The sequence below is a fragment of the Zingiber officinale genome, chromosome 3A (assembly GCF_018446385.1).
Source record: "Zingiber officinale cultivar Zhangliang chromosome 3A, Zo_v1.1, whole genome shotgun sequence".
Classification (NCBI taxonomy): Eukaryota; Viridiplantae; Streptophyta; class Magnoliopsida; order Zingiberales; family Zingiberaceae; genus Zingiber; species Zingiber officinale.
Window position 1 is genome coordinate 29857092 of NC_055990.1, and position 70981 is coordinate 29928072.

Here is a 70981-nt window from a genome sequence, read left to right on the forward strand (position 1 = left end):
GATAAGGTTGAGTGGTACTACTCTTGGACTAAGATATTAATTAAATGAGTTGTCAGTAACTCGCTTAATTAATGGACATTTGACATCTTAAACACAGGGAGACTAACACACTCATAATAAGTAGGAGCCCAAAATGTAATTAGTTCTTTAGTGGAATGAATTATTATTGATGGAATTAAGTTGTGTGTTCGGGGCGAACACGGGAAGCTTAATTTCATCGGGAGACATAAACCAATTCCTCCTCTCGGTCCCTATCGTAGCCTCTTGTATATAGAGATTTATACCCACCACATACCCACCTTCTTACCCAACCAATAGGGGTCGGCCAAGCTAAGCTTGAAGCTCAAGCTTAGGGCCGGCCAAGCCTAAAGGTTGGCCTTAAGGTGGCCGACCAATAGCTTGGAGCCCAAGCTTAGGTGGTCGGCCACATCATATTAAAAAGGATTTTTTTTTAAAAAATTATTTCTTATGTGGATATCATAGTTTTAAAAGGGAGTTTAAAAATTAAATCTTTCCTTTTAAAGCTTTCTACAAAAGATTAAGAAAAGATTTGAAATCTTTCCTTATTTGTAGATTGAAAGGAGATTTTATTTTTAAGAAAAACTTTCCTTTTTAACCATGATTATAATTTAAAAGAGAAGTTTAAAAATTAAATATTCTTTTTTATTAGTTTCTACAAAAGATTAAGAAAAGATTTGATATCTTTCCTTATTTGTAGATTGAAAAGAGATTTTAATTTTTAGATATAACTTTCCTTTTGGAAATTATCCACATGTTTAAAGAAAGATTTAATTTATAAAATTTCCTTTTATTAACCAATCATGAAGGATAAAATTATTGGAGAAATTTTATAAATTTCTAGAAACAAATTAGGAAGTTTTAATTCTTGTGTGAATTAAATTTTCCTTGTTTTGGGAATTAGAAGTGGCCAGCCATTATTATTAAAAGAAGAAAATTTTTTTAATTAAAATAATTTTTCTTTTTTATGACAAAAGAATTAAGGAATTTTTATTAAAATTTCCTTATTTGTCAAGACCAAGGATTATAAAAGAGGGGTAGAGGTGCCTTCAGGGTGATCAACTCTATTATATTCTTCCTCTCTTTTCCTCCTTGGTGGCCGGCCCTAGCTTCTTCCTCTTCTCTTCTTCTTATGGCCGGCGGCAACCTCTCTTGGAGCTCTTAATGGTGGCCAGTTCTAGCTAGGAGAAGAAGGAGAGAAAGGTGGTTTTGTTTCTTGCATCCCTTGGAGCTTGGTGGTGGTGGTCGGACCTCTACTTCTCTTGGAGAATTGTGGTGGCCGAAACTTGCAAGGAAGAAGAAGGTGCTTGGTGGTTCTCATCTCGGAAGATCGTTGCCCACACAACGTCCGAGATTAGAAGAGGAATACGGTAGAAGATCAAGAGGTCTTTTTAGAAGGTATAACTAGTAATTTTTCCTTTCCGCATCATGCTAGTTATTTATGGAAATAATACCAAATACAAGAGGCTTACGATTCTAGTATTTCGAATATGTTTTTCGATGTTGTGTTCTTTTATTTTTTCCTTTTCCTTGTGATTTGATTGTTCTTTTCGGTTAACCTAAAGTTATTTTAGGAAATTAAATATTAGCTTTCTATAAAAGGTTTTGTCTAGTCGGTGGTGGTTGCTCCCATATCCAAGAAGGTCGTGTGCCTCGCCACGTCAGTACTGGGAACCAATTATGGAAATTAATATTTAATGAAATTAATAACTTAAGGTGATTTGGGTCGAACGTGTTAAGTTCCGCAGGAGATCCAAGTCAAAACCTAAAAGAACAAATAGATTAAGTTTTGGATCAAACGTGTTAAGTTTCGCAGGCGATCCAAAATTTAATTTAAAAGAACACATGGTAGCTAGGAAAATGTTCAGACCTTTGTACAAAATTTTTGTACAGTGGAACCTCTAGGTTTTACGAGTAGCAACCAACAATTGGTATCAGAGCTAGGGTTTTGCCTCTGTGTATTCGGTATTAGTTTAATTATGCACATGTCATACATAATTTAGGCAGGTTAATAGTAGGATATGCTAACTTTGTGGATGCATGATCCAACTATTATGGCTTTTAGTTATTATGTGTGTGATTGGACCCTTGGACATGTCAAGGGCATTTATATGTGTGTGCATGATTGTATTATAAAATACAGCAGGAGCTGTATTTAGTTTGATTAGGATTTTATTTTTGATCTAGATACATGTACATTCCTTTTATGGAATATAGGATCAAAAATGTAAAATTCTATTTATGTCGCGGATCGAATCTTGCAAAGCGTGGAACCTTCTAAGGACCAGAGGCGCAGCGGAACTAGGAGCAAGATGGATGCGACAGCTAGTCCTGGTGGCGGTGGTCAAATATGGCAGCAGCTTGGGATGACAACACACGGAGGACAACTAGAGATAAAAGTCATAATAGTTGAAAATTAGATTTTCTATTTATTGCTTTTATATTGTGCTGTGTGTGCATGTTGATTTACATATTTAGTAGGCTAGCATAGTTAAAATTCCTCATTTATAAATAACTAAGTGGGAGAGGGATTTTTTTAAGTAAACCCCATGGTCTCCATTACTGGTTTGTAAGTGATGCAAACAAGCTTGCGCGTTGGCTCTGAGTGCCTTCCTCCATAACGGATGAGCTTGTTTGTGGATCACTAGAACAGACTTCCATTTTTGGATGACTATAGGAAGTTAATTAAGAGCGTGTGATCTTCCCCAACGGAAGGGGCATAATCTTATTAATGGACTTAGTGTCAAGTAATGGTATACACTTAGACACATTTAATAGTATCCTCCCCAACGGAGTCACTACTATCACTTGTGTGACCAAAGGGAAACCAACTATTGATTTGTCATAAAACTAGATTGGCAATATAATAAAATTAATAAACCCCTCTTACAAATGTTTGAATTTGTATACGTCCACACTAACGTGGCATACAAGATTCATGGTGTTTGAGGTAATTTTATTTGTCAAAGGTTATATTGACAAGATAGTCAATGGGTAAAACCCTCCTCTTACAAATGATGAATTTGTATACGTCCACACTAACGTGGCATGCAAAATTCACGGTGTTTGAGGTGTTGGTGAATTTAAATAATATTGTTTGAGGAATCAATGTTATTTTAAATTCAAAGAGTTTTGACCAAATATTTGATCAAAGACCGATCAACTATTAATTTTATTCATCATAAAGTAAAGTTGACGAGATAATAAAATTAATGAATAAAATCTCCTCTTCGATTTTGTATACACAAAATTCATGGAGATTTTAAGGAGTTGATCTTGACCAAATATTTTGTGATTCTTAGGATGTTTGTCAATCCCTAGTAGTCATACTATAGAAAAAGACTTAGTAGTCCCAATTGTAATGATTGGAAATAGGACTTGGACATTAAGGTAGACTGTCTTCTTAGAACTAAGAATAATTTAGGTGTATTTAATTCATTAGTTGAAACATGTCTAGTGGTGTTATCTACCAGAACCTGGAGTGTAGATACAAGATGCCATTAATCATGTCTGCAATTCATTGCAGGGTTCCAGAAAACCCGACAACTAAATGAAAGGTAAATCACCGTCCACATGGGCACTACTGTAAAAGTGGTAGCTATTGCAGTGGGAGATGTTTATCCTTTGATAAGAATAAAATATGGATTTTAAGTAATTGTCTTTACGTACCAAGTTTAGAAAGAACCTGATTTCAGTTTCTAAACTATTATAGATATTGTGTCTATTTTGATTTTTGATAACAAAGTTGTTATCAAGAAAAATAGGGGAGTTATCTATTCTGGTACGATGGTTGACAATTTATAATCCAATAACTCCCACGATGCAACAAATGAAATTTAGTAACACATCTTCTAATTTTAAGAAAAAGCAACCTTCGGAAATGTGGTGGCCGAAACCGCTCTTATAAAAGAGGGGGTAGAGGTGCCTTCACGGGTGATCAACTCTATTATTCTTCTCCTTTCTTTTCCTCCTTGGTGGCCGGCCCTAGCTTCTTCCTCTTCTCTTCTTCTTATGGCCGGCGGCAACCTCTCTTGGAGCTCTTGATGGTGGCCAGTTCTAGCTAGGAGAAGAAGGAGAGAAAGGTGGTTTTGTTTCTTGCATCCCTTGGAGCTTGGTGGTGGTGGCCGGACCTCTACTTCTCTTGGAGAATTGTGGTGGTCGAAACTTGCAAGGAAGAAGAAGGTGCTTGGTGGTTCTCATCTCGGAAGATCGTTGCCCACACAACGTCCGAGGTTAGAAGAGGAATACGGTAGAAGATCAAGAGGTCTTTTTAGAAGGTATAACTAGTAATTTTTCCTTTCCGCATCATGCTAGTTATTTATGGAAATAATACCAAATACAAGAGGCTTACGATTCTAGTATTTCGAATATGTTTTTCGATGTTGTGTTCTTTTATTTTTTTTTCTTTTCCTTGTGATTTGATTGTTCTTTTCGGTTAACCTAAAGTTATTTTAGGAAATTAAATATTAGCTTTCTATAAAAGGTTTTGTCTAGTCGGTGGTGGTTGCTCCCATATCCAAGAAGGTCATGTGCCTTGTCACGTCAGTACTGGGAGCCAATTATGGAAATTAATATTTAATGAAATTAATAACTTAAGGTGATTTGGGTAGAACGTGTTAAGTTCCGCAGGAGATCCAAGTCAAAACCTAAAAGAACAAATAGATTAAGTTTTGGATCAAACGTGTTAAGTTCCGCAGGCGATCCAAAATTTAATTTAAAAGAACACATGGTAGCTAGGAAAAGGTTCAGACCTTTGTATAAAATTTTTGTACAGTGAAACCTCTAGGTTTTACGAGTAGCAACCAACAACTATCTCCCTACCGAACTAACCAACAAGATCATCAACCAGGAGAAACTAACTGAGTCACTACTAAACGACGTGCTTATCTATCTCGAGGAGCTCCCCTCTTTGTTTTGCATGCCTTCTTTTGTACTCTCCAGAATTTTTATAAAAAATTTTCCTAGTGTCAATGAATGAACACATGTCCGGCGCTTCTTTACTCTGTTAAATTTTTCTAGTGTTCCTATGTATCGTCGTTCGACCCCCGTGGGGTTGTATACTGTTTTAGCATTTTGTGAAAATTTTCTAAGTATAGTTCCCCGACTTCACTTTAGCGTGGGCCGAGTGACCTCATTTTAGTGAAGAACTACTGCTTCTAGTCACCGCTTGACTCCTTAATAAACTTACTCTCAGGTTTTATAGTAGTCGCTTGGCCTTATTTGTTGTACGCTTGGGTTTATAGCCTCCGCTCGACTGTTGATGATGTAGACGGGTGTTTATAGTAGTCGTTCAACTGCTGATGGTGTATACAGGGGTTTATAGTCATCACTCGACTATTGATGACGTAGATAGAGGTTTATAGTCATCACTCGATTGTTGATAACTTAGACAGGGGTTTATAGTCGTCGCTCGACTATTGATGGCGTAGACAGGGGTTTATAGTCGCCACCCAGATGTTGCTCGACTGTTGACATAGATTAGGATTTATAGTCATCGCTCGACTATTGACGTAGACTAGGGTTTATAGTCGCCACTCGACTGTTGATGCAAATAGGGGTTTATAGTTGCTACTCGACTTTTGACGTAGACATGGGTTTATAGTCGTCGCTCGACTTTTGACGTAGACAAGAGTTTATAGTCACCACTCGACTTTTAACTTGGTCGATCGGTGCAAGAGCCTGGGACACTTGTGAATTTTAATCATTGTTCACTTGCATTTACAGGACGTATGCTTATACAATCTTATTCAAACTTAACTACGCACCTCTCACCTGACCCTATAGGGTTGGAGATGATTTGTGCTCTAAGGTCGCTCTAACTTTCTCCCATCTTCATCTTGTAGATAGTAGGCTCCCAAGCAGAGTTTCTGAATGACTTTGTAGGGTCCTCCCCATGAGGCTTCTAGTCTGGTGACGTCGCCAACCGACTTCACCCTTTTTCATACCAAATCGCCGACCTAAAATGACCTGGGGATTACCCTCCGATTGTAGTTTTGCTTCATGCGTTGCCTATATGCCATGAGCCGGGTGGCAGCCTTATCCTGTACTTCGTCTACCAAGTCGAGTTCCATGAGTCTTCGTCCGACGTTTCCCTCGTCGTAGAGTTACACATGGTCAGACTCTATGCCGACTTCCACTGGAACCACCACTTCACCTTCGTACACTAGATGGAACGGGGTGATGCAGGTCGTCTTTCTTGGTGTGGTGCGATGGACCCACAATACGTTGGAGAGTTCATTGACCTAGATACCTCCATCAAGGTCCAGCCGAGCCTGCAACCCTCTGAGGATTTCCCTATTAGTGACTTCCGTCTGGCCGTTACTCTGGGGTAAGCCACTGAGGTGAAAGCTTGTGCAATGTCATAGCTTTCACACCACTCCTTTAGCCTCCATCTTGCGAACTGTCTTCTGTTGTCTGAAACGAGCCGACGAGGGATGTCAAACTGACATAAGATATTTTGCCATATAAATTTGATGATCATATGCTCAGTTATCTTGGCTAGCAGCTTGAATTCCACCCACTTTGAGAAATAATCTACTGGAACGAGTAGAAATCTTTACTACCGGTCGCCATGGGAAAAGGTCCAATGATGTCCATGCCCCACTGGTCGAACGGATAAGATACTGTGGGCGTTTTATCTCCTCGGTGGGTCGATGTGGGATTTTATGATATTTTTGATACAACAAGCAAGTGAGCACTATCTGAGCGGTATCATCTTGTAGTGTGGGTCAAAAGTATTCCACCAACAGGATCTTTCATGCCAGTGATTTGCCGCCCAGCTGACTTCCACAGGAGCTCTGATGCACTTCTTACAAGATGTATTCAACATCCTCTGATTCAACAAACTTGAGCAATGACCTTGAGAAAGCTCTTTTGTATAGTTGATCCCCAATCATGATGAAATGCCTAGCCCTCTTCTTCGACAGACGAGCTTCTTCTTGATCAGTTGGTGTGGCGCTTGTGTAGGATCGTTGCACTAGAGGGGCGTGAATAGCGCTCGTGGGTAATTCATTTCAAAAAACATGATCGGAGATAATGCAGCGAAAAGAAAGATAGAAGGAAAAAACAAACACAGCTAACACAGTTTATTTTTACTTGGTTCGAAGTCTGTGACGATTTTTATTTAAAGATCTGTGATCTTTGACCTCTTTCGTTGGGTAATTCACTATCAGTTCGATAAATCTTTAAAAAGACGAATACAATGGATTTATAATTTAAGTGCAGTAATTAAAAAGTATACCAACAACTTATGGGGGTCTGGAAGGTTGCACTTTCAGTTGTTGGAGTCGCGTCACTCGGTCGTTGGAGCAGCGTCGCTGGGTCGTCGGAGCAGCGTCGCTGGGTCGTCAGAGCAGCGTCATTCGATCGTCAGAGCAGCGTCACTCGGTGGTCAGAGTCGCGTCGTGGAGTCACAGGAACGTCTTTGGGGCAGCACACAAGAAAGTAATTGCAAATGCAAGTTGTGTATTTGGCTCTTGGTTGAATGCTGCGTATATAAGTTGTTCTGGGCGCCTGGATCCCTTCCGGGCGCTTGGACCGTGACGTCAGCCCGTCCAATCAATGCACTCCAAACTAGCGATGAGATAAGTCTTGCATTCCGGACGCCCAGACCAACTTTTTCAACTACTTATTTTCCTACAAAATAAAGTTAGTCCAGACAGTATAAAATATATGTAAAATATGAATTTGACTGTCTTTGACTGTTCGATTCTGACTTTAAGTTTCGCTGAAACTCTAGGTCGAACTAATGCTTATTGTTCCCTCCTCGGGGGAACACGTCCTCACCTTCTCCTCTTAGGAGAGTATACCTTTTTGCCAGATCGGTCCTCCATACTGTCTGGGCTTTTCATCAGCGTCTGAGACTTCAGGTCTTCATGCTGAACATCCATTCCACGGCCCGTCCAGACTTCCATTTAGTCCGCACCCACCAGGATTTTCACCTAGAGTCCCCAACTTTAGGATTTTGTCCAAAGTCCTCGACCTGCCAAGACTTCGTCTTGCCTAACTGTAGTTAGAACTTTCCACCACCTAGGATTACCTCCCCCTAGGACCTAGGGTTGCCTCCCCGTAGGGTTTTCCACCTGTCTAGAATCCACTAGGACTTTTGCCTAAGAATACTTTGGACTTTCCTATAAGTTCATTCATCCTTATTAGACAACAAGTAACCTTAACTTTGGACTTCCATTGCCATAATCAAAACTTAGGTTCGATCGTATGGTGCTCCCTGCACCAACAACCCGATCGAAGGAACTCTATCAGCGACGTCCTCCAATCGCATGAGAATTCTATCTCGTCCATCATGTCGATGTGTGCCACCAGTGAGACTTGTTCAATTGGCTAACCTATCATGATCGGCGATAGTGAGCTGGCTAACTTAGCCAACTCATCCGTGGTCTGGTTGTCCGATCGGGGGATCATTTGGATAACAACTTCTTAAAAATTGACCATCAACTTTTCAAAAGCTTCGGTGTATAGCTTGAGCCAGGCATTACTTATATCAAGCATGTCCAATAGCTGCTGCGCTGTTAGCTGAGAATCCGAATGAATGAGAACTCTCATGTCTCCTACATGCCGAGCAGCCTATAATCCAGCTATCAAGGTCTTATACTTAGCTTTATTATTTGTAGCCCGATAATCTAGTCGCATAGACAACTACATCCTATCCTCCCGTAGTGAAACCAAGAGAATGTTGATCTCGCTACCTTGCCGAGTGAATAAACCATCTATATATATTTTCCAAGTTGCATATGTCTTGACGTTCTGGACCTCGGTAACAAAATTAGCTAAAGCCTGGGCCTTGATCGTCGTTTGCGGTTGATACTGTATGTCGAATTCGCTCAGCTCGATGGTTCATTTGATCAACCATCTGGATGCTTCTGGGTTAAGGAGGATTCTTTTCAGAGCGTTGTTGGTAGGGCTGCAAACGAATCAAGCCGACTCGCAAGCTTTTCGAGCCGGCTCGAAAAATTTCGATTCGTATTCGAATTTATCGAATTTGAGCCGAACTCGAACATGTTCAAACTTTTTTTTGAGCCGAACTCGAGTCCAAATTATATTATTCAAGCCGTTCGCGAGCCGTTCGCGAGCCGCTCGCGAGCCTTAATATTTATTAATATAGGTTAAATATATATTAAATAAATAAATTTCGAGCCTTTCGAACCTATTTTCGAGCAATAATTTGAATAGTTTGCGAACATGTTCGAATATTTCGAGTCGAACTCGAACTCGAGCCCTAATTCGAACTGAACTCGAACCAGACATTTTAAAATTTTCAAACTTCAAATCGAGCTCGAACTCGAATATACCTATTTCAAGCCGAATTCGAGCCTTACAGTTTTCTATATATTCGGCTCGATTCAATTCGTTTGCACCCCTAGTTGTTGGTCATCACTACGATCGAAGTTGATAGAAAATACGGCCGGAGTCTCCGAGCGACGAGTACTAGTGCGTAGGCTAATTTTTCGGGACTGGTGTAGCAGGATTCTACATATTTTAATATATGACTTATAAAATATACAAGCTGTTGCTCAAGGCCATTTTGCCTCACCAATGCTGAGCCAACCATATGCTTTGTTGAGGACAAGTAAACCCAAAGTGTCTCATCGGTGTTGGGTTTCGCTAGTACAGGTAGGGAGGTAAGGTACTCCTTAAGTTCCTCCAGCACCTTATCGCACTCCGCGTCCCACTAGAGCTTTGTCGCTCAGCGCAGTACTTTGAAGAATGGGTGACTTCGGTAGGATGATTAATTTAGAGATGAACTTTGATAATGTGGTGATTCATCTTGTTAGTCGTTGGGCCTCCTTCAAGTTGCGAGGCGGGGGCATGTCCTTTAATGTCTTCACCTTGCTCGGATTCACCTCGATCCCTCGCTCGGTGATGATATAGCCCAGGAAGCGGCTACTCCATCCGAACAGGCATTTGTATGGATTCAGCTTGATTCTATATGCCCTCAAAATCTGGCAAGTTTCTTTGATATATGCGTAAAGATCAGTAGCACGGAGGGATTTTATCAAAATGTCATCGATGTATACCTCCATGTTGCGATCGATCTACCGTCGGAACACCTTGTTCATCAATCTTTGATAAGTGGTGTCAGCGTTCTTCAGTCTGAATGGAATGACATTGTAGCAGTAATTTTCATCAGTCGTGATGAAGCTGACCTTCTCTTGATCTTGTTGGAGTTGCAAGGTTGTAAACATAGTCCCACATTGAAAACACATGGGAAAGATCATGGGTTTATATAAAACAAGATATCTCCATTGGCATGATGCCTTTTGGGTAGAGCCCAAGAGCAAGCTATTAGGGTTTAGGCTCAAAGTGGACAATATCATACCATTATGGAGATATATAAATTCTTGTCGATCCTACAATTGGTATCAAAGTGAGGTCGCTTTTCACCAGACTAACTGCCGAAAGAAGCACGAGCCAAAGCCATGATCCAAGATCAAACCATCTGGGTGAAACCTTGAATAAAGTAGGGAAGGCCCTGAGCATGTTAGTGACCCGATGCTTGAGGGGAGGCCCTGAATAGATCAAGAGTGACTCGATACTTGAGAGGGGCCTTGTGATCCTTTGTTTGAGGGGGGATTGTTGGAGTTGCAAGGTTGCAAACATAGTCCCACATTGAAAATACATGGAAAAGATCATGAGTTTATAAAAAAAAAAAAAAAAAAGATATTTCTAATGACATGAGGCCTTTTGGATACAACCCAAAAGTAAAATCATGAGGGCTTAGGCTCAAAGTGAATAATATTATACCATTGTGAAGATATCTAAATTTTTTTTTATCCTACAGATCTTCCCGAGCGAGTGGCACATGGTCGTAACCTTAATATGCGTCGAGCATACATATTAGCTCACAATCCACCATGAAGTCCACCATTTGGTCTATCCGGGGCAAGGGATAGAAGTCTTTTGGATAGACCTTATTCAGATCATGGAAGTCGATGTAGACTCTCCACTTGTTACCCGTCTTGGAGACCAGCATAATGTTGGCCAACCAGCTCGGGAATTGTACCTCACGGATGTGGCCTACTTCCAGTAACTTTTCAATCTCCACTCGAATAATTTTGTTCTGCTCTGCGCTAAAGTCCCTCTTCCTCTATTTCATCGACCAAGCGTCCGGTCGGATATGAAGCTTGTGTTGAGCCACACTTGGCGAGATGCCCAGGAGCTCATGTGTCGACCAGGCGAATACATCATGATTTTGCCTAAGGCAGGTGACCAGCTTTGCCTTCTTGTCCTTTATCAGGTCAGCGGCGACAAATGTAGTGGCTTCCAACCGGGTGAGATGTATCTAAACCTCCTCCTTTTATTCATAGACCAGCACGGGAGGTTCTTCCATGATGGTGTTCACTTCCAAGCGTGGGATTTTCCACGTGACTCTTGCTTCGGATTTGACCATCTTAACGTTGTTGGTTGGTCCTAGGAAGATCATATTGGTTCTCCTGTACAAAAATTTTGTATAAGTCCTGAACCTTTCCTAACAACCTATTGTGTTCTTTAGAAATTAAATTCAGAATCAGAAACGGAACTTAACATTATTGATTCCAAATTTAACTTATCTATTCTTAGAGGTTTAGACTTGGATCGCAAACGATACTTAACATTATAGATCCAAATCCACCTATGTTACAAATTCAATTAAATATTTATTTCGGAAATCAGCTCCCAGGTCAAACATGGCAAGGCACCTAGACTTCTTGGATATGGGAACATCCACCACTGCCTCGACAAAGCCTCTTAACGAAATTCAATATTTAATTTCATTATATAACTCTAGGTTTAACCAAAAAGAACAATCAAATCACAAGATCGAAAAATAAAAGAAACACAAATTTGAAACAAATCCGAACATCTAGAATCTCTAGCCTCTTGTGTTTGGAATTCATACAAAGAAAAATTAGTATGATGCGGAAAATAATTACTAGTTATACCTTTCTTTGTATGCAACAACCTCTTGATCTTCTACCGTATTCCTCTTCTTATCTCGGACGTCATGTGGGCGACAATCTTCCAAGATGAGAACCACCCAAGCCCTTCTTCTTCATTCTTACAAGTTTCGGCCAAGCAAATTTCTCCAAGAGATAGCAAGTCTCGGCTACCACTACCAAGCTTCAAGGGATGCTAGAAACAAAGCCTCCTTTTCCTCCTTCTCCTAGCAAGATCCGGCCACCTTCCAAGCTCCAAGAGATGATGAGGTTCGGCCAAGGAGAAGAAAGAAAAAGGAAAAGGGAGAATAAGAGGGTCGACCACACTAAGGAAGAGAGGAGAGGAATAGAATAGAGTTCTCTTTGTGAAGGCACCCCCTCCCTCTCTTTTATAATCCTTGGTCTTGGCAAATAAGGAAAGTTTTAATAAAACTTCCTTATTTTCTTTGACATGAAAAGGAAAATTTAATTGATAAAAAATAATTTCCTTTTCTTTTATTAAAGTGGCAGACCACCTCTAATTCTCCAAGCAAGGAAAGTTTTAATCACAAGAATTAAAACTTCCTAATTTGTTTCCAAATTTTTTTTTTAAATAAAAATTTCTCTATTAATTTTTCCCTTCATGGTTGGTTATAAAAGGAAATTTTATAATTTAAAAGCTCTCTATTAAAACATGTGGATGATTTCCAAAAAGGAAAGTTATCTTTAAAATTAAAATATTCCTCTCAATCTACAAATAAGGAAAGATATCAAATCTTTTCTTAATCTTTTATAGAAACTATAATAGGAAAATTTTAATTTTAAAACTCTCTTTTAAAATCATGAACATGGTTTCATAAAAGGAAAGTTTTATCAAAAATTAAAATCTTCCTTTCAATCTACAAATAAGGAAAGATATCGAATCTTTTCTTAATCTTTTGTAGAAACTATAAAAGGAAAGATTTAATTTTAAAACTCTCTTTTAAAATCATGAGGATGGTTTTATAAAAGGAAAGTTTTATCAAAACTTAAAATCTTCCTTTTAACTAAAAATAAGGAAAGATATCAAACCTTTCACTTAATCTTTTGTAGAAAGCTATAAAAGGAAATATTTAAATTTTAAACTCTCTTTTAAAACCATGGTATCCACATAAGAAAGATTTAAAAAATAAAATCCTTTTTAATTTAATGTGGCTAGCCACACCAAGCTTGGATTCAAGCTAGGGTCGGCCACACAACTTGGCTCATCCTATTTGCTTGGCCGGCCCAAGTTTGGGTTCCAAGCTTGCTTGGCCGACCACCTTAGGATAGGTATAAAGGTGGATATGGGTGGGTATAATACTTTATTAATAAGAGGCTACGATAGGAACCGAGAGGAGGAATTGGTTTTGATCTCCCGATAAATTAAGCTTCTCGTGTTCACCCCGAACACCCAACTTAACTTCATCAATAATAATTCATTCCACTAAAGAATTATTATTGAACTACCGCACCAATCCCAAATTATATTTTGGGCTCCTTCTTATCATGAGTGTGTTAATCTCCCTGTGTTTAAGATGTCGAATGTCCACTAACTAATTGAGTTACTGACAACTCACTTCAATTAATATCTTAGTCCAAGAGTAGTACCACTCAACCTTATTGTCGTGTCGGACTAAGTCCACCTGCAAGGTTTAACATGACAATCCTTATGAGCTCCTCTTGGGGGCATTAACAACCTAGATTACTAGGACACAGTTTCCTTCTATAATCAACAACGCACACTATAAGTAATTTTATTTCCCAACTTATCGGGCCTATTGATTTATCGAGCTAAATCTCACCCTTTGATAAGTCAAAGAAATAAATACTAAATATATGCGCTTGTTATTATATTAGAATTAAGAGCACATACTTCCATAATAATTAAGGTCTTGTTCTTTTATTAAGTTAGTATAAAAAGAACTTACCTTAAATGGTCCTACTCAATACACTCAGGTGTACTAGTGTAGTTTATCAGTCAAAATAAACTAATACCTAATTACACTACGACTATTCCAATGGTTTATTCCTTTCCATTTCAGTCGTGAGCTACTGTTTATAATTTATAAGGAATTGATAACATGATCTTCTGTGTGTGACACCACACACTATGTTATCTATAATATAAATTAATCGGCCCCCAGGGCGTAGCGCGGACGGTGGGCGCATAGTATCTCTGGCGTAATGGTCAGCGGTCGATTCTCAGGAACTGACGACCTGGGGTTTACCCCGCCATTCGCCTATGGTCTGTGTACCTGCATAAACCTCCCTCCATATCCGTGGGGCCGGCACTAGGGGGGCCGCTAAGGTAGCGGATCTACCTTTATAATATAAATTAATCAAACAACTACACTTAACTTATAAATGTAAATATTTGACCAAGATGATTCTTATTTCTAAGTAAATGTTTATACAAAAAGCTAGACTTTTAATATACATTCCAACTGGTCGCCTCTAACTTTGCCCACCTTGCTGTCCACCGAAAACTTGATCTTCTGGTAGAAGGTGGGCACCACTGCTCGGAACTCATTCAAGGTCGGTCGACCCAATATGATATTGTAGGCGGATCGTGCGTGGACCATAATGAAGTTTGTAGTTCTAGTCCTCTTGAGAGATTCCTCTCTGAGTGATATGGCTAACCGAGCTTGGCTGATCGGCAATCCTTCACTGCCCATAAACTCATAGAGCGGAGTCATCATGGGTTGCAGTTCACTCCGGTCGATTTGCAGCTGATCGAACACTTTCTTGAAGATTATATTCACCAAGCTTCCTGTATCAACAAAAGTTTAGTGAATGGTATAGTTACTGATTACCGCCCGGATGATCAAAGCGTCATCGTGGGAGATCTCCACTCCCTCTAAGTCTCGAGGGCCGAAGCTGATCTCGATTTCTTCAGCCTTCTCCTTGCTGCACCCAACAACATGTATCTCCGACCGCAGGCATGCGACTTTCTCGCTCGGTTGGAATCACCGCTGGTAGGCCCACAAGCGATCATTCCAATTTCACCCCGAATGACATTGCTCCGGTTTTCTTCCTCTCGAGCCGAAGGTCTATTCCGTTCAGCAAAAGCTCGGACCAGACTTGCGTTATTTCTTCTTTGAGGCTGATAATGGCGTTGTTCATCTGCTAGTCTAACTTCTTCCCGTCGCCCGGTCGATCGGTGTCGATGTTGCCAATCGGGAGATGGTGACCGACGGTGGTATCCTCGTGGAGCCGTTCTACTTGAAATTAGTGTTAGGTCATAGTAGTCGCCCGTGTTGTGTGTCGTTGACTGATGGAATGAGCAAAATAATGACATCCATGACTTGCCTTTTATAGCTTTCGGGCGACCTGCTGCTACATGCTGCACAGCATGTGTTCTTGGCTCCTTGTGTTATTGTGCTACTCCCGATTGCGGGCCTTTCGACGGTTGATTATTGGTGGTCGGCCGTCATTCCGCGGGAGCAGTATGCTCGGCAGGTGCTTCCTTCCTTCGCACCGCCTGAGCTTCCTCCACATTTATGTATTTGGTGGCTCTTCTGAGTAGGTGGTCGAAGTTTTTTGGCGGTCTACAGATGAGGGAGCGAAAGAATTCCCCTTCGATAACCCCCTGGGCGAAGACATTTACCAATATCTCCGAGAAGACTGATGGAATATCCATGGCCACCAGGTTAAACCTCTTAATGTAGGCCATTAATGCCTCCTTGGGCCTTTGCTTCAGCGTGAACAGATTGACACTTGTCTTCTGGTAACGACGATTGCTGGCGAAGTGGTGTAAGAAAATTGCTCGAAAATATTTAAAATTATGAATTGATCCGATCAACAGGTGTTTGAACCAACGTTGCACTGATCCGGAAAGGGTGGTGAGGAAGACCTGACTCTTCACCCCATCAGTGTATTGATAGAGCATGGTCACGTTATCGAACTTCGCCAGGTGATCGTCCGAATAAGTTATTCCATTGTATTCCCCGATCGTCAGCGGGGTGTAATGTCGGAGTAGGGGTCATCCAGGATCCCCTAAGAGAATGGTCGGTTGATCCACTCAGACGAATCATCATCCCATGGTGCTTTCCCTTTCCGTGCATCCCGCACCGGTGCGTCATCTGATGAGGATCTTGATTCCCTGCCCACTTAGTACTGCTCCTCTGATGGAGTATGGAATAGTGCCCGATGGAAGGGGATCGGCACATTGAGCGCATCCTCGTATGCGTCGGTCGACTTCTTATTATGTCCCTGAACGGATACATGCTCTGCTCGACCCCTATATCTGACCTGATGGCCCGCTACTGATACCGCGGGCTCATATACCTGACGCTCAGACAGCACCTACTGTTGTTGTTGCTCCACCATTTTTACTGCTTCGGCTTATATCAACATATCTAACTCCTCCTTTGTTAAAGTCACAGTGGTGAGTTGTCTAGCGTCCTCCATTTTCATATATCGGATGCAGACTACGTTCCCACAGACGGCGCTAATATGATTCTGTCCGAAAATCATGGAAATGGCTAGCTAGGGATGTGACTTCTAGGTTAACTGTGTGTAGAATCCGCTCCGCTCTACAACATAAGAAACATCAGTGTCGAGCCAGGGAAGGGATTCCTGGTGTTGGCCCTCCGACGCTCAAGTCAGACACCGAAACGATGGAAGAAAACAGAGCAACAACAAGCACAGGCGTGAATAGTGAATAAGGCATACCTCTGCTGATGCATAGACCCCCTTTATATAGTGCCCTGGTGAGCAATGAGTACGCTCTCCAAGACGCGGGCACGCTTTCCCAACCATCTCATGAAAGGATATGTCAGAAAAGTATCTCTGACACCATACCTTAACAAGGCATGCAAATCCCTGATGAGATAGTGGAACCTTCCGCCGTACAATCTTCCTGTTGATCTTACCTTGTGTCGGCAACACTATCTCCCAGAAGGATACTAAGAGATACGTCAATGATCCCTCTGCTCGGCCGAGCGGGGTAACTGCTTGGTTGGGGACCTTTCCACTCGGTTGGCTTTAGTTGCTCTTCCTTGCGGTAACTGGGTCTAGTAGACTGTCTTCGCCCAATCGGACAAGCACTCCGGTTTCGTTCCTCGATCCATACTAAGCGCTTGACGATTTTGCCGTAGCGTTCTGCTTGGAGAAGCCATTTGCCAATCGGGCATTGCCTGCTACGATTGACAATTGTAGTCGACCTCCGCTCGGCTACTATGGGTGAGCATGTTAACTCCCTAGCGTTGACCACCTTAACTTTGACCTCCACGTTGATAGCTAACCCCACTTTTGACCCGAATTGAACGGGCTCCCCATTACCACCGCATCACAATTCTTCTCCTCAAGCTTAGTCGAAGGAGGCTGCAAGTCTGACTAACTGGACGAGCAGTGTCTCAAGTGACCTTCCACCGATAGGACATTCTTTGTGCTCGGGTCACCAATCAGCTCATAGCCTCAAAATTGTCGTTCTGCCTCTTCTTATTAACTTGAGTCTGATGAACCGTTCGGCTACAATGAGCATTGAAGCCTTCTTGCTGACTTGTGTGTGGATTCGTCGCTCGACCATTCATTAGTTTGAGTTTTGTGTCGATCGGGATGACTGACGACAATACTTAGTGAATTTTTTCATTTCTCTACACTTTCTCGGATGAGTGCCCTTTGATAATGGTTGATGTCATCTAAATTTCTAGAAGAGTACTGTACAAATCTTCAATCATTATTGTCGAGCATGTCGTCCATGCCTTTTAATTAAGACTCATTAATGTTTTGTTATAACCGGCTGCCACATATCCTACTTTCTACCGCCGCACGCTCGACGTGACCGACGGATATCTAATGATGATGCGACAAAAACCTTTTCAAATCCCACGGCCAGATCTTATCCTAGTTTTACGCAACCCTTGATCGGTGGCTCGGAGCAATCGCCCACGAGGCTTATAAACCCTTATCTGCTCGTCGTCCCCTTCACAATTCCTTGAGTTTTTCTCCTTTGCGCACGTTCCTCGACGTTCTCTCTTCGTCTTTGTCGGCGACCTTCTCAGTAAGCCTTCTCTTCCTTTTTTCGTTGAGTTTGTGATTTGCTTCTTCTTGGTTTCCAATGGTCAACTCTTTACAACCCCCTATGTCCATCCGCGGGTTCTGATATACTTTTACCGAGTCTAAATTTAATAGGGATGAGATAAACCAAATAAAATTGATATACCGCTTCCCCTCTGGCTACTAAATTGTATTCCTCAGTTTACGATCGATCCCATTTATCCTATTTAAATTGGTCCGTTTCTTCAAACAATTTAAATTATCAGCTATTTTAAAACAAACTAGACGATCTGATCCGCCTGGACCCACAATCCACGCGAGTCCGCCGTCCCGGTTTTTCTTTTTTTTTTTTCCAAATGGACCATGTTAGCATCTTCCGTTATTTATGTGCTACAGATGTTGACATAAAGCCCCAGTAGAATTGCCTTTGCTTCTGGAGGAACAGCGAAAGCTGCAGAATGAATGGCTTTGCTCAATCTCTGGCCTCTGCTTTGGTGCAATGACTGATTATGGAGCACCAATCAAACCTTCCATTCAAAATCCAGGACAGCAGAATGCAGAAACTGGATCGTCGTTTACCTGATTGCATGCTTTCAGTCCTGAGAATATTCTGAGGATAACACTCAGCAATCAAGTGCTTCCACTATCCTCTCCACTCGCTTTCCTTCTCTGTAAATAGAGCTCCCTCGGCGATACCAAAAGCTTAAGCAAGAAGAACAATAAGAGGAGATGAGCTTGGCCGGATCAAAACTGTGGCACACTCCGACTCCTTATCTCTTCGGAGGCATCACGGCAATGGCGATTCTGATAGCCATGACTCTCCTCTTCTTGCTCTGCTGCGATCGCAAGTCGCCCTCAGCTGACGGCGAGAGGCTGTCGGAGATTGCCGTGGCAGTGCAGCCTTTGGAGCCAAGGCTGGTCGTAGTGATGGCCGGAGATAGCATTCCTTCTTTTGTAGCAACTCCTTGTAATCAGCGATCAACTGTGATTTTATGAAATTTATGTCCTTTTTCGATCGATCTTATGCGATTGCTTCTGAAAATGTTCAACCAAATCGTCACGGTAAATCTTTATATATAATCTGCAGGAAATTCTACCCCGGACAAGCGGATTACAAACCTACCACAACAAAAATTACATCTGTTAGTCAACCACAGAAGTGACTTGTGGACAGCGAGTAGCAGAGCAAGATGTTTTAGTAAGCAATGTTAGATGATGCTGTAATAAAGGGGCCCACTAAATGTGAGTCAAAGAAGAAAATAGCAATTGATGTAGAGGTCAAAGATAAGAAAGTCAATGTCAAAAAATCAATGGGCTCATTAAATGGTAGCCGAGCGGAACCCTACATTAAGAGCTGACAGGGCATGAGTCACCCGACCGACAATGGGATGAGCCAAGCGAAGACGCGTGTAGATGACCGGATCGCTATTTCGATAAGGTGTGAACGTACTATGTAAACTCGTCGTCGCAGGGAAGTGGAATGGGAGATGACAGAGGAATACTCGGCCGAGCAGCGGAGTACTTGGCTGAACGACTATCCCTCTCGGCTGATCGGCAAGAACGCTAACGTGTATTTGGATATACTTTGGAAGATGGCGTCACCAACACGTGACATGGTCTACAGACGAATCGTATGACGGACAAATAGGAGGATGTGCCGACAATTAATTGGAGAACGTGTCTATAACCACATGTCCAGAATCAATTGGGGGGGTGTCTGCAACCAATAAGAGAACATACCCATGCTTTGAAAAGCGTGCACATCGTCCAATAGGGTATTATATAAAGGGGGTTCATACACCGGTGTAAATAAACGTAATCCACCCTTTTTAGGCGCTTGTGTTATTATTGTTGCATCTTCTCCTTCATACTGATGATTGATTTAAGCATCAGAGGACTAACACTGAGGACTCCTTCTCCAATCAGATACTGACATTTCTCATGCTTACAAATTATAATAATGTGCCCTATCTAATTAACGTAGTAGTCAATTAGTCATATCCTCAGTTTTCATCTCCACAAATTTTACGACAGGATCATTAGAAAAACAAAAAGGATTAAAATTGTATGCGATCGAACAAAAAGGAAATCCACGCGTCGCATAGTTCTTCGTAATCGTATGCGATCGAACCTCCACAAGTTACTTTTCCGGGAGCTGTCAGGTAAAGAAAGCAAAGCCAAGTGTAGAAGAGTTTGTTCAAGGCGTGTGTGATTAAAATTGTTTCTTATTTTCCTTTTAATGATATCATAAACTGAATTAGAACCCCTTAAATACACACATTATAAATACTTTCAGCTGTCCGGTTCCGCTCTACAAATGAGCAATCAACCGAAGATGGTTAAGGTGAGTTGATAATTAATTTCTCCAAAATTAATTGTGAGTTTAAAATATAGTTCTGTTTTGTTGTTCAGCAGAAGGTGGTGATGAGGTTGCCGATGGAGGATGCGAAGAGGCGATCCAAAGCTCTCCGGACGGCCGTAGGATTGCCTGGTAATTAATTCTTTAACCACTATTTACACCGTCGTTAAGTGTTGATTAATCATCGTGGTTCCGGCAGGCGTTGTGTCAGTGTCGCTGGACAAAGACCGGCTGACCGTGGTGGGGGAGGGGATCGACTCGGTGGCTCTCACTGTCGTCCTAAGGAAGAAGATGGGCCCCGTCGAGCTCCTCAGCGTCGGCGACGACCGGAAGGACGACAAGATCAGGCAGCCGTCTTCGTCTTCCTCGTCGTCGTCCGCAGTGGGGACAGAGAACAAAAGCACCTGGTCGGCACCGCCGATCAGCTATAATTATGCGTACCAAGCCCAACCGTACTATCATCCATATCCTTACGAGGTGCGCAGTGCTGACCAAGAGAACTGCAGCATCATGTAGAGCTAGATCTGTGTCATGGATTAGCGAGCACGAATCGATCGAGTTGACTTTATAAGATCTAAGGAATCAAGTACGGGTGGTATTTTAGGCTAATTTAAGTAATCTTGCGGTCAACTCTTTCATCTGTTTGAATATGAGTAAGCACGATGATAGGTTTTATGTATGTGGTTAAATTTAATCTAAACAATCATGGGCAAAAATCAAAAGCAATTATGTAAATCTTTAGAAGGATATATTTTTTTTTGCAAAAAAATAATTAAAAGAATGCCCTTAGCTGCTAAAATACTATAACAATTAATACAATATTATTATAATAACTAATACTGTTATGACTATTTTAAAATAATTTTAATCAATTCAAAGGGGTCTATTCAAAGCTTATTTTTAATCCGAGTAAATTAGAATTCTTGGCTGCCATTAACTACAATAAGATTGGAAAAAAAAAAGATATTTTGAATACAAACTCTATAATAGAACATCCTTTCTATTTTTGTTTTTTGAAAAAAAATATATCGCTTTAACAATTTACATAATTTTTGCCCAACAATCATTATAATATAAAAGATATTTTTCGTGTAATGGAATTTGAATTTCTCATATAAATGAACCACTGCAATTGTATTTCCTTTTTCAAACGAAATTCAGTCATTTATAAATGAACTTTTTGAATAATCTTCTTCGTCTTTGTAAGCCAACAAAGTTATTGGTGGACAAATTGGCACATGTTTCGTTTACATATAGAAGACCTCGGAATAATAGTCAACTTTAGGTGCCGACATTGGACTACCCTCGCTTACAATCTTGACTTTTACAAATTACAATAGATAGGAATCACCTACAAGGCAATAATGATAATCACTCACACAAATTTAATCTGTACAAATGGCACCAACGATATGTTTGAAAATATTAAAAGAATATTTAATATTGAGTTTGCAAGGACAAGTATCCTATTTCACATTTGTGAATGAATAAATGCCTATTTACATATTTCATAGGAAAGTCAAAACCTTTTAAATTGAAGGAAATAAGTGAGAAAGAAAATAAATTCAATTGAGAAGAAAAAATGAATAATATTCTCAATTCATTGTCAGCCCAACCTTCTACCAGCACAGCAAAGACTCTTTGAGCCGTCTCCTCCCTTTCCTGCTCCAGAAGATCATTCCCAAGTATATTATGTCGGTAACGGTCATAGAAGTTGTCGGCGAAGGTGTAAGGTATAAAAGCCACCTTCCATAGATGTTATCTAAAAAAAGGAAAGAAGATAGTTCCTGAATCTGCAGTGCCACAGACGATTTTGCATATAATAAGAATAGTATGGTTCAAGAAGTTACATGAACTCAATGTTAAATATGATATGAAGAGCCCTGCCGCCGATAAGGGAAAGCGCCATCATCATTCTGAAACTGGAGAATAGGGACCTTCTGCAGATACAAATCAATGGATCCTTATGTTATTGCAGATGGTCAAGTGTATACGAAGCTTTTCAGATGGGCTCTTAATGTCGAAGTTCCTGAACATGACTCGGGAGAAAGTTTATTGCCTCCATCAACGATGTTTGTTTGGTCTGGATGAAAAAGATGCCACAAATGAAGGAGAAGTCAAGCACAAGCTGTCTGAACATTGTTAGCATTGAAGACAATAAAATGCAATACAAAATAAAGACCAGATTGACAGTTCAGTGCCGACTTCTAGGAGTTAAAAATTTTGTTTATATAATTAAGTTGGAGGGCGAGGATCTCCCACAGCAATATGATCCTTTCTAAGAGAATCAAGAATACTCATCGATAATTTGCACATGAGTTATCCAAGACAACACTAGTGTGTTTCAATCAACATAATGAATCATCATATTTTGACCAACCAATCAAGGTCAATGATCTATGAACCTCAAAAGCTAACAGAAAAACAGGAATCAAACACATCAAAGTGTCAGATGACTCTTCCTAAAGTGCTTTGACATGTTAATGAATTTATTCAGATTTAGCTTTCCACAAAAGAAACACTACAATGGAAAATGTAACTGTTTGAGTTGCATAAATCTTTCATAAGCATCACATGTTGAACTCATTGAGATCAATCTTGAAGTCAATCACTCTGAACAATCATTTTGATACAGTAATAAAATAATCTATGTAGGATAAGATCTATGTAGCTAACTTCGAAAAATTTGGCCTTTAACACACTTTTCAGTGATGACAATGCATAAATAACAGAAATTCCTCTCTTTGGCACTCCATGGCTGTAAAATGAAATTCATTGCTGCTGCGACTAATATATATATATATATATATATATATATATATATAAATGATAAATCCAGTTAGCCTCATTGACTCTCTCTGGGTGACCAGCCCAGTCCCACAAAAGTTTTCCACCGGCCATCAAAGTAAATCCGGAAGTGCACGCGGTGGCTAGCTCAAAAGTCCAATATCCTTTGGTTGCACTCTCCATTTGGAGGAAAAATTCCTACAAATACACCATAACCGTGGGTGCCTGAGTGACAACCTGCATATCCTACCACAACACCATAGCTCCGGGGACAACCAGGTATTCATATGAGTAAATTCATGATAATGAATGTATGAAACTAATGTGGACAACAAGTTTCTCCCCATAATTAATAATCGAGCTAATTTGAGACTACATAGCTCCTCATCACATGCTTGACAAGTCATTGATTCCATAGTTGGTGGAATCATTATGGGTATCAGTCGGTCAAAAAATCTAAACATCAAACATACTGGATTGATGGGAACATAAGTGGACAAAGAAATAAAAAAGGAATATTATAAAAAAATGTTTAATGTATAATATTTGAACCAAATTAAAAATTCCCAAGAATACTAAATATTAGGCTCCATTAACTGAAACAAATTATATTATAATAATATGATAATAATTATAATTCATTAATTAGAATATTAATATAATAATATTTGTATTTAACAATTATTGCTATTATTTACCAACTGGTTTATTAAATTAGCAACTTATTAGCTCTTGGTTAATGCTTACTAAAATTTGTTTAATCTTATGGAAAAATAATAATAATAATAATAGTAAGATACCTAACTTATCAAATGACCTATTATTGAGTTGGTATGAAATAAAATTAATACTAAAAAAGGAAGAATAGTTAATTAATTACACCAAATAATTGTAAACTATAATTATCAAATAGTTTTAAAAATAATAATATGTTAGCCTATATGGATTTGTGCTTTGCTTAGTCAATGTCACCATCAGTCAATCTACTAACTGGATACATGTTTGATTGCAATGAATCCATTAGATACATTTCCTATGTGTCCATAGATTTGAATTAGATATTGGAAATATTTCCTATGTTTGATTGCAATGAATCCACATATGCACAATTTTGATATTCTAATAAATCTAAACCACAATGACTAATTATTAAGTTACTCATTATTTATCCATGACAATATATATGTATTCTTAACTAGAACTATATTTAAAATGGATATTAAAGAATTGTCTTCCTTCTACTCATTCCATGCATTAAGTCAATTCCTTTAGGTAGTTTATTTGCTGGTTAAGGAGCATTACATAGGTATTTGATACCACAAAAATTTTTCTAACGACCCTACATGTTGTTTCATGAATTTGGATCAATTGAAAAAAATTCCAATAGATGATCGCTGAGACTTCAATAAACAATCACAGAGCTTATTTGCAGATATTCTCTTCTTTTATAAATAACATATGAGCATCCACATCAGCTTTCCTAAACACAGAATTTATCTTAAATTTTACATTTTACGTAAAAAAAACCTTTGTATCAGCTATCTTATCCATTCTCTAAATTTAGATTTCATGAATAGTACTTCTCTAAATTTAGGGAATGAAATCCTAAATATTAAAATATCATTTAATTTGGGAGAGAAAAAAATAAAGAAAATATATTACGTAATGAAAAGTAGATATTATACAGGAAGAGAGAAAAAATAATAAAAAAAGTGAAAGATAGAGAGAATAAAACAATAAAAAAATAAAGATAATGAAAATTTTAGGGTAGCTGATGTAGTGTGTAGTGAAAAATAATTGTCTAAATTTAATAAAGTGGATGGTTTACCTCAAATTTTAGAGATATTATAAAGAAACTGATGTAGATGCTCTAACACTAGAGTATTGATCCTAAAAATCTAACATAGTGAAATTTTTATAAAGAAATCAACTGCTTAGGGATAATTCTTATACAAGAATCAACTACTTAGGGATTTTATGTACCTAACCAAATAAACTCACTCAATGTTCATGATATTCAATATTTTAAAGCTTCTAAGCTTCAAAAGCAAGCTACATGACACTTCAAATCCAAAGACCACTGGAAACCAATTTCAGTTTTCAAAAAGGTGAAAAATTATATTGAATACAAGTATATTTTTGGAAATACCAAAGAAGCTGCAGCATGGTGATATCCTACATCGCATACCTAAGAGCAAGACTTATCATTGTGGCAATACCTTGGTTCCAGGAGAAATGCATTTGCTGTGGTCTTGGTAAACCATCAGTACACCAATAAATCCACTTGATCTTGAACCCATCTTAGCCATTATGAATGAAATCTCAATCACTATGACATTGTTCTATCAGAGATAGCAGATTAAGGGGCTTCAGTACTGCAGAAGCACAAACAGAAGTTAGATTCTTTGCAAAAGACGTAAATTCCTTTTAGTACGAGGCCACTTATTACACGAACCAAATAACCAATAAATACCTCAAACTTTATTCATTGTCTTCTCATCTTCTTCAAATTGTGCACTAAAGACTGCAAAGCCTCCTGCATTTTGGTGCCATTTGTTTGTCTCACTTCCATGGATGCTTGATGCAAACTTTGAAGACCACGACCTAAAGATGCAATCATCGGAACAGAAGGCAATGACTCAGCAGCACATTCAATTCCATCGCCATAAGTTAGAAGCCCAGTGCATGCAGCCATGCTGCAACCAAACATAGCCAATGGGGCAAACCTAATTGGTCGGACACTCCTACTCCTCATAATTTCATAAAATGAAGTTCTCATAGCCAACAAACTTGTCTTCTCAGCTGCTGCTATCATAGTGTGTGCCACAGAACGGATTTTCACAGCTGATGTGGTCACCTTCATAGCGGAGGTCTTGGCTCCTGCACTAGCAAGTACTTGTGCGAAGGGATTCACAGCAAAAAATTTACTGAGGCTCATAATAGCTATTCTTTGCAGCTGTGTTAAGCTTAATTTCAAAGTAGCAGGAATCTTATACATGGAAAACTTAATTAATGTGGACATAGGAACTGCTTTAGACAATGAAGAGGCACCCAAAACTACTGTAGCTCCAGCACTAACTGCCACTACAGGCTTATCCACCAGAAGACCATTCCTTTTCATGTTTTCTATCACCTTTTCATGTTCAAGATCATCCTCATAGCATTCTGTAGAACCTAAATTGATTGATTCTGCCACCTTGGGAGGCACAGATGTGTTCCAGTGCTTGCGCAGACCAGCCAAGCAACTAGTGTCAACTATAGCAACAATAGATCCAAACTTCTTTGCCTGATTCCTGAGAGTGTGTACAAAAAGAACATGCGCTTTCTCTTCCAATGGGAGCTCAAAATACTCCAATTCGCTAGGATTGACTTTATTTGTTCTTTCCATTGGACAACGTGCGGCATCGTTTAAGGCAATCCTTAAACTCTCAACTGCAATCCTGAAAATGTATGCATTTGATAACGTATGAGTATTAACTGGTTTTCCTTCATTGATATCAACAAGCATTCTCTGTACAGCAACCACAGCCTTTTCAATTGATGGAAGGTCAATGAATATGTCATGTAGATCTGCAAATAAAGGGTAGAAAGACTGTGCAAATGCAGGCACCTTGTAGTCTAGTTTTGGCTGATCTTTTACAGATCCCTCTTCAAAATTAGAGTCAGGTTGACCTCCTTTTGAGATCGCTAACTCAAGGAATGGAATCACCATCTTAACCATTTGTTCCTTAATTGCATCATCTAAGCACAATCTTTTAGAATTGAAGTATGTAACCGAAGTAACTTTTGGAGGAAGTAAGTTGATTGCTTGTATTCTCAACCCTAAGGTTTGACCTCCATCTTTATTATTGTCTGAACATGTTGTAGCATGCCCACCTTCGTTACCGTCATATGGTGACTCCAGTAACATAAAATCCGAACCTATCTCTTCTGCAGCTCTCTTCGCGGACAAGAAGTGACCATAACATCCAACCCCAAAGATCTCTTGCAAGACCTGCCTCCCAGCAAAATTTTCATAATGATCCTTGCTGATTTTTTCAATGAAGCATCTTTTAAGAACCCCAATTGATGAAGTTGGTACAAGGTTTGCTTGATCATTTCTTACATCTTTCTCTTCGGCTTGGATATCAGCCAATGCCGACAGTGAAATTTGAGCCACCACAGTCTTTGGCTTAACTTCTTTGATCAGATCCTCCGCATCGAAGGCAGATTGTAATGACAAGTTTTGTGCAGCTAATATATATACTACAGCATCAGAATCAGGTTCATGCAGAGCCAAAACAAACTGCTTTGTCGTATCTGGTATTGAAAGTTTGCGAACTAATCTATCAGAAATTTTCAAATCATCAGCCTTAAACGTTGACAATGGCCATATTTTTTGCAGATAAGAAATTATTGCTGATGCCATCTTCGAAACAGTAAAACTACCGTATCGTCTCGCTTAAGTTCAAAGCGACAACTTCCACAAATATCTGCAATCGATCAAATCGGATAAAAATCAAAATTTGACAAAGCACAATTACATATCATTAGACGCCTATAAAAGGAAGATGAAATCGTGTGAAAATCAATGACATAGATGGGAAATCGTGATTCTAGAGACCTGGTGGAGACTGATGGCGACGGAGGTGATCGCCGCAGGGAGAATATCAGAGAGGAGAGAGCGTAGAATTCACCGATCGGAGATCGGCGTCGGTAAGGCGACTTCCGGTGGTTGCAGACGGAAGAGGAGTCGCCGAGCGGAGGCCTGCGGTATTAGGGATCGAGTAAAATATTCCGTATTAATTATATAAATAATTCTAAAAAATTTAAGCATTTATTATTTTAATCATTATCCATTAATATGCCACGTTATTATTCTTTTAAAATAACCAAATAATATTAATGGTTAAACGTGAAATAATTATTTTAATAATTTTAAAATGTTAAATGCATATTTAAAATCAGATAAATTTGAAAAAAAAATAGAGTAAATATAGTTGAAGCACAGAAAAAAGATACACACTATATTCAAAATATTCAAATAAAACATTTAATTTTAATTCAAAATAATTAATATGTAGTTAAAAAATTGTTTTTGTGACAAGTCGAGATGAAATAAAAAAAAAAAAGTTAAATATTCAATATAGTATCTTATCCGAAAATAGGTAAAAAAAATTCATTGTTTATAAATAAATTTCCTTTTAATATTAAATTCTTTTATTTATATAAAAAAAATCATTAAAGGGTTTGAGTACTAGATAAAACAAAGACGAATTATTCTATAATTTAATTACGAGGGATAAGATTGATTTTAAAGTATTGTTTTCCCTTATTTTATTTGTGGGAAAAATCATTGTTTTATTATGTAGATCTTAATGTGTTCGTTGGTGGATAATATGTGGCATAATATTCAGGTTAAAAAAAATAAAAATTAATATTAAATGTTCACTGATCCTGTCCGAACGATGAATCAATGGACGCTGGGCACGTGGCGCTCTCCGAATTGCTGACGTAGATCTCCGACCGGTCGTGTGGATCTCCGGCGAACCTGCAAGGAAGTCGGGCCGGAAAGGGGTTTCCGGCGACGACCCTCCGACGCTCAAGTCAGGCAAGAGGAAGACGAGAAAGTGGCTATGAATATGCGAGAATGCGTACCTCCGGCGAAGTGTGAGGCTCCTTATATAGAGTTGTGAAGAGGCTCACGCACACCTACCGAAGCGAATACGTGTCCTCTAACCATACCTCAGTATGGGCTTGTCAGAAGAGCTTACCTGACACCATACTGCTACAGTCCGAGCACATCTCTGATGGGACAGCGGAACCCTCTGTCGTAAGATCCTGCGTATAACCTGGTCGTTGAACATACCCGCTGTCAGAAGATGTTCCCTTGTCCTTTTGTCTCTTCTTACCCCATGTCGAGCGTCCGGCCGGTCGGCAATATCCTCACGTCCGGCCGGTCGTATGTGCTGGTCCGCTCGGGAGATTCCCGGGGCATGTGCTCTGTAGAGACTGTTCATAGTATTGTTACTTTATGCCTTCGGCCGAGCGGACCCTAAACCCGCTCGGCCATACGATCTTGTTCAACATGAGCGTCGGAACCCCGACTCCCCGCCGCGGTGTCTTTGCTTCCGCTCGGAACATTCGGCCGGTCGCCCAAATCTTTATCCACTCGGCCGAACCCCTGATTAACCTTTTACCTTTCAACCTCCACGTGGCGTGGACTCTGCTTAAAGGGGGGTCCCCCCTCCTCACTACCGGATCACTTGCCTCCCCTTCAAGTCTAGTCAAATGAGGCGATTAGTTCGACTGACTGGACCATCAGTTGCTTCGAGCGGCGTCCATATATAACTACCCTCCGCTCGGACACAAAGGGGGCAACTAAAACGCCAGTCAACGCCAACATTTCTCAGTATCTTTTCGAAGTTTTCGCCAATCTTCATCATTAAGGTCGAGCACGCGCTCTGTGCCTCGTTAAGGCGCTCCTTAAATGCTCCCCCATGATGGAATGCCACGTGGCTTTGCTAACGTCATCGTACGGCGGCGGCGCCGCGGGTGACGAGACCGAGGCGGTTCGAAATGGACGGCGCGATGTGTGCTCCGATTCTCGCGACCTGGATCCGACGGTGGAGGCCGCTCGGGTGCCACCCTATAAAGGCTTCTCTTCTTTTCTTCGCCTCACTTCTGCTGTCGCGTGCTTACCGCTGCTTCTCACGTTCCAGATTTCCGGCGATCTTGCTCTTCTATTTTCGGCGATCTCTGGTACGCTTTCCTCGATCCTCCTCCTCGTTGTAAGGTTCTCCTTCTTTCCCTCTCTGGTTCTTGTGTTTTCTTTGCATTTCTTTCCCGAGTTTCGATCCTCGGGGCATCATTTCGTTTGCTGTCTTCTTTCTCCTATCCTCTACCTTCGCCTTTTTTGATTTCGTCCGCTCGGACAATGGCTAGCTCCTCCCAACCTCTTGACCAAGCCCTCGACCCATGTTATACTACCATGGAGTCGCGCTTCAATCGGCGCAACGCCGATATTTTGATGGATAATTTTGACATCCCATCTGACTTTGAAATTATCTTACCCACTCCCTCCGCTAGGCCACACAAACCGCCGCGCGGAGCCTTTTGTGTTTTCCGCGACTAGTTCACAGTCGGTCTGCGATTTCCCATTCATCCCTTCATCGTTAAAGTCTGTAATTTTTTCGGCATTCCGCTCGGAAGCCTAGTCCCCAATACTTTCCGCCTTTTATGCGGCGTCGTTGTCCTGTTCAAAATCCACCACATCCCCCCCCCCCCCGACCGGAGGTTTTCTATTATTTTTATTACCCTAAACAGTTCGAGCTGGTCACATATATGTTCCAGTTCCAAGCTCGGCCCGGTTTAGTTTTCTTCAATAAACTTCCTTCTTCCAATAAGCATTGGAAAGAATTCTACTTCTACCTTCGTATGCTCGAGCGAGCCCCCTTCCTAACGAAGTGGCAGATCGGACCACCAACTTCACTAGAGCTCAAAAGGTTCAAAACCCGACCGGACTATCTTCATGCTGCCAACATGCTGGCCGGTCTGAGGTTTGACATCAACAAATTCCTGTCTGAAGGGGTGATGTATATATTCGGTCTGAGTCCGATCAGGACCCCCTTCCGAGCGGCTTCGATAAGAATTTTACTTTGTGCATTCGTTTTAATTGCTAACTAATTTTCTCTGTTTTCCTTTGCAGCGAACATCGTCATGGAGTCGGTGATGGCTGGAATTTTGAAAAAGAAGGCGGCGGCGCTCGAGGCCGCGGTGGCCAAAGAGATAGAGCAATTGGGCATTCAGCCGGTCGGCTCCAACGAAGGCGAGAGCGAGACAAATGCTGGAGAGTCGGCCGCCCAGGCTTCTCTCCCGGAGCCAGCGGCTGGCGCAACTGCTAGTCGAGAGCCTTCCGTTCGGGATGAGGGCTCGGCTCAAGAGGAAGAGCGCCCCCTCTGACAAAAGAGACGCCGAGCGGAAACACCACTCCGCTCGGCTACATCTGCGGTCCATCCATCCGAGCGGGTCACCGCCACTTCTCGAGGCAAAGCGCCAAAGGTGGAGGTGATTTCGTCCGATCGGACGCCCTCCCAACTAGACGCGTCTGTGGACCCCCTTGAGGCCATTCCAATCAGCGCCCTTCCACCTGCTCCCCGCAAAGTCCAACATTCAGCGATTTTGTCCCAATTTTCGGCGTCGGCCTCCGATCCATCCCCGGCGTCCGCCCAGACGACTCCCGGTCGGCGCCGCACCATCCGGGTTTCGCTGCATCTCCCCACCGAGGAATTAATGCCCAAAGCCGATCGGCCAACTACGCCCGAGCACCTGATCACAATGAAAGGGCCCTTAGCTGAAATGTGAGTCGACGCTCGGGCACGCGTCGCAATAATTCCCCTCAGTAATCTGGCCAACAGCCACATGCAACAGGCCACGGGGGTAAGTTTGTTTTCTCTAGTCCTTTACGCATTCTCTCCGACCGGCTTCTAACAACTTTGCTCGTGACAGAGATGGGTGGAGGAGATCGTCGTTTGCAGTCGTCTGGCGATGGTGGACGCAGAATTAAAGAAGCTGAAGGCTCCGGGTGGCCCTCCCGGCTCACAAGGTCCGTCATACACCGAGCTGCAAAAAGAGCTCAAAAAGACCCAAGATTTACTGGAGGCCGAGCGGAAGAAGTCGGCCGACCAGGCGCACAATCTGGCCGAACTTGATCGCCTGAACAAATCACTGGATCGCAAGATAAGCCTGGCCACCGAGCGGAAGAAAACAGCTATCTCCGATCTGGAGAAGAAGAACGTAGAGGCTCGGGGGCTGGAGCAAAAGTAAAGGAGTTGATGGAGCAACTGGCCAACGAGAAGATTGCCCGATCGGATGAGGTGGAGAAGCTCGAGACTGCTTTACAAGAACACCAGGCAGCCGTCGATGCTTCCCGAGCGGCACTTAAAGAATATCAAGAGGCCGAGCCAAGCCGAGTTGCCGCCCTGAGACAGAATTACATCCGTTCGGCCGATTTTTCGAAGAAAGTTTGCGAGCGGATGTACATGGCCTTTGAACTTGCCATGAATGCCACGACAGAATATTTGAAGTCCAAAGGGCAACTTTCCGATTCCGCCGTTATCCCCGCTCAAGACCAGGCAACACTCCTCAACAACATCCCGAAGGATCTCTACGAGTATTTAGAGTAGGAAGTATATGTGTAATTCGGCCGCTCGGCCAAAGACTATCCTCTTTTTTGTAATTCGGCCGCTCGGCCTTAATTTCTATAATGCTATCCTTTTACTCGCTTTCTCTTTTGCTACTCAATATGAGTGTTGCCCCGCTCGGCTCTTATCACACCTCTTGCGTAGATATTCCGCTCGGCTGAATATGTCTTGCTTCGACAGAAGAAGTTGTTCGCTGGATGTTGACGAAGTACCTTTGGGTACTTGGCCGAGCGGAGCATATAGGCGGTCGAACGGTATTGACGGCGAGTACTTTTGGGTACTGGCTCACGATTGTCTTTATTGCCTTAGTCCGGCCGAAGGGTTTATAGTCGCCGGCTCGACTCTCGATTTTTAACGTCGGAGCCGGCTCGACTCTCGATTTTTAACGTCAGAGCTCGATGGCCTTCCGCTCGGAGGTTTATAGTCACGGGCTCGACTCTCGATTTTTAACGTCGGAGCTCGACGGTCTTCCGCTCGGAGGGTTTATAGTTGCCGGCTCGACTCTCGATTTTTAACGTCGGAGCTCGACGGTCTTCCGCTCGGAGGGTTTATAGTCGCCGGCTCGACTCTTGATTTTTAACGTCGGAGCTCGACGGTCTTCCGCTCGGAGGGTTTATAGTCGCCAGCTCGACTCTCGATTTTTAACATCGGAGCTCGACGGCCTTTAAGGCTAATTTTAACACTGTCGTTTGGCGAAGCTATTTGCCATCTTTTATCATTTTGCTTCCTGCATTACAAGGACATAGGCGACCAAAACATATATAAAATTACACCAGCGCACCTCTCACCCAGCTCGGTACGGCTGGAGATGATTCGCGCTCCATGGTTGATCCAACCGCCGTCCGTCTTCATCCTCCAAATAATAAGCACCCGAGCGGAGCTTTTCGATGACTTTGAAGGGGCCCGCCCAAGGAGCCTCCATCTTGCCAACGTCGCCGACCGGCTTTACTTTCTTCCAGACAAGGTCGCCAACTTGGAATGCTCTAGGGATCACGCGCCGGTTGTAGTTCTGCTTCATTCTTTACCGATACGCCATCAGCCGGACGGACGCCTTGGCTCGCTCTTCGTCGACCAAGTCCAGTTCCATGTTCCTCCGCTCGGCATTATCATCATCATAATTCTGGATCCGGACGGACTCGACGTCGACTTCGACCGGAATAACCGCTTCACTGCCGTACACTAAATGGAATGGCGTGATGCCCGTCCCTTCCTTTGGGGTCGTTCGGATATCCCATAAAACGTCTGGCAGCTCGTCCACCCAGCTTCCTCCTATATGGTCAAGTCGAGCCCGAAGAATTCTAAGGGTTTCTCTGTTGGTTACCTCCGCTTGGCCGTTGCTTTGAGGATACGTCACGGAAGTAAAGTGTTGTTCAATGCCATAACTTTTGCACCAGTCTTCGAGCTGCTTCCCGACGAACTGTCGTCCGTTATCAGATACTAGTCGGTGAGGGATGCCAAACCGACAAATTATATGCTGTCAAATAAATTTTTTGACCATCTGCTCGGTGATCTTAGCTAGTGGCTCGGCCTCCACCCATTTGGAAAAGTAGTCGACCGCCACTAGTAGAAACTTCCGCTGACCAGTCGTCATAGGAAATGGACCCATAATATCCATTCCCCATTGGTCGAACGGACAGGATACGGTAGCAGCTTTCATTTCCTCCGCCGGTCGGTGGGAGAAGTTGTGATACTTCTGGCAGGAAAGACACGTCGCGACGGTCCGAGCGGCGTCTGCTTGCAGGGTTGGCCAGAAGTATCCGGCCAGCAGGATCTTCTTAGCCAACGATCGTCCGCCCGGATGCCCTCCGCACGATCCTTGATGCACTTCTTGAAGGATGTACGCCGCGTCCTCTGAGCTTACACACTTCAACAGTGGTCGAGAGAAAGCCTTCTTGTAGAGTTGGTCTCCAATGAGCGTGAACCGACCAGCTCTCCTCCTTAATAGCTAGGCTGCTTCCCGATCGGATGGTGTTGTCCCCGACCGAAGAAATTCTATGATGGCTGTCCTCCAATCGATCGGAAACTCGAGGCCCTCCATCCGGTCGACGTGTGCCACCTAAGATACTTGTTCAATTGGCTGCTGGAAGACGACCGGTAATATTGAACTTGCAAGTTTGGCTAACTCATCTGCTGCCTGGTTTTCCGCTCGAGGTATCTTCTGGATAATGACTTCTCTGAAGTTGGCCTTGAGCTTTTCGAAGGCTTCAGCGTAGAGTTTGATCCGAGCGTTGTTAATCTCAAAAGTGCCAAAGAGCTGCTGAGCGGCCAACTGAGAATCTGAATGCAGCGTCACCCGACCGGCCCCCACATGTCGGGCGGCCTGTAAGCTAGCTATAAGGGTCTCATACTCCGCTTCGTTATTTGTAGCTCTGTAATCCAGCCGGACGGATAAGTGCATCCTTTCTTCTTGGGGAGAGAGTAATAGCACGCCAATCCCGCTCCCGAGCTGAGTGGACGATCCGTCCACAAATATTTTCCACATAGCTTCGGGCTCTGGCCTTTGCACTTCGGTGATAAAATCTGCCAAGGACTGCGCCTTTATCGCCGAGCGGGGTTGGTACTGAATGTCAAATTCGCTCAACTCCGTTGTCCATTTGATTAGCCGTCTGAACGCTTCTGGATTCAACAGCACTCTTCCCAATGGGCTATTCGTCCGGACGATGATTGTATGTGCCAAGAAATAAGGACGAAGTCTCCGAGCGGCGAGGACCAAAGTAAAAGCCAGTTTCTCGAGCCCAGTGTAGCGAGATTCTGCGTCCTTTAAAATATGACTTAAGAAATACACGGGTTCTTCTCCGCTCGCCCTCACTAATGCCGAGTCTACTGCTTGCTCAATTGAAGATAAGTAAATACAGAGTGGCTCACCCACAGCTGGCTTGGCTAGCACAGGCAGAGAGTTCAGGTACGTCATCATCTCTTCGAACGCCCGATCGCATTCTTCATCCCAATGAAACTTGGTAGCCTTGCGCAAGATTTTGAAAAACGGGAAACTCCGATCGGCCGTCTTCGAGATGAATCTGGACAATGCTGTTATCCAACCGGTCAAGCGCTGTACTTCCCTCAGATTTCTTGGGGGCGGCATGTCTTGTAATGCTTTCACCTTGCTGGGATTTGCCTCGATGCCCCGCTCGGTCACTATGTAGCCCAAGAAACGCCCGTCTTTTGCTTTGAACAGACACTTCTGAGGGTTTAGCTTAACTCCATACTTCCTCAGCGTTCGGAAAGTCTTCTCCATGTCTTTAAAGAGATCGGACGCTCGGACGGACTTGATGAGAATATCATCCACGTACACTTCCAAATTTCGTCCGATCTGCTCCCTGAACACTTTGTTCATCAAGCGCTAGTAAGTTGCTCCCGCGTTCTTCAGTCTGAACGGCATCACATTGTAGCAGTACGTGCCGTCGGCTGTAATGAAGCTAACCTTCTCTTGATCTTCTCGGGCGAGCTGCACTTGATGGTAGCCCTGATAGGCGTCGAGCATGCATATCAACTCGCAGCCGACTGTGGAGTCCACCAGTTGATCGATCCAGAGTAGAGGATAAAAATCATTTGGGCATGCTTTGTTGAGATCCCGGAAATCGATGCAAACTCTCCACTTGTTGCCCGGTTTGGAGACTAGTACCACGTTCGCCAGCCAGCTCGGAAACTGAACCTCGCGTATGTGGCCGGCCTCCAAGAGCTTCTCGACCTCCGCTCGGATGATGGCATTTTGTTCGGCGCTGAAGTCCCTCTTCCTTTGCTTCACTGGCCGAGCGTCCGGTCGGACGTGAAGCTCATGCTGTGCGATATTTGGCGAGATTCCCGACAGCTCGTGCGTTGACCAAACGAAGACATCACAATTTCTCTGGAGACATTTGATCACTTCCTCTTTCTGGCTCTCCTCCAGATCGGCCGCAATGAATGTGGTGGCCTCCGATCGGGTTGGGTGAATCTGCACTTCCTCTTTTTCTTCATAAACCAAAGAGGGTGATTTTTCGGTTATAGCGTTCACCTCGATCCGTGGCGTCTTCCGAGCGGAATTAGCTTCAGCTCAGACCATCTCAACGTAGCACTGCCGAGCCGCCAGCTGGCCTCCTCGTACTTCTCCCACTTTATCCTCCACCGAGAATTTGATCTTCTAGTGGAAGGTGGATACGGCCGCTCGGAACTCGCTGAGGGAGAGTCGACCACGGCGAAGTTGGCAATCCGCGTCCTTCTGAGCGGCTCTCCCAACAAAATAGCCAGTCGGAGCTGTCCGACCGGCAGAACTTCATTGCCCGTAAACCCGTAGAGGGGGGTCGTCATGGGCAGCAGCTCGGCTCGATCAATTTGTAGTTGGTCGAAGGCCTTTTTGAATATAATGTTGACCGAGCTTCCTGTATCAATGAAAATGTGGTGAATAGTGTAGTTAGCTATTACCGCTTTGATGAGGAGAGTGTCGTCATGCGGCACTTCGACTCCCTCCAAGTCCTTGGGTCCGAAACTGATTTCGGGCCCGCTCGCCCGTTCTTGGCTGCAGCTGACCGTATGGATCTGAAGCTGTCTGACGCTCGCCTTCCTTGCTCTGTTGGAGTCGCCTCCAGTCGGCCCCCCAGCGATGATGTTGATTTCGCCTCGGGAAGTGTTGCTTCTATTTTCTTCTTCCCGAGCGGACGACCTAGGATGCTCCCTAGACCTCCGGGGATTGTCCTCACGCCTCGGAGTATGATGCCGCTCGGGAGTCTGTCTCTGTCGCCTGTCAGATATCATCCGATCGGCTTCACGAAGGCGCTGTCGCCTGTCGGATGATGGCGATCGACGGTGGCCACCCCGGGGCACGGGGTGGGCGATCAAGGGAAGGATTCGGCAAGCTCTTGTATTATGCGTGTCTGTCCGGTGAAATGAGCAAAACATTGGGGGTCCATACCTTCTTTTTAGGTTTGGGTCGCTCGGCAGATACTTCTTGAATGGCGTGGGATCTTGCATGTTGCTGGGGGCAGGCTGCTTCAGCTCGCGGTCCTCTGGGCGGCTGATGAGCAGTGTGCGGCTTCCGCTCGGCAGTGGGCGCCCGCTCGGTTGGAGCTTCCTTCCTTCGGGCCGCTTGGGCTTCCTCCACATTGATGTATTCATTGGCCCGGTGTAACATATGATCGTAATCTCGGGGCTGCTTCCGAATGAGCGAGCGGAAGAAGTCCCCGTCCATGAGGCCTTGCGTGAACGCATTCATCATCGTTTCTGAGGTGGCCGTTGGAATGTCCATGGTCACCTGGTTGAATCGTCGTATATAAGCTCTGAGCGGCTCTCTGGGCTCTTGCTTGATGGCGAATAAACTGACACTAGTCTTCTGGTAGCGCCGACTGCTTGCAAAATGATGGAGGAAGGCCGTGCGGAACTCCTTGAAACTTGTGATGGATCCGTCCGGAAGCCTCCGAAACCACCGTTGCGCCGATCCCGAGAGGGTGGTAAGGAACACTCGGCACTTTACTCCATCTGTGTATTGATGAAGGGTGGCTGTGTTGTCGAACTTACCCAGGTGATCGTCCGGGTCGGTGGTTCCATTGTATTCACCGATCGCCGGGGACACATAGTGCTTTGGCAGAGGGTCCCGCAAGATTGCCTCCGAAAACTGACGGTTGATCCGCTCAGGGGAGGCATCCGCTCGGGGGGGCCTTGCCTTTTCTGTTGTTTCGTATTAGCACTTCATCTGATAAAGATCCTCGATCACGATTGACTGTTGTGGCTTCAGGAGGCGTGCGGAATAGGGCCCGATGAAATGGAACCGTGGCATGCGGTGCTTCCGCTCGGCCCCCTGATGCTGATGTCCGCTCGGCTTGCGACTTCTGTCTCTGTTCCACAAGCTTAGCTGCTCTTGTCTCGATCAAAGCGTCGAGCTCCTCTGTGGAGAGCATCACCGAGTGCGGTAGTCCAGCTTCGTCCATTGCTTCCGATCGGATGCAGGAGCGTTCCCACAGACGGCGCCAAATTGATCCTGTCCGAACGCTGAATCAACGGACGCTGGGCACGTGGTGCTCTCCGAATTGCTGACGTAGATCTCCGACCGGTCGTGTGGATCTCCGGCGAACCTGCAAGGAAGTCGGGCCGGGAAGGGGTTCCCGGCGACAACCCTCCGACGCTCAAGTCAGGCAAGAGGAAGACGAGAAAGTGGCTATGAATATGCGAGAATGCGTACCTCCGACGAAGTGTGAGGCTCCTTATATAGAGCTGTAAAGAGGCTCACGCACACCTACCGAGGCGAATACGTGTCCTCTAACCATACCTCAGTATGGGCTTGTCAGAAGAGCTTACCTGACACCATACTGCTACAGTCCGAGCACATCTCTGATGGGACAGCGGAACCCTCTGTCGTAAGATCCTGCGTATGACCTGGTCGTTGAACATACCCGCTGTCAGAAGATGTTCCCTTGTCCTTTTGTCTCTTCTTACCCCATGTCGAGCGTCCGGCCGGTCGGCAATATCCTCACGTCCGGCCGGTCGTATGTGCTGGTCCGCTTAGGAGATTCCCGGGTAGTGTGCTCTGTAGAGACTGTTCGCAGTATTGTTACTTTATGCCTTCGGCCGAGCGGACCCTAAACCCGCTCGGCCATACGATCTTGTTCAACATGAGCGTCGGAACCCCGACTCCCCGCCGGGGTGTCTTTGCTTCCGCTCAGAACATTCGGCCAGTCGCCCAAATCTTTATCCGCTCGGCCGAACCCCTGAGCCCTGATTGACCTTTTATCTTTCAACCTCCACGTGGCGTGGACTCTGCTTAAAGGAGGGTCCCCCCTCCTCACTGCCGGATCATTCACGAACACTAAGAAACCTACTAAGTAATAAATAGTAATTAGAAGTTAGAAAAAAATATATTTTAATGGATAAAGTTTGACCAGAGTGAAGTTAGATGATAAAAATCAATAAAACCATGTGGCAAAAGGTGATTCGTTCGCTCTCAGCGCCCCCGTCAATCCATTCCTAGGTTAACACGAAGGATGTAAATCACGGATGACTACTAGCCATTAGTGTAAATGGTCAAGACATAAGGGAGGTTAAAAAATAAATAAATAAATAAAGTGACATAATAAAAATCAGTAAAATCAGATCTTATTGAATGAAGTGAGATTGTAAAAATCATAACGACTAAAGTGACATAATAAATTTCCTATTGAATGAAGTTAGATTGTAAAATTCATAACGACTAAAGTGACATAATAAATGTCCTAGTATTCGAAACTATACAACATTAGGGAGAGACAACTAGAGGTAATTGAAAGTCTAAATTTATAATATAATGTAATACAGTTATCTGTTTGGTTAGGAGTAATTAATTAAATTTATAATATAATAAAATTTATAATATAATTGATCCGGCGGTAAGAATGGGGGATCCACTTCCTGAAGGGTCTCAGCTTGAGGACAGATGGAGGGCTAAGCAGTTAATGGCCGCACCGAGCAGCTGAGTATGTCCGAGCGGAACCAAAGATAACCCAGTCATGGGCTGGGGTTTCCGACGCCAAGGCGGGAGAACCGAATGGCCGAGCGGGGCGTCTGCCCGGCTGGGACTGAAGGGCCGAGCGGGTGGTCCGTTCGGCCAGGACAAGGGCGAGGGTACGAAGGTTAGCCGAGCGGCCTATCCGCTCGCTCGTAATATGGGATGTCGCAGGCATGTCTCGATGATTATGCTGCATACAAGAGTGCACGAGGGAGGATCTCGCCACATCATGGAGAGGTTGATACAAGAGCGGATGGCCTTATGGACGTCTTCGATGCACCCATATCGGGCATAGTCCTTCCGATGCACCCATACCGGCATGGTCGAAACAGAGATGGCTTCATCGCGCCTGTGCCCTTGGAGAGGTCTATATAAGGTCTCCGCTTTCACCGGAGGGGACAGTCTTCGCTTCGAGACACCTCTTCATCTATTTCCTCGCTGAGCGTGAGGGTCGTCGCGGACACCCTCGGCTCGGTTTTGTTCTGAGTTCACGGAGAACTCGAGGATCCAGCAGGGAGCGCCACATCCCTAGCGTTCGTTGACCCCTGGTTCGGACAGGATCAATTTGGCGCCGTCTGTGGGAACGCACCTGCATCCGAACAGAGACAATGGACGAGGCTGGAAGAATACACAATGTGGCACTCTCACAAGAAGAGTTGGACACTCTGGTCGAGATGAGGGCCGCCAAACTTGTGGAGCAAAAACAAAAAGCGTCAGCCGAGTGGCCGGAGCAGCAAGCAACATCTGTGTCGGGTGGCCGAGCGGAAGCACCTCAAGCCACCGTTGCATTCCATCGGGCCTTATTCTGCACCCCTGAAGCCATACCAGCTCGGAGAGATAGAGGATCTTCTTCCGACGAAATGCCTAGGCGAGAAGACAGAAAGGGGAAAGCTCCCCAAGAGGATTCATCTCCCGAGCGGATCAATCGCCAACTCTCGGAGGCTATTCTACGAGACCCTTTGCCCAAGCATTACGTGCCTCCGACGATCGGCGAGTACAATGGAACAACAGACCCGGATGATCATCTGGGTAAGTTCGATAACACAGCTACGCTCCATCAGTATACAGATGGAGTAAAGTGCCGAGTCTTTCTTACCACTTTATCGGGATTGGCTCAATGGTGGTTTCGGAGGCTGCCGGACGGATCTATCACTAGTTTCAAGGACTTCCGAACGGCCTTCCTCCACCACTTCGCCAGCAGTCGGCGTTATCAGAAGACAAGTGTCAGCTTGTTCGCAATCAAGCAAGAGCCGAGAGAATCGCTTCGAGCTTACATCCAGCGATTCAACCAAGTGGCGATGGATATTCCCACAGCCACATCGGAGACAATGATGAATGCCTTCACGCAATGCCTTGTGGATGGGGACTTCTTCCGGTCGCTCATCCGAAAGCCGCCCCGAGATTATGATCATATGCTGCACCGGGCCAATGAATATATCAATGTGGAAGAAGCGCAGGCAGCCAGGAAAAAAGAAACACCAACCGAACGGGCTCCTCATGACGAGCGGAGACCCTTAGCCGCTCATCAACCGCCGAGGGGACCAAGGGCCGAAGCAACCTGCTCCCCTCGTGTGAGGTCCCATACATCTGATTCCCATCCCTCCAACATGCCCATCAAAAGCTCTTGCCTTAAGGACCTTAGTGAAAGGATCTATAGGTCATCACCTGATGCAATCTAGGCGGCAACAACTTCTCCTCGTTTATATGATTCCTCGTATTGGGTGGTACTTGCGCTCTATTGTGTTTACTTGCCTTATAGACTTATGGTTTCTTCGAGTTTGCTACTGCACCAACATTATTACAATAAATTGTAATAATCTTTGGACAAACCAGAAATCATATCTAAGTCTATCTTGAGGTTATTGAGTCATTCAGCTTTTATAGCTACCTCAGAGGCTTGCCATATACTAAGCTTCTATGGTGGAGTCCAGAAAAACACCTATGCTTATCACTCTTCCATAGTTATGACTTTACCTCCTAAAGTAAACACAAAACCCCGAGATTGACTTATTATTGTCCCTATCCGATTGGAAGCCAAAATCCGTGCAACCCACAAGGACCAAATTAACTGCCTTGTAAGCTAGCATATAATCTCTAGTGCCTCTAAGGTACTTCAATATATGCTTTACTGCAATCCACTGTCCTTGTCCAGAGTTATTTTGATATCTGCCAACTATGCCCTTGGCAAAACAGATTTCTTATCTCGTGCATAGCATTTATTAGGCTTCCGACAGCATAAAGAATCGCTTTATTTCCTTTATCTCCTTTGATGTCTACAGAGACATATCTTTAGATAAAGTTACTCCATCCTTAAAAGGTAAGAAACCTTTCTTGGAGTTTTGCATGCTTTAAAACGAGCAAGGATTTTTCCGATGTATGAAGCTTGGGATAAGTAAAATATTCTTTTCTTGCGATCCCTTATTACTTTGATCTCAAGAATATATTCATTCTCCCAAGTCCTTTATATCGAATTGTTTGGACAACCATACCCTTACTTCTGGCAACATTTTGATATTGTTTCCAACTACAAAAAATGTTATCTATGTATAGTACAAGAAATACCACCACGCTTCCATCACACCTTTTGTATACACAAGACTTACCCGGTTACTAAATAAATCCATAGGTCTGAATTACTTTGATAAACCGGATGTTCCAAGACCTTGAAGCTTTGCCTCAGTCCATAGACTGATTGAGCTTTACACAAGATGCTCTTAGCCATTTGTAATGAACCCTTCTGGTTGCTATATATGGATGCTTTCTTCAAGACTTCCATTAAGGAATGCTGTCTTGACATCCACTTGCCAAATAAATAAAAGAATCCGGATAGACTTAAGCATGGCTACCCGTGAAAAAGTTTCCTTTTTCATCTAACCTTGCTTTGAAAGTTTCTACCTTCCTGTCTATCCCTCTTTTCCTATTATAGACCTTTTTATACCCAAAGGCTTTTACACCATTTGGTGGTTCTACAAGCTTCCAGATTTTATTAGAATACATATATTCTAATTCTGTTATTCATTACTCTTTGCCAAGATATTGCATCTTTATCTTGGAGTGCTTCGTCATATGTCCGGAGATCAGGTTCATGTCCTCCAGGGATCGAGTCCAAAAACTCTCCCAAAACATGAATCTTTTTAGGTTGCATAACAACCCTCCCACTACAATAAGACACTTTCTGTAATTGTGTATCAATTTGTGATACGAGTTGCAATTTTCTTATGGTATCTCATCTTGTACAGTTGGTACTAGGTTAGACATGTCCTTTATTATTTCCTTAAGAACAAATTTACTTATGAGCACGTGGTTCATTATATAGTCCTTTTCTAAAAATCAGTCATTTATGCTAACAATGACCTTCTGATTTTTAAGACTATAAACCTACTTTTGTTTATCTAGGATATCTTACAAACAAGTGAACTCCTATCCAACTTATCATTATCTCTCTTTAGCATATGTGCTGGATTACCCGAATCCGAATATGCTTCAAAATAGGTTTTCACCTATTCAGCAATTCTATATGAGTAGAGAGTTCTAACTTGGAAGGTACTATGTTCACTTTTGTTATCAGAGTTTATCCTTAAAACAAATTTGGTAATTTTCTGAATAACTCATCATCTATCTAATTATTTCATAAGAGTCTTTTACCTTCTTTCTACTACACCATCCTTGTTGGGGTGTACCAGGTGCAGTTAGTTGGGGTTGAAATCCAACTACTGATAAGTGACTCCTAAAATCTCTCAAGAGGTACTTGCCACTATGATCTTACCATAGTGACATTTACTTTAACATTTCTCCGCATCAGCCTTGTACTCTTTGAACTAATCAAAGTACTTAGTCTTGCGGTACATTAAGTAAATTTATTTGTATCTTGAATAGTTGTCTATAAAATAGATGAAATATTCAATACTACCTCTTGTCTGGATAGTCATAGGATCACATAAATCAGAATGAACCGATTTCAACATATCTTTGACTCCATACCCCTTGGACTTAAAAGCTTCTTGGTTATTTTCCTTCCAAGTAAGACTCGCAGGTTGGAAAGATTTCCACTACTAATGAACCCAAAAGTTCATCAGCTACCAATGGATCCTACTTAAGTTAATATAACCTAGCTTTAGATGCCAAAGATATAATTGGTTCATTTCCGAAGGTTGCTTTCTCTTAAAATTAGAAGATGTGTGACTAATTTTCATTTGTTGCATCATGGGAGTTATTGGATTATAAATTGTCAACCAACATACCAGAATAGATAACTTGCCTATTTTTCTTGATAACAACTTTGTTATCAAAATAGACACAATATCTATTCTATAATAGTTTAGAAACTGAAATCAGGTTCTTTCTAAACTTAGTATGTAAAGACAATTCCTAATAATCCAAATTTTATTCCTATTAGAGAATAAACCTCTCCCACTGCAACAGCTGCTACTTTTGCAGTAGTGCCCATGTGGACGGTGTTTTTATTTTCATTTAGTTGTCGGGTTTCAACCCTGCAATGAATTGCAGACATGTCATCCCATATCTACACACCAGGTACCGGTAGATAACTCCACTAAACATGTATCAACTAATGAATAAAATACACCTATACTGTTCTTAGTTCTAAGAGGACAGTCTACCTTAATGTCCAAATTCTATTTCCAATCAATTATAATTGGGACCACTAAGTCTATCCTAAAGTATATCAGCTAGGGATTGACCATCTTCCTAAGAATCACAAAAATATTTGGTTAAGACCAACTCCTTAAAAATCCCCATGAATTTTGTATGCCACGTTAGTGTGGACGTATACAAATTCAAAGAGGAAATTTTATCATTTAATTTTATTATCTCGTCAACCTTACTTTATGACGAATAAAATTAATAGTTGGTCTATCAAATATTTGGTCAAGACTCTAAATTTAAAATAATATTGATTCCTCTAACAATACTATTTAAATTTACCAACACCTCAAAACACCGTGAATTTTGCATGTCACGTTAGTGTGGACGTATACAAAATCAACATTTGTAAGAGGAGGGTTTTACCCATTAACTATCTTGTCAACGTAACTTTATGACAAATAAAATTATCTCAAACACCGTTAATTTTGTATGCCACGTTAGTGTGGACGTATACAAAATCAATCATTTGTAAGAGGGGTTTTAACCCTTTAATTTTATTATCTTGTCAACCTAACTTTATGACAAATAAAATTATCTCAAACACCGTTAATTTTGTATGCCACGTTAGTGTGGACGTATACAAAATCAATCATTTGTAAGAGGGGTTTTAACCCTTTAATTTTATTATCTTGTCAACCTAGTTTTATGACAAATTAATAGTTGGTTTCATTTGGTCACACAAATAATAGCAACTCTGATGGGGAGGATACTATTAGATGTATCTAAGTGTATACCATTACTTGACACTAAGTCCATTAATAAGATTATGCCCCTTCCGTTGGGAAGATCACACGCCTTAATTAACTTCCTATAGTCATCCAAAATGGAAGTCTGTTCTAGTGATCCGCAAACAAGCTCATCCGTTATGGAGGAAGGCACTCAGAGCCAACGCGCAAGCTTGTTTGCATCACTTACAAATCAATAATGGAGACCATGGGATTTACTTAAAAAAATCCCTCTCCCACTTAGTTATTTATTAATGAGGAATTTTAACTATGCTAGCCTACTAAACTTGTAAACTAACATGCACATCAAAGACAATATAAAAGCAATAAATAGAAAATCTAATTTTCAACTATTATGGCTTTTATCTCTAGTTGTCCTCCGTGTGTTGTCATCCCAAGTTGCTGCCATATTTGGCCACCGCCACCGGGTCTAGCTGTCCATCTTGCTCCTTGTTCCACTGCGCCTCGGTCCTTAGAAGGTTCCACGCTTTGCAAGATTCGATCCGCGACATAAATAGAATTTTACAATTTTGATCCTATATTCCATAAAAGGAATGTACATGTATCTAGATCAAAAATAAAATCATAATAAAACTAAATACAGCTCCTGCTGTATTTTATAAAACAATCATGCACACACATATAAATGCCCTTGACATGTCCAAGGGTCCAATCACACACATAAAACTATAAGCCATAATAGTTGGATCCTGCATCCACAAAGTTAGCACATCCTACTATTATCCTGCCTAAATTATGTATGACATGTGCATAATTAAACTAATACCAAATACACAGAGGCAAAACCCTAGCTCTGATACCAATTGTTGGTTGCTACTCGGAAAACCTATAGGTTCCACTGTACAAAAATTTTGTACAAAGGTCTGAACCTTTTCCTAGCTACCATGTGTTCTTTTAAATTAAATTTTGGATCGCCTACGGAACTTAACACGTTTGATTCAAAACTTAATCTATTTGTTCTTTTAGGTTTTGACTTGGATCTCCTGCGGAACTTAACACGTTCGACCCAAGTCTCCTTAAGTTATTAATTCCATTAAATATTAATTTCCATAAAAAGTTCGACGTGGCGAGGCACATAGCCTTCTTGGATATGGGAGCAACCACCACCGACTAGACAAAACCTTTAATAGAAAGCTAATATTTAATTTCCTAAAATAACTTTAGGTTAACCAAAGAGAACAATCAAATCACAAGGAAAAGAAAGAAAACAAAAGAACACAACTTCGAAAAACATATTCGAAATACTAGAACGTAAGCCTCTTGTATTTGGTATTATTTCCATAAATAACTAGTATGATGCGGAAAGAAAAATTACTAGTTATACCTTGTAGAAAAACCTCTTGATCTTCTACCGTATTCCTCTTCTAACCTCGGACGTTGTGTGGGCAACGATCTTCCGAGATGAGAAACCACCAAGCACCTTCTTCTCCTCCTAGCTAGGTTCGGCCAAAACAAGAAAGCTCCACCAAGGAAGAAGAAAAACACCAACCAAGCTCTAAGAGATGCAAGCTTCCTCTCCTTCTTCTTCTTCTTCTCCAAGTAGTATCCGGCCTCCACAAGACCTCCAAGCAATAGAGAGTTTCGGCCACCACAAAGAGGAAGAAGAGAAGAGATGATGGTCGGCCACAACACCAAGGAAAAGAGGGAGAGAAAATAATAGAGGTTGTATCTCATGAAGGCACCCTCACCCCTTCTTTTATATTCCTTGGCCTAGGCAAATTAGGAAATTTAATTACAATAAAATTTCCTCAATTTCCTTGACATGATTTAATTTAGAAAAATAAAACAAATTTTCCAAATTAAAGTTCAATGGCCGGCCACATCATTGGAGAGCAAATTGGACAAGTTTTAATCAACAATTAAAACTTCCTAATTTGTTTCCGGAAATTTTTTAAAAATAAAATTTATCTTTAAAAATCTCTTCATGGTTGATAAAAGGAAATTTCTATAATTTTAATTTTATCAACATGTGGATAATTTTTAAAGAGAAAATAAATAACTCTCTACAAATAAGGAAAGAGATTTAATCTCTTTCTTTAATCTTTGTAGATCTTTTACAAGAGAGATATTTTAATTTTAATTCTCTTTAATAAATTATTTCTTCCACATAATAAAAACTAAAATTAAAATCCCTTTTTAATTTAATTTGGCCGGCACCACTAGCTTGGGTTCAAGCTAGGGCCAGATACCTAGGCAGGCCCTAGCTTGTTCCCAAGCTAGCTTGGCCGGCCCCTATTGTGTGGGTATAGAAGGTGGGTATAGGTGGGTATAGAACTCTATAAATAAGAGGCTACGATAGGGACCGAGAGGAGGAATTGGTTTTGGTCTCCCGATAAAATTAAGCATCCCGTGTTCGCCCCGAACACACAACTTAATTTTATCAATAATAATTCATTCCACTAGAGAACTATCATTGAACTACCGCACCAATCCCAAATTACATTTTTGGGCTCCTACTTATTATGAGTGTGTTAGTCTCCCTGTGTTTAAGATATCGAATGTCCACTAATTAAGTGAGTTACTGACAACTCATTTAATTAATATCTAAGTCCAAGAGTAGTACCACTCAACCTTATCGTCATGTCGGACTAAGTCCACCTGCAGGGTTTAACATGACAATCCTTATGAGCTCCTCTTGGGGACATTATCAACTTAGTATCTCTAGGACACAGTTTCCTTCTATAATCAACAACACACATTATAAGTGATACCATTTCCCAACTTATCGGGTTTATTGATTCATCGAACTAAATCTCACCCATTGATAAATTAAAGAAATAAATATCAAATATATATGCTTGTTATTATATTAGGATTAAGAGCACACACTTCCATAATAACTGAGGTCTTTGTTCCTTTATAAAGTCAGTATAAAAGGAACGACCTCAAATGGTCCTACTCAATACACTCTGAGTGTACTAGTGTAATTATACAATCAAGATAAACTGATACCTAATTACACTACGACCTTCTAATGGTTTGTTCCTTTCCATTTTGGTCGTGAGCTACTGTTTATAATTTATAAGGTACTGATAACATGATCCTCTGTGTGTGACACCACACACCATGTTATCTACAATATAAATTAATTGAACAACTACATTTATCACAAATGTAGACATTTGACCAATGTGATTCTTATTTCTAGATAAATGTTTATACCAAAAGCTAGGCTTTTAGTATACACTCTAACAGTCCGGCAGCTCCAGATCCACGCAGTCGGTTGCAGCCAAGAGCGGGCAAGTGGACCGGAAATCACTTTCGGGCCCGGGGACTTAGAAGGAGTCGAAGTGCCCCACGACGACGCCCTGCTCATTAAAGCGGTAATAGCAAATTACACTATTCACCGCATATTTGTTGACACAGGGAGTTCGGTCAACATCATATTCAAGAAGGCGTTTGACCAGCTGCAAATTGATCGAGCCGAGCTGCTTCCCATGACAACCCCGCTCTACGGGTTTACGGGTAACGAAGTTCAGCCGGTCGGACAGATCCGGCTGACTACCTCGCTGGGAGAGGAGCCACTCAGGAGGACCAGGACAATAAATTTTGTGGTGGTCGATTCTCCCTCGTCCTACAATGTCATTTTGGGCCGACCGGCGCTCGGCGAATTCCGAGCAGTCGTCTCAACCTTCCAAGGTGGGAGAGGTACGGGGAGATCAGTTAGCAGCTCGGCGGTGTTACATAGAGATGGTCCGAGCAGAATCCAACTCCGCTCGGAAGGCGCCTCGAATCGAGGTAAATGCTATCACTGAAAAGCCACCCGCCTTAATTTATGAGGAAAAAGAGGAGGTGCAGATTCATTCGACCCGATCGGAGGCCACGACTTTTGTTGCCTCTGATCTGGAGGAGAAGCAGAAGGAGGAGCTGATCCAATGCCTCCGACGAAATCATGATGTATTCGTCTGGTCGACACATGAATTGCCTGGAATCTCGCCGAGCATAGCACAACATGAGTTGCATGTCCGACCGGACGCTCGGCCGATAAAGCAGAGAAAAAGAGATTTCACGAGCGTAACTCCATCATCCGAGCGAGGTCGAGCGGAGGCCGGCCATATACGAGAAGTACAGTTCCCGAGTTGGCTAACGAGTATTAGTCTCCAAGCGGGCGACAAGTGGAGAGTCTAGATTGATTTTGGGACTTAAACAAAGCATGCCCCAAAGATTTTTATCCCCTGCCCCAGGACTCTACGGCTGGCTGTGAATTAATTTGTATGCTCGACGCCTACCAAGGGTATCATCAAGTGCCGCTCGCTCAAGAAAGTATTCGTAACGGCCGACGGCACATATTGCTATAATGCGATGCCGTTCGGATTGAAGAATGGGGCCACTTATCAACGCTTGATGAACAAAGTATTCAGGAAGCGGATCGGCGGAATCTGGAAGTTTATGTGGACGACATCCTTATCAAGTCCGAGCGGCTGACCTCTTCAAGGACATGGAAGAAACCTTCCGAATGTGCAAATATGGAGTCAAGCTAAATCCTCAAAAGTGCCTGTTCGAGCAAGGGCGTTTCTTGGGGTACATAGTGACCGAGAGGGGAATTGAAGCCAATCCCAGCAAGGTGAAAGCTCTGCAAGACATGCCGCCTCCAAGGAATACAAGGGAAGTGCAGCGATTGACCGGTCGGATAACTGCTTTATCCAGATTCATCTCCAAAACCGCCTACCGGAGCCTACCATTCTTCAAAATTTTGCGCAAGGCCACTAAATTTCACTGGGACGAGGAATGCGACCTAGCATTTGAAGAATTGAAGACATATCTTAATTCTTTGCCTATACTAGCCAAGCCGATCGGGGGTGAGTCACTTTATATTTATCTGTCGTCAACTGAACATGTTGTAGGCTCAGCACTTGTGAGGGCGAGCGGTGAAGAGCAACCGGTGTATTTTCTAAGCCACATTTTAAAAGATGCTGAATCTCGTTACACCGGGCTCGAGAAGTTGGCCTTTGCTTTGGTTCTAGCCGCTCGGCGCCTTCGACCATATTTCTTGGCTCACACCATCATCGTCCGGACAAACAGTCCGCTAGGAAGAGTGCTGTTGAATCCAGAAGCGTCCGGACGGCTCATCAAGTGGACGACAGAACTAAGTGAATTTGACATCCAATACCAGCCCCGCTCGGCGATCAAAGCGCAATCCTTGGCTGGTTTTGTGACCGAAGTGCAGAGGCCAGAGCTGGAAGCTATGTGGAGGATATATGTGGATGGGTCTTCCACTCGGCTCGGAAGTGGGATTGGAATACTGCTACTCTCACCCCAAGAAGAAAAGATGCACTTATCTGTCCGGCTGGACTACAAAGCCACCAACAATGAAGCAGAGTATGAGGCCCTCATAGTCGGACTGCAGGCAGCACGGCATGTAGGAGCCGGTCGGGTGACACTCTATTCGGATTCACAGTTGGCCGCTCAGCAACTTTTTGGCACCTTTGAAATCAACAGCGTTCGGCTTAAGCTCTACGCTGAAGCCTTTGAAAAACTCAAAGCTACTTTCCGAGAGGTCTTTATTCGAAAGATTCCCTGAACGGAGAACCAGGTAGCCGATGACTTGGCCAAACTAGCAAGTTCTATAGTGCCGGTCACCATTCAGCAACCAATTGAAAAAGTATTGCTGGTAGCGCACGTCGACCGGATGGAAAGCCTCACGTTTCCAAGCGACTGGAGGACACCCATCATAGAGTTCCTCCGCTCGGGAGCCACACCGACCGATCGGGATGAAGCCCAGCTGCTCAGGAGGAGGGCCGGTCGGTTCACACTCATCGGTGATCAGCTCTACAAGAAGACTTTCTCACGTCCGCTGTTGAAATGCGTGAGCTCGGAAGACTCGGCTTACATTCTCCAAGAAGTACATCAAGGATCGTGTGGAGGGCATCCGGGCGGACGATCATTAGCTAAGAAGATCCTGCTAGCTGGATACTTTTGGCCGACCTTACAAATAGACGCCGCTCGGACAGTATCTACATGCCTTTCGTGCCAGAAGTATCACAACTTCTCCCACCGACCGGCAGAGGAGATGAAGGCATCAACCGTCTCATGTCCGTTCGATCAATGGGGAATGGATATCGTGGGTCAATTTCCGATGGCGACCGGGCAGAGGAAATTTTTGCTGGTGGCGGTCGATTATTTCTCCAAGTGGGTGGAAGCCGAGCCACTAGCCAGGATCACCGAACAGATGGTCAAAAAATTCATATGGCAACACATCATCTGTAGGTTCGGTATCCCTCGCCGATTGGTTTCCGACAATGGGCGGCAATTCACAGGGAAGGTGCTAGAAGATTGGTGCAAAAGCTATGGCATTGAGCAACACTTCACGTCCGTGGCTTACCCCCAAAGCAACGGTCAAGCCGAAGTAGCCAACCGGGAAATTCTCCGTATTCTGCGCGCTCGGCTCGACCACGTGGGAGGAAGTTGGCCGGATGAAGTGCCGGGCATTTTATGGGCCATCCGGACGACTCCTAAGGAAGCGACGGGCGTCACACCTTTTCATCTGGTGTACGGCGGCGAAGCAGTCATTCCGGTTGAAGTCGGCGTCGAGTCCGTCCGGGTCCAATTGTACGATGAAGGCAACGCCGATCGGAGGAACATGGAGCTGGATTTGATTGACGAGGAGCGAGCCAAGGCATCCGTTCGGCTGATGGCATACCGTCAACGAATGAAGCAAAACTACAACCGCCGCGTCATTCCCCGATCATTCCAGGTCGGCGACCTTGTCTGGAAGAAAGTCAAACCGGTCGGCGACGTCGGCAAGCTTGAAGCTCCGTGGGCAGGCCCCTTCAAAATCATCGAAAAGCTCCGCTCGGGCGCATATTATTTGGAGGATGAGGACGGCCGACAGCTAGATAGACCGTGGAGCGCGAACCACCTCCAGCCTTACCGGGCGGGGTGAAAGGTGTGCCAATGTAAATCATCCTGTGTACTTTTTTCGACTGAATACTTGAAATGCAGAAATGAAAAATCAAGAGAACAAATATAAGGCATCGTCAACAAGGAACGAAGGCCCCGCGTCGTTTGGCCGGAGGTAAATGGGTCGAGCCAAGCGCTCGAAGATCGAAGACCCAGTACCTTCCGGATGGAGGTAAATTATCCGAGCCAAAATGCTCGACGAAGCAGACCCTGAGCTGTTTGGCCAGGAGTACGTTCTCCAAGCTAGGTGAAAAGGGCATATGGATTATCCGAACCAAGCGCCCGAATAGTAAAGGCCTCCCAACCGATTGGATTCGCAAGCAAATGACACGTGTCGTTCGGCCGGGCACAAAGACTGTCCAAGCGCGAGATAAGTTATGAGGGCCAAGGTCGCTCGACCTGGCGAGGAGTTAGCCTTAAAGGCCGTCTAGCCCAGAAGTTAAACCGGAGAGCCGCGCCGATCGGCTATAAACATCCGCGCCGACGAGCTCCGTCGTTAAAAATCGAGAGCTGCGCCGACCGGCTATAAATAACCGCGCCGACGAGCTCCGTCGTTAAAGATCGAGAGCTGCGCTGATCGGCTATAAACATCCGCGCCGACGAGCTCCGTCGTTAAAAATCGAGAGCCGCGCCGACCGGCTATAAATAACCGCGCCGACGAGCTCCGTCGTTAAAGATCGAGGGCCACGCCGATCGGCTATAAACATCCGCGCCGACGAGCTCCGTCGTTAAAAATTGAGAGCCGCGCCAACCGGCTATAAATAACCGTGCCGACGAGCTCCGTCGTTAAAGATCAAGAGCCGCGTCGATCGGCTATAAACATCCGCGCCGACGAGCTCCGTCGTTAAAAATCGAGAGCCGCGCCGACCGGCTATAAATAACCGCGCCGTCGAGCACCGACGTTAAAGATCGAAAGACGAGCCGGCGTCTATAAACTCTCCGAGCGGAAGACCGACAAGCTCCGTCGTTAAAGATCGAGAGCCGCGCCGATCGGCTATAAACATCCGCGCCGACGAGCTCCGTCGTTAAAGATCGAGAGCCGCGCCGATCGGCTATAAACATCCGCGCCGACGAGCTCCGTCGTTAAAAATCGAGAGCCGCGCCGATCGGCTATAAATAACCGCGCCGTCGAGCACCGACGTTAAAGATCGAAAGACGAGCCGGCGTCTATAAACTCTCCGAGCGAAAGACCGACGAGCGCCGTCGTTAAAAATCGAGAGCCGCGCCGACCGGCTATAAATAACCGCGCCGTCGAGCACCGACGTTAAAGATCGAAAGACGAGCCGGCGTCTATAAACTCTCCGAGCGGAAGACCAACGAGCTCCGTCGTTAAAGATCGAGAGCCGCGCCGATCGGCTATAAACATCCGCGCCGACGAGCTCCGTCGTTAAAGATCGAGAGCCGCGCCGATCGGCTATAAACATCCGCGCCAACGAGCTCCGTCGTTAAAGATCGAGAGCCGCGCCGACCGGCTATAAACATCCGCGCCGACGAGCTCCGTCGTTAAAAATCGAGAGCCTCGCCGACCGGCTATAAATATCCGCGCCGTCGAAACTAATGACGCCAAATAACGAGCGTTCTCAAGTACTAAATTGACTAAGTCTGATCGGCCATCAGTTTGCCAATACTTCGCACTCACTGAATGCGAACAGCATAGCCAAGCGCTAAACGATTTCGAGGAAAACAAGTCAACTGATTAACCCGATCGGTCGTCTAGTGGGGAACACGTGGAGCTTAACTGATTCTACGAATAAGCACCAAAACAAACAAAAATACAAGCAAAGGAGCACAACTAGGCCGAACGGCGCGTACAAAAATTTTACATCCGCAAAACGGATGAAATACAGAAGGTACTTGGAGGAACTCGTCTCACTCCGAGTCCTCAAAATTAAAAAAGGCGTCCGGGATATCGTCAATCATAGCCGCCAGATCTGAAGAGGGAATGCTCAGGTCAGCAAGAAGATGCCCACCCTTCTTCAGGTACGCCACGGTGACCTTGACCGCCTCGGCGAAAGTTGAAGAGACGTTGCCACCAAATTTTGCGCCGAACCGCTCCGAGCGGAGGTATTCTTGGCGCGCTGCTGCTAGGCGACTCGGCTCCCCTTCCTTGTACTTTCTGAAAGCCGCTCGAGAGGCAATTAGCGAGTCCTGGAGAACTTTTTGGTCCACCTCCGCTTTAGTGCGTTCAGCGGAGCGCTCATCCCGTTCGGCAGCTAGTTGGACTTCCAGATTCTTAGAATGCTGATCTAGGGCGCGGACTTCAACTTTCATCTTGTCCAGATCAGCAATCGCTCGCTTCTTCCGGCTACTGGCACGCTTCACGTCTACGTCGCGTGTCTTCACCAGGCCTTCAAGTCGAGCCACCTCCGTAGCCAGGTCGGCGGCCTTCTTCTGTTCGGCCTCGCGGGCTTGTTTCTCCCGCTCGGCCGACGGACCCCCTGAAACTTGGAGTTTTTCCATGAGGTCCTCTAGCTCGGCCAGCCGATGGCTGGTGGCGATTTGCTCCGCCCAATGCTGTGAGGAAAATAACAAAGTCAGGAACTGAACAGTAGCATGGCACAGGAAGAAAAATGAACCTACCTGAGTGGCTTGCTGCATATGGTTATCGCCGAGCTGCTTGGGCGTCATGAGGGCAACCCGAATTTGAGCGTCCTCGAACAGCTTGGCGAGTGGACCCGTCAAGGTTATCTCATGAACGGGGCTTGAGGGCCGATCGACAGACAGTAAATATTCCTCCGATGGGAATCGAAGGGTAGTCTTGACGGTCGGGTGGCCGGCCGGCACTTCCTCAGCCGCAGTCGCCTGGCCCGAGGACTCCCCTATGGTTGAAGTCTCGCCCAACCGTCGTAAGCGACGACGAGTCAGTGGAGGAGAGCCAGAGGGCTGTGCAGTGGGCGAGGCCACGGGGGTCCTGATCTGCGACGGCGTGCGACTGGGCGAAGCGACCCCGATCGGCGCCTGGGGTTCGCCTTCTCGGGTCGGCGGGAGGCTGGGGTCTCTTCGACGTTTCCGCCGAACTTCCAGTGGGGGATCCCCGACCTGGGGGACTCCCAGCTCTGCTGGAGCAGAGGAAACAGGATCCGCCTCAACCTCCGTTGAAGCGGCTGAGGTAACTTCTGTTTCAGGGGCGGACTGCGTCCCCCCCTCTCCTGTAGCTGCCGGGCGGCTGGGGATAAGACCCCGCTCGGCGAGTTCTTTTTTAGTCGCCGCCTCAATTTCCACGGCCTTCAACTTCAGATGATCGGTGGCCTTGGAGCGTCACATGACTTCAGCTGTAATGGAAGAAATTAAAATCAGTTAGACAAAAAAGGCGAGGAGAGTAAAAAGTCCTTACTCATGCGGTAGGGGAGATTGGCCCGAACGGGAGATAATCCGAAAATATACAACACCCCCTTGAGAAGCAACTGGTCGATCTTGTACCGCTGACCGGACAACCAGTTCGCCGTATGAAGGTAAGCCGGGTTGCTTCTGAATTTGCCGAGCTCCGGCTGGGTCGGCACGGCGGTCTGCCATTTGGTTCGAAATGCTGGCCGCTCGGGAAGTCGGATATAGAAGAAAAATTCCTTCCAGTGCTTGTTGGAGGTCGGCATATTATCAAAAAAATTTAAAGCCTATTCTACTCTGGAAAATGAAAGTGCCCAAATCGGATTGTTTGGGGTAGAAGAAGAAGTGGAATATTTTGGGGTCAAGTGGGATACTATGCAGCTTAAAGAGGACCACCCCGCTCAGCAACCTAAAGGAGTTCGGCACAAGTTGGCCAAGCGGGATGCGGAAATAATTACAAACCTCCAAAATGAATGGATGGGTAGGAAATCTAAGGCCGCCCTGGAATTGGTCTAGAAAAAAGCAAATGGTGCCGATCGGCGGGTTATGGGGCCGATCGGACGGGTCGGCTATAATTATTTCGTGGTCATCAGGGATCCCATACGTCCGAACAAGACGCCGAGCGCCCTCTTCATCAAACCGACTCTCCATGGTCATATACCAAGGGCCATGAACACCAACAGCGGGCTCAAAGGAGCTTGTCATCTCGGAGAAGCAATAAGATGGCAAGAAACCAGAGGAACGGGAACGAAAGAGGCAAAACGACTTGGGAGGACCTTGTAAACGAAGGGAGAAGACTCACTGAGAAGGAAACGGACGGAAAAGATCACCGGTGGGATGGTAACCGCCGAAAAACAGGAACTGGATCGTTGGAGGTCGCAGCAAAAGAAGAGGCGGAAGGACAACGCACAAGCAAGCATACGACGAAGGAAGTAGACGGAGGCTTTATACAGCCGAGGCTGGTTGGCCTCCGCCGTCGGATGCAGGTCACGAGAGACGAGGTCATCATCTAACCGTCCATTTCAAAGTAATCGGCGTCCCATCGTACGGATCATCACCGCCACGCAAGAAGAGTCACGTCGTCACCAGGCGCAATTAAGGCGCCCATACCACGCATGCTTCGGTTTAATGAAGAGGATTTGCGTGATTTTCGAGAAGATTTAGACAAGCAAACATCCACGTTGAGCGACAAGACCACCAAAACGAAGAGCCGAGCGGCTGAATTTGGCAGAAGGGCCGAACGGCCCCAGGGATATTATAAGCGACGGAAAGGCGGCGACCGACCGCTCGGACACTGTTGGGTTCTTCGGGCCGCGAAAACCGCTTTTTCGCGTCGCGGAAACCCCGAAGGACCCAAAGCCGTAGATCTGTGCAAAGATTCGTATACAAAATTTGAAAAACTATTTCTTGTACGAGTTCACGAACTGATCTACTACTTAGATCTACAAGGAAAAATGTTTACCCTTGTAGCGTGCCTTTCGCAATCCCGCAAGGTCCAAAATCGTTGGAACTCAAGATTGTCAACGTAGACAATCCTCTCTCGGTATCCACACGAACAAGGAGGGTTCTCTAACTCTCAAGGATGGAAGAGAGAGCACCACAAGTGTACTAGCACTCTCTAGATGCTCTCGGATGGGATTGGAAAGAAGAGAAAAGAAGAGAAAACAAGAAGAATCTCACCACTCCTCTAGTAGTCTTCTCCTTTGTGACCTTCACACTCTCTTATTGTCTTGGACTTAACTCACACCTCTCCTCCCAATGAAGTGCACGGCAACCATCAGCCATGGAGAGCCAAAGCAAGAAGGAAGATGATACAATAAAACCACATCAATGCACACAAATGAAAAAACTCCACACCATTAAGTGTGGCCGGCCACATAACTCCTCTCATTAATGTGGCCGGCCACATTAAAGAAAGGAGAGTGTAACCTCCAATGAGGTGGCACACCTCATGAGGTGGAGGTGATGTGGCAACTATGTGTCATGCCATGTAGGATGAGTCAACCTACATGATGTGGCAATGCATCAAGTCAAACTTGATGTTTCAACTTCCAATTTGGTCAAGTCAAACTTGACTCAATCTCTTCCTTGTTGAGTTAAATCCAAGCTTTGATTCAAGTCAATTTTAATTTAATGAATCTCAATTCATTAATATAAATTGACTCAATGAATCAAATGTAAATTAGACTCATTCAACAATTGAATCTAATTGAGTCTAACTCAATAAGTCTAATTCGAATCCAATCTTTGGTTCATCATATGAACCTAATCCTATTGGTTCATCATATGAACCTAATCTCCATCCACATGTTCTTTGTGTGTGACCCAATAGGTTCTTGTAACGTTGGCAATGTTTCTAAACTCTTTTAGAAACATAAGCAATGAGCGGCATCTAGCAATACATCATTGCTACCCAAGTTACAAGAAATGTTGAGATCCAACATCACCTTGTGACTACTAATTGTGACTCCTCACAATATGTGACATTGTCCTTCTATCCTTGACATCTAGATTGATCAATGTGAGGCATAGACCGTGTCATCCTCTAATCAATCTAAATCTTGAACTACAAGTAGACGCACTCGATCAAATGAGCTCAACATCTAATGTTGACTCATTTGGGCATGGTCATGCACTTAGTGGTCTCACTCTATCAAGAATAGCGATGTCGCTCCCGTCATATGGGAGGGATAGATCCCATCTACATCACTCACATCCCTCTGCATAATTCGTTATATACCCAGTAATCACCTTTATAGTCCACCCAGTTACGGGTGACGTTTGACGAAACCAAAGTACATAACTCCTTATGTAGGGATCCATGGTGACTTCAGGTCTAAGGACTAATAGTCATACTAATAGCCACATGAGAAAGTATATGACACTCATATAACGATCCATGATACTTTCTCATGGCGGGCCATTCAGTATACATTCTCCAATATATACCCATGTGTCAACTTGATATCTCCATATCCATGACTTGTGAGATCAAGTCATCGAGTTGACCTACATGCTAGTCTTATTGCATTAACATCGTCCCTGAATGTTAATACTCGACTAGGAATGATTAAGAGTAGTGTTACCTATATCATCTCACTATCGATTCAACCAATCGATTGATATAGGTAAGAACGATCTACTCAAGGACGTTACTATACTTAGTTTATTTGGCACTAAAACAAATAAGCATAATAACCAAACTATTGCCTTTATTAATATAAGAATATGATATACATGAGTCCATACAATCATCAAATGATTGGCTCTAGGGCTCTAACTAACAGACACATAATCCAGTCAGTCGGACTCACTGCCTCCTTCGACTAGACTTGAAGGGAAGGCAAGTGATCCGGCGATAAGAATGGGGGATCCACTTCCTGAAGGGTCTCAGCTTGAGGACAGTTGGAGGGCTAAGCGGTTAATGGCCGCGCTGGGGTTTCCGACGCCAAGGCGGGAGAACCGAATGGCCGAGCGGGGCGTCTGCCCAGCTGGGACTGAAGGCCGAGCGGGTGGTCCGTTCGGCCAGGACAAGGGCGAGGGTACGAAGGTTAGCCGAGCGGCCTATCCGTTCGGCTCAGAATATGGGATGTCAGCAAAGGCATGTCTGATGATTATGCCGTACACAAGAGTGCACGAGGGAGGATCTCGCCGTCACATCATGGAGGGGTTGATACAGTAGCGGTATGGCCTTATGGGCGTCTTTCTGACAGACTCATATCTGGGCATAGTCCTTCTGACAGACCCATACCTGGGCATGGTCGAAAACAGTAGATGACTTCGATTGGCGCGCCCAGGCTCCTTGGAGAGGTCTATATAAGGTCTCCGTTTCTTCACCGGAGAGGGACAGGTCTTCTGTTTCTGAGACACCTCTTCATCTATTTCCTCGCCTGATTTGAGCATCGGAGGGCCGTCGCCGGGACACCCCTCCCGGCTCGGTTTTGTTGCAGGTTCGCCGGAGAACTCGAGGATCCAGCAGGGAGCGCCACATCCCCAGCGTTCGTTGACCCCTGATTCGGACAGGATCAATAATATAATATAATATAATATATTAATATTTTGATAAAAAATATAATTCATATTATTATATAATAATAAAATAAAAATATCAATTGGTGTAAAAATTAGATAAAAATATATTTGACTGATCTAAATTCTAAAAATTTATTTATCTTTACTGATTATCCCTCACCAGACACCGTCTTAATAATTAATATTAATTTAAAAAAATTTTGTTTTAAACTGATGTAAATTTATTTTTATTAAACTTTGGAATTAAGCTATAATATTTAGGTTAAAAGAAATAAAAATTTAAAAAACACTAACACACGCGGAAGAGTAGAGTTATTTTATATTTAAATAATAAGCATAAACTAATAATAAAAAATTGAATTATAAAGTTAAAAAAAAATCAAAACCACAAGTACATAAATGTTGCTCTATTATAACGGAAAATACCACTGGCAATAATCGGTAATTAGCACTGTATAAGGCATTCACGAACATGCTTGAAAATTATTAATAGAGTTCAAAAATCAAATGGCCGAATTATGAGAAATATGATCCACATAGTGAAAATGTTCTGAAAAATAACTGCTAAGCGACGACGCAGCAATAGACTGTTAACTATATCCTGAAAGACGTGAAAGGACACCGAAACCAAAACGTCAAACAGTTGATCCCAAGAAACCTCAAATTACACAATTGCGTTTGCTGCACTTGCAATCCTCGGCCACAGGTCAGCGCATTCCTTGCCGATGGGTCCAGTGATGGCAGATCCTGAAGGTAACAAAATGGTACATAATTTCATCACATTGATGCGTTGAAAGAAAATTCTTTGAAGTGGCGAATTTAAGGCACAATTTACTGATGGTAGAAGAGAAGTGAGGAGCAGAAAGAAGAAGAGAAGATAATCAAATTACCTAACCAGCCAGGCGCTCGACAACATAACCCACCCAGAGCCGTCTCACACAGACCTACCCCTAAAGCGTATAGAGCTCACCCACACGATCTCTGTGAGAAAAAGTGGCCACACTCAACAACATCCTGGACACCAAACAATCTAGCCAGCCCAATACACCGACCTTGCTCGCTTCTAGAAAGGAAGGCATAAAACCACATGTTCCCCTCCCTTCAACAAAGAGCACCCCCAACTCCTCCATTTTTGCACAGACACAATTTTAGACCAAAAAATGCCTCATGGAGGGGAGAGCATCTAAACAAGGGAGGGAATCTTAAATTGGTGTTGACCTCTACTCTACTTCCAAAAAAGCACAACCAGGCCTAGAAAAACAAGGTGACATGTTTGAAGTCGAGATTGTATGATGACATGAAAAGCTAATTTTGCAAATTGATTTGTACTTTGTTTATATGATAGTGAATAAGACAATATAATGCCACTAAAAAATCTACATACCTTTCATTTCACCCTTTGGATTGACAATCACTCCAGCATTATCTGTAAGAAAAATCAAAATCATTAGATAGCTGCATATATGTGAAGACGTCTGGATGTCCCAAAGAGCAGAACAAAAGCAACGTTAATGCACTGGCATGAATTCCAGATAACTTGTTCAGGATATGAAAGATCATTAAATGGATGAAATTTCACATCAATTAATTAAATTACAATAATAAACCAACACAATTTCAGTGGAGACTTGCATAGAAAGGAGCAATTTTGCAACCATGAAGAACATTGCATTCCATATAGACATCCATTCAAGCAGACAGAAAGGAAAAACAATGAGCCAAAGACAAATAAATTTCGTTGGACAAAGGTTCACAGTAGAATCCTGAATGCAAGGGGCAGGATCAAAAGTTAATGTAACAATAAAAAATAAGGCAATCGCTTGTCTATCCCAATGTTACCAAATGCAAGTAACAAAGCCTTCTAAATCACCCAAAAATAAACGAAGCATGTAACAAAGATGTGAATTTTAGGAAAATATAAATTGAGCTCACCCATCGAAATACAACCTAGTGCTCTAAGACATGTACGCTTGATAACAACTTAAAGTTCAAGTATCCAAAACATACAAATAATAAAGAACAGTAATGATAAGGATGACAATAAACAGTCAATCCTACGCAGTAAATCCTAAGAATTTGTGAGATGCAACTATGGCCCTCACTTACGCTGTGCAGTTCGTAGCTCTAGGAAATGCATTACTAGAAATGTGTTGCTTTAACCAATGCAAGCTGAATGTTTGCTATGCATAATCGCTTTAAACTGTGCAATTTGTAGAGGTCAAAAACTATGATCACGTTAGGAGAAACAATGGATAGAGATTTCAAAGAAAATCTGCAATTTGTTCCAAGACAAACTTATAATCTAAGTAGACCTGCAAATGGTGATCATTCAGCATACCTTCAAAGTACATGTAGACGCCATCCTTTCGGCGCCACGGCTTACGCTGACGAACGATGACAGCCGGCATGACCTTCTTCCTGAGGTCAGGCTTCCCCTTCTTTACGGTGGCCATAACCATGTCACCGACGCAGGCCGAGGGTAGGCGATTGAGACGACCCTTGATCCCCTTGACGGAAATGATGTATAGGTTCTTTGCCCCCGTGTTGTCAGCGCAGTTCACCGTCGCCGCCACTGGTAGACCCAGTGACATCCGAAACTTGTTGCCTGCAGTTCCTCCGCGACCTACAAGACCCAGACGCGACAAACCCAACTCAAAAACCAACCGAAGCCTGAAACCCTGACCTCAAAAAGAATAGAGAAGAGGGTTACCTCGCTTCGACATGTTGGAACAGCAGGAAGCTCCGCGCGGCCACCGAAAGAGCAGGCGATTGCTTCACCCTCGCTTGAAATTTATAGCTGGAAGACACAGAACCTAGGGTTTTGACGACGCATGATTTGACGATATTGCCACTAGACCAAATGGCGGTTCAAACCGGCGAATTGAAAATTTTCTCCGGTTCACAAAAATAAAATTACCCGACCCGGTTCCATCAAATTATTTTAAATTCTTTATTAACAAATATATTGATAATTAGTCCATTTATTAGTTTATCAACAAGATGTTAAGCATATACAAATTTCACTTGCAACATCTGTTAAATTAGGGAATAAGTCATGTATAATTCACAAGCTTCATATATTTTATGATGTTTTCGTGTTAACTTAAAGAAACAATAATATCTCATATTCTATTCGTCTAAAATTTCTTTGAAATTCATCAAGAAGTCGATAATATTGAATCCATTCGAGTCAAGTACATAATGCAAATGCAATATATAAAACAACAGGGGAGCAAAAAGTGTTAGAACTCAAAATATGAGCATTTAATTTGAAAAGGCGGTCTGAAAACAGTTGCCATTATTGCAAAAGATCAAAAAGAAGTATAAATGTATGCACAAAGCGCCTTCGAGCATATGTTCTTCATTTGCTTCGGCCCAAGGTGAGTTTGGAGGCAACTGAACATTTGAAACACTCAAGAAATCATTCCTCATCTTCTTCAACTTCATCATCCATCCCCACCCAACTGGTGAAAGCAAAGAGGAATTCCTTGAATGTCACCATCCCATTTTTATCCCAGTCCATCTCTTCTGTGGCAAACAAAACAACAAGATTGAGCAAATATATCGGGATGATCTTTATTTTGGAGTTTAGTTGAGTAGATGTGAAATGCATCCTTAATTGTTTAGCAAATTAGCTGAAACTTTAAATGACAATTTAAGTATGAAATCAGATAATAAATGAGGGAAAAGTGACCGACCAAATCTTTTCATGGCTATTCGTCCCGAAGAGCGTTCTCCTGCAGTTGTCTCATTTATAGCATGCACCATCTCTGTCTTGCTGACATACCCATCCTTGTTTTTGTCCAAGAAAACAAATGCATTAACTAGTGCCTCAAAACTTGTCTCAAGATCCGCCAGACCCATTCGCGAATTCTAGCAATTTGGTCATGGAAGAATAAAATTTGATGTTTCGTATTCTGGTTTCATGCCAGACTAGACTTCATAAGGGAACATAGACAAGCTTCGGTGAACAAATATCAATGTAACTAGAGACAATCTAGTGTAAGGAACTATAGCACACAACCTTGCAAATTCTCAAGAGTAGAGAAACACAAAGAGTTCCAGATGCTGATGAAATTATCACTCTCTGCAAATTCAAGTGCACTCTCATATGAGTGATAATGAACTAAAATAGAAGATTTCTGTTAATGACACTAAGCAGCCCACTACTCCACATTCTTGAGACTGTCATATATTATTGAGCATAAAGCTTTGGTGTTTATTTTCTATTATTTTACTTGTTCGCTAATTGATTAGGCACCGTTAAACCGATTCATCTATTCCATATATACTAATTCTTGATGCTTTTAAAAATATGTGCGCTTGCAGATGGGCGTAAAATGTAAATGCATGCCGCTAATTTTGTTCAAGGATCATCTTGAAGGAAAAACCACTCAATTCCATATCATTATTGTTACCCCAGCTCCTCAAGACCTTCATCATAGAAACACGGCCTATCCTGACTAGGTTATCTATTAACGTGTTGATAGAGAATCTTGTAAACCATTGATGACTTAAACTTTGGCTCTTCTGTACATTAATATATATTAGTCAAATAGCTCTTAATAGAGATGGCAATGGATTTGATACCACATTTTTAGGTATTACCCAAGTCAATACCTTACATGTTTGCACTTTGTATAAGGAAGCATATCCACTTCCTATATGTTTCATGAACTATATACACTCTAAGAGCATCCACAATGGAGGGTATTTGGAGAGTGTATTTCTCCAAAAATCTCCAAACCCCAAATCTCCACCATTGGAAGGGGTGGAGATTAGGATATTAAAAATCATCGAGCAAAAGTCAGAGATTTCTATTTTTTTGTGAAATTTGGGATATTTGAAAGTGAGATATTTGATGGATAGGACCCATAAATATTTGATTTGTGGAATATTTGATTGTGGAATTTGGGAAATTTGAGGAGTGAGATATTTAATTGATGATGTGGACATGGGAACCATAAATATTTGGGGGAAATATTTGCTCTTATGTGGATGCTCTAAATGTAGTAGATGGGTTTCCTTGGCTTATTAATGAAGTTGCACGCACACAAGTGTTCCAGACCTCGCATAGTGAAACCTCATACTTTAGAAGATAACTGCAAGCCTCAAGGGGTTTAGAATCTCTTGTTTGAAATGAGTAAATCCCTCTGGGAGGCATTCCATGTTAAAGTTGTTAGATGTGTAATCCTTAAATATTGTTAAATAAATTACACACCATTTACCCCTATATTTCTTGATCAAATACTTGCAAGCAACAATCACAAATTTTGTTGATGAATCTATACTAAATAAGTACCAACATTAAGAAAATCTAATCCATTTGATCTTACAAAAATGATACTATAATCACCTATACTTCTCCAAACAACATTTCACATATGGGATGCACAATAACAACTGTTAAAATGAATGGCCCAAAAAAAAGATAATAATTAAAAAAAAATAGCGAGAAGTAAACTTTATGAAGGATACTGCTTTTGCAACAGTTGGCTCGTTGAGAAGATAAACAAGGCAGAGAAGAACAATAAACTCATTAAATTTCATACCCATGTTCTCATCAATGTCACATGCCAAAAAAAGATCAGAAATCTCCTCCTCATTACAGGAGATTTCTAGCTTCTGAAAGCAGTGCTTAAGCTCTTCTAGATCTATTGCACCATTGGAATCTTCATCTAAATTGATTACAAAAAAAGAGAGCAGAAATAGCAGAAATTTACAATGGAGAGCAAATCAAAGGGAGGATAGCTAATGCATAAAAATAACTATAATTCAATTGGTTTTTCTAAAACAAATTAAATTAAAAAAATAAGGGCAGGTTTCATTAGGTGTAGGTGTAGCCTTGGGCTAACTAATTGAGACCCTTATAATCATGTTTCTATTCCTTTCCCTCAACATGGCCATACAATGAACGGCTAAAATAAAGGAATATCTTACATTGTTAGCATACATATTGCATATAACAATATTCCACATTAGAAAGGTCTCATCATGTATGAATCATACAGTACCATGCAATCCAACTAAAAGCTAACACGTACTATTGCCCCCATGTTGAGTTTGATTAAAGAACTGTCTGTTATAGGCAGTTGTAGGCTACTCACTGAGAGCATGTATCAATAGCCAAACCTTTTTAGTTTCAGTTTCAAACGTTTTGGTGTCAAATGCAAGAATTAAAAATCAAGTTAACCAGTCTCAGAACTCGTTGATTTTGCAATGAATATATAACTTACCAAATTGCTCAAAAATGGACTTGCATTTTCTAAAATTCTTGTCAATTTTCGGAAATTTCATAATGACACTATTAAATGATTTCACATTAGTTCCTCCCAATGCCCTTCGTTGCATAGCCTCAACCATCTTCGCATCAAGTTTTGATTCTAGAACACCACTAAACGAGTTGTTCCTTCCCAGCGTCGCGCCCATTTTAGAACAATATTCAAATGATCGACCTGTGAAGTATAAATAAATAAAAAAAAAGATATAAGACACAAACTCACCAATATGATTTAAAGAAGATATTCCCAAAGAAATGATTATGAATGATCAAACTCTGGCTGTCGGTCGAACTATGCAAAATGAGAATGGACAAATCTATGCATTAAAGAAAAAAAAATACCACGGAATGAAAGATGACAATTTGAACCGTCGAAAAAGCCTCAGTAACATGTTTCAGTCTTCGAATCGAAAAAGCCAATACGAAGCAAAATAACGTACCACGATCAACCCAAATATCAAAGATTTTAATACAAACATATGGATCAGAGCAATCAAGGACTACAAAGAAAGAAGTCGAGACAAAAGACGGTTTTGTGGCACTTGCCCGATCCTTCAAGGGTCCTCAACACTCCATCAAGCAACAATACCGAACGAGGGCGAATGCAGACGACAGAGAGAGGTTGGCGGATCGCAGGAGAGGGTTCCACTCGGTCGCTCCGATTCGGAAGGGAGACGGACTGTGGCTTACGGGACGAGAGCACTGAACGGAATCGGGATTGAAAGGTATTGTTAAGGAGGGCTAAAAATAGTTAACTGCAGATTACCGATTTACTTACAGCCTACCAACAATGTGATAGGTCATGCTTGGTAGCCCCCGCAAAATTTGGGTCTACGTTCTACAATGAAGGGGTGGCCGATGCGTTGTTCATGGAGGACGCTTATTTCCCTGGACGAGAATTTGCTGTCGGAAGCAAACAGGCAACACTCTTTTCAGGCCGTACGTGATTTGCCACTAATCATGAACACTAACATTGACTGAACCGGCTTTGACTGGCTGAACCAGCCACACCAAACCGGTTCCATTGCTGAGCTGACTGATGGAGAAAATTTTCCCCTCTTTAATCGAAATGGAGAAATTGCGATTGAGAGACCTCGAGACTTCGTCTGCGGCCTGAGCTCGAACGCTCCGATCGACTTCTCCTGCTACGTGAGTTAAAACTTCCTCCTTTCCATGGAGATTGTTTTTAAGGATCATCTTCTCCTCCTTGTCGGGTTTTTTTTTGGGAGAGGGGGGATTTTAGTCGTCGGGCAAGTTTGTATTGTTGAAATCTAGTTGAAAGTTTTGAAATTTATTTCTGGGATTCGTGGAGATCTTGTTAGATTGAAGGATCTGCCGGCCGATGACCTTTTCATGCTTTTTTTGCTTGGTTTAGATGAAACTCGTTGACCGTGATTTGCTTTGCTCGTTTTAGATTTCCTGTTTGCATACCACCCATTGATCTTTTATTCTTGTTGGATATGAACGATTAAGTTTTATGGCATTTGAATATGAGAGGATTTAATTGATTCATTGTTTTACGCGTTTACAAGGACTTTTTTTTTGGGGGGATGAAAACGCTTACAAGGTCTTTGGACTTATTTCAGAGAGAGAGAGAGAGAGAGAGATTGCCTTTGAACTTATTTAATTGGAGAAATGCTCAAAAAGGATTTGATTCTGTTTCAAAAAGCTCAAATAAGTTCCCGTTTTTGAAAAATTCCCATCGAACTAGCCTCCATGGATCTTATCCCTCCTTTGAAATCTAAGGTTATATTGTCGATAGTATCAGGATCTTTTAAATCAAAGTGACAGTCTCATAATTAACTCAAAATTATCTTTTGACCAAAAGCACCGTTCCAAAATAAAAAATGAAAATAAAAAACAGCAATTTTCTGGGGATAATTTTAGTAATTTGTTCCATTGGAGCCTTAATAGGAACCTTTTGAAATGAGGATCGTGTTTGACCATTTTGAACTAGAGTCTTTTTATCATTAACTTTAAAATAAATCAAGGGTGATGAATTATAGGTGTGGTGACTGTTGTTAAATGCATGATAATTGCTGATTGTGATGCAAGTGTAGCTTTGATTATCTAAAGGCTACTGGCTGTGCCTAAACAATTTACTAGTCATTCCATTTATTTTTTTTTTCAAACAGTTGATTCCATATTGAAATAATATCAAAATCTATAGAATCTATTGTAAACATGGACAAGGGAAATGCAAGATTATCTAGAAAAAAGATGACCGAAAAAGGGTGGTGATCATTGTTTTACAAGACTACCAGATTGCTTTTATATAAGCCAAAGGCACATATCTTTCTTGTCTGTTAATTTGGAGTCAATAAGCTTGTCAAGAGAGAAAAGGAGAGAACTACTAGTTTCATGACTAATTTTGATAGATAGGCAATAATTTATTAGCTTTCTTCTATTCAGCTAATGCATGAGTTGGATGCCTCAACTATGCAATTACTGTTTTATCTAACCATCTGAAGTTACATGTCTTGACATTGTAATCACTGTTTTATTCGATCATCTGAATGTTTTGATTTGATGGTATATTGCTGGAGTTTTCCAATAACAGTGCACATGGCAAAACTAAAATACTTGTATGGAATATTGCAAGTATGTTCCTACATATGAGCACTCAAGCAGCTTATATGCTAGATCATCATAATTACCTATGTAGGTTTCTATAAATTATTCAAAGCAGATGCAAACCCAAGAAAATAGTAAAATTTTAATCAATTTGTGAGTTTATTTGCCCTAAATTTTGTGCTTTAACTAGAGAACTTTGAGTAGAGTACTCATGTAAATGAACTGAATCTTGAAATCCCTCTTTTTCTGGAAAAACAAATTGAGAGGTTTTCATGTAAACAGAACTCACTTAAGAGAAGGGTTATCTAGTTGACCTTTAGTTTAGTTATGTGAACAGCACTCTCTTTTAGTCTTTTCCCATCCCCACTTTTCTTATGCAATCAATTGTTGGCATCACTAGCTAGGGGCATTCACAATTCTGTAGGTGTTTCTCTTATATCTCTTTGACAATGCTCTTGTAGGCTTTAGTTGTTTCATTTCTGTATGGATTCAGTGTTTTGATAAATGTCATTTATCTGCAAATAATTGAGATATTTGTCATTTACAGAGTTTTCCTTTAAAGAAAAAAAATAATAATAATGGCTAGCAGAAGAATTCAAAAGGAGCTCTTGGACTTGCAGAAGGATCCTCCTACATCATGCAGTGCTGGACCTGTTGGAGAAGATTTGTTCCATTGGCAGGCAACAATCATGGGTCCTACTGAAAGCCCCTATTCAGGAGGGGTGTTTTTTGTTAAGATTCATTTCCCACCAGACTATCCATTTAAGCCTCCTAAAGTCAACTTCCAAACAAAGGTACTTTCCATGAATATATGCTTTTTGTTCCATTTTTCTTTGCTTTTCTTCCCTTCCTGTTTGCAACTGAATTCAGTGGATCTGTCAATTCTAGAGTTTGTGAAATTGTTGTTGATGAACTATGGTTAAAACAAATGTTTTTATTTTCAACATTTGTTTTTATTTTCAACATCAAAACACGGTTCAATTTTTATGTATTTTTACAATTCTAATGTCAAAATATCAGAGTGCCACAATTAAATCTTGATATTTGTTCATTATAATTTCTCATGCTTTGATCAAGTTTTGCTGCATCTTAAATATAGATGTGGATCTAGAATCCGCTTCAAGATCATGAGTTCTTGACTCTTGTCAGTGCATTTGTTATTTTCGCCAGATGCTATCCTAATAGGATATCTTTATAAAGATAATGGAGCCTGAAAAAAGAGTCCACTTTATAACATCTCTTAGGGGGCGTTTGGTTTAGGGGAATAACAATCATTGATTGTCATTGTTGATGTTTAGATTATAGGAATGGAAATACAAATAAGGGAATGAATCTTTATAATTGGGTAATGACTCATTCTCATGTCTCCCCCCTTCAATGAGTCATTACTCTATTTTCAACAATTAATATATTCCCTTATTTCAAAAATACCCTTGACCCAAAACTAAAATTTTCCCTCTTAATATCAAATATCAAAATATATTTATTTAATTTTTCTTTCATATCACTTTCTCTCTCATCATATTTTCTCTCTCCTCATTTTATCACCCACTTTCTCTCTCCTTAATCTCTCTCATCACACTTTCTTTTCTCTTTTTTCTCATTACACTTTCTCTCTCCTTAATCTCTTTCATCACACTCTCTTCTCTTTTTTCTTTTTTTTTTTCTCATCACATTTCTCTCTCATCATACTTCCTCTCTCATCATACTTTCTCTCTCCTCAATCTCTCATATCACAATCTCTTTTCTCTTTTTTCTCATCACACTTTCTCTTTCATCATGCTTTCTATCTCATCACACTTTCTCTCTCCTCAATTTCTCCCATCACATTCACTTTCCTATTTTTTCCTCATCACACTTTCTCTCTCATCATACTTTCTCTCTCCTCAATCTCTCCCATCACACTCTCTCTCCTTATTTTTTCTCATTACACTCTCTCTCTCTCTTTATCCTCTCTCATTGTATTTTCTCTCTCATCATATTTTCTCTCTCATCTTCTATCATCATACTCTCTCCCATCACACTCTCTTTCCTCATTTTCTCTCATCGCACTTTCTTTCTCTTCATTCTTTCCCATCACACTTTCTCTCTCATCATACTTTCTCTCTCATCATATTTTCTCTCTCATCATATTTTTCTCTCACATTCAACTTTCTCTTACATCTAATTTTTTCTCTTATTTTCCTTTAAGGGTAAAAAAGAAAACTTTGATTTATTTCGATAGAAAATATTCAACTAACCAAACATTGTTTTTAAGAGTGATATTCATACTCATATTCATTCTCATTCCACAATACTATGATTCTCATTCCGATTCCTATTCCTAGGAAAGAACCAAATGTCCCTTTAGTTTTCCTGTTTAAGATGCATCTAATATGGTAACTTTATGAGGTAGCAACTGCAATTTTGTTGTTGTTAACGTAATTAATTATAAATGTCATTTATTTAATGAGACTCATAAGACAACTAGTGAAGAAATATCAACAAATGAAAAATTTTCACATGTTTCTTTTATTATTTGTGAAAAAAATTATGGCTAGAGTATCTGAATAGTTATTATGGTGAATTACAAGGTGCAAAGAATATTTAGTTGGACAAAAAAAAAGTGCACATATACCCTTATAAATTTATTATTTTGCATATTTAATATTTAGGAAGGGGAGCCTTTACGCAACGGTAAAGTTGTTGCTATGTGACCAAAAGGTCACGGGTTCGAATCTTGAAAACAACCTCTTGC

General features: G+C 42.5%; 6 protein-coding genes across 6 annotated transcripts in view; 2 read left to right on the forward strand and 4 right to left on the reverse strand.

The window, feature by feature from the left end:
• Positions 1-15378: 15378 nt before the first annotated feature.
• Positions 15379-15837, reverse strand: LOC122050303. Its single transcript, XM_042611221.1, has one exon. The coding sequence runs from the start codon at positions 15835-15837 to the stop codon at positions 15379-15381; it is 459 nt and encodes a 152-aa protein (XP_042467155.1).
• Positions 15838-20243: 4406 nt separating this feature from the next.
• Positions 20244-21001, forward strand: LOC122053634 (heavy metal-associated isoprenylated plant protein 14-like). Its single transcript, XM_042615646.1, has 3 exons — positions 20244-20292; positions 20361-20439; positions 20507-21001. Exons 1-3 carry the CDS (start codon positions 20266-20268, stop codon positions 20821-20823), a joined length of 423 nt encoding a protein of 140 aa, XP_042471580.1. The 5' UTR covers positions 20244-20265; the 3' UTR covers positions 20824-21001.
• Positions 21002-21720: 719 nt separating this feature from the next.
• LOC122050304 lies at positions 21721-40044 on the reverse strand. The gene is made up of 6 exons (XM_042611222.1): positions 39922-40044; positions 27523-27566; positions 25568-27419; positions 25314-25469; positions 22158-22390; positions 21721-22069 (listed from the first exon to the last, which is right to left on the reverse strand). The coding sequence occupies exons 1-3, from the start codon at positions 40042-40044 to the stop codon at positions 25580-25582; spliced, it is 2007 nt and encodes a 668-aa protein (XP_042467156.1). The 3' UTR covers positions 21721-22069; positions 22158-22390; positions 25314-25469; positions 25568-25579.
• Positions 40045-59880: 19836 nt separating this feature from the next.
• Positions 59881-62198, reverse strand: LOC122051618 (60S ribosomal protein L23). Its single transcript, XM_042612827.1, has 4 exons — positions 62101-62198; positions 61729-62013; positions 60775-60816; positions 59881-60137 (listed from the first exon to the last, which is right to left on the reverse strand). Exons 1-4 carry the CDS (start codon positions 62111-62113, stop codon positions 60055-60057), a joined length of 423 nt encoding a protein of 140 aa, XP_042468761.1. The 5' UTR covers positions 62114-62198; the 3' UTR covers positions 59881-60054.
• A 335-nt stretch (positions 62199-62533) lies between these two features.
• Positions 62534-66388, reverse strand: LOC122051619 (probable calcium-binding protein CML21). The gene is made up of 5 exons (XM_042612828.1): positions 66217-66388; positions 65627-65845; positions 64869-65068; positions 63089-63263; positions 62534-62918 (listed from the first exon to the last, which is right to left on the reverse strand). Exons 2-5 carry the CDS (start codon positions 65817-65819, stop codon positions 62812-62814), a joined length of 675 nt encoding a protein of 224 aa, XP_042468762.1. The 5' UTR covers positions 65820-65845; positions 66217-66388; the 3' UTR covers positions 62534-62811.
• A 279-nt stretch (positions 66389-66667) lies between these two features.
• The window catches only part of LOC122051621 (ubiquitin-conjugating enzyme E2-17 kDa-like), a 6383-nt gene continuing 2069 nt past the window's right edge, over positions 66668-70981 (forward strand). Inside the window, exons 1-2 of the mRNA XM_042612829.1 lie at positions 66668-66819; positions 68792-69038. Of these exons, the coding sequence (XP_042468763.1) occupies positions 68823-69038 (216 nt within the window). The 5' untranslated portion in view covers positions 66668-66819; positions 68792-68822. The remainder of the gene's footprint in view (positions 66820-68791; positions 69039-70981) is intronic.

What these genes read in the sequence shown, in the direction of transcription:
- LOC122050303 (XM_042611221.1), bottom strand. Translation starts at nt 15,837, where the DNA reads ATGCTCTATCAATACACTGATGGGGTGAAGAGTCAGGTCTTCCTCACC.
- LOC122053634 (XM_042615646.1), top strand. Translation starts at nt 20,266, where the DNA reads ATGAGCAATCAACCGAAGATGGTTAAG. An exon ending in ATCAACCGAAGATGGTTAAG is followed by an intron (nt 20,293 to 20,360) that starts GTGAGTTGATAA and finishes TTTGTTGTTCAG; the next exon opens with CAGAAGGTGGTGATGAGGTT. An exon ending in GACGGCCGTAGGATTGCCTG is followed by an intron (nt 20,440 to 20,506) that starts GTAATTAATTCT and finishes TGGTTCCGGCAG; the next exon opens with GCGTTGTGTCAGTGTCGCTG.
- LOC122050304 (XM_042611222.1), bottom strand. Translation starts at nt 40,044, where the DNA reads ATGCCGGTATGGGTGCATCGGAAGGACTATGCCCGATATGGGTGCATC. An exon ending in ATCCTCCCTCGTGCACTCTT is followed by an intron (nt 27,567 to 39,921) that starts GTATGCAGCATA and finishes GATCGATTGCAG; the next exon opens with ATATTTGTGGAAGTTGTCGC. An exon ending in AACTTAAGCGAGACGATACG is followed by an intron (nt 27,420 to 27,522) that starts GTAGTTTTACTG and finishes AATTTCTGATAG; the next exon opens with ATTAGTTCGCAAACTTTCAA.
- LOC122051618 (XM_042612827.1), bottom strand. An exon ending in CGTCTACATGTACTTTGAAG is followed by an intron (nt 60,817 to 61,728) that starts GTATGCTGAATG and finishes TTTTTCTTACAG; the next exon opens with ATAATGCTGGAGTGATTGTC. An exon ending in TCCAAAGGGTGAAATGAAAG is followed by an intron (nt 60,138 to 60,774) that starts GTATGTAGATTT and finishes TGTTACCTTCAG; the next exon opens with GATCTGCCATCACTGGACCC.
- LOC122051619 (XM_042612828.1), bottom strand. Translation starts at nt 65,819, where the DNA reads ATGGGCGCGACGCTGGGAAGGAACAACTCGTTTAGTGGTGTTCTAGAA. An exon ending in GTCCATTTTTGAGCAATTTG is followed by an intron (nt 65,069 to 65,626) that starts GTAAGTTATATA and finishes TAATCAATTTAG; the next exon opens with ATGAAGATTCCAATGGTGCA. An exon ending in AATAGCCATGAAAAGATTTG is followed by an intron (nt 62,919 to 63,088) that starts GTCGGTCACTTT and finishes TGTTTGCCACAG; the next exon opens with AAGAGATGGACTGGGATAAA.